Raw genomic sequence first — 60,948 nt, forward strand, 5'->3', positions numbered from 1 at the left:
ACAATCACTAACCCCGTTTAACTCACTTCCACCTTCGCCCCAAAATAAACTATACACTGATTGGAAGCCGGGCCGGGGAAGGCAACAACCTGCCTCTGACCCTGGTGGGGAGGACCAAGTCACGCTGCGGTGACATGTAATGGCAACTCTTAAGCGAGCAGCCCAGAGGCCAGAGGCACACGCTCCACTTCAGCACCACAAGCAGGAGGAAGTGGAAGAAGACCAAACTTCTGCAAACGATCAAAGCACAGGCATGGCTTCTTGTCATCAAGGCGTGAGGAGGAAGATTAGGGGGAAGAACTGTGTCTGGTGGACAGACAGAAGCAAGTGGCATTCGCCCAGGGAGGGAAATTTCGCAGGAACTCGAATTGGGGGGGGGGGAGCCTTTTCAAGCCACATCGACTACAGCTTGCAACCCACTTTTGCACTCTGTGCTCCTGAGTAGGCCTGGGCTATATATCGCCCAGGACTGGTATGAGGAGCAGACCGCAATGTCGGTTTTCCTCAGCAGTATATCGCTGGTGAAACAGCAACCGTTCCTGAGTCCCTCTGCTAGCTGTGTCTGCTGGGGGGGCGGGGGTCAAGAATTCCTTCCTCCAGCGGCACGGCTAGCAGATGGACTCAGGAGCAGTGGCAGTTTCACCAGTGATATATCACTGAGTGAAACCACTATTGCACTCTTCCATCGTATGATGCAGAGGGAGAAACAAGCTGCCCGGACCCAGGTTTGCAGTTTTGCGAAACAATTTGACTGTAACCTATTGCTTAGCAATAAACAACAATGGACTCCTAACTCCTCTTGCCTCTGAGTTTTATTGGCGTAAACTCAGAAGATAAGCCATTTTTGGCTCACAACAAAACTGCCATTGCACTCTTCCATCATACGATGCAGAGGGAGAAACAAGCTGTATCAGTGAGGCGCTGATACAGCTTGTCCCTCCCTCTGCATCTTTAAACTGCTCAACTGAGGCGTGTGCAGCTGCCCTTACCTCAGCCAAGCAGTTGAAGAAGCCCCCAGCCCAGTGCTGGCCCCCGTGAACTGGTGGCGGGGTGGGGGCTCTGTAAAACTGCTCAGCTGAGAGGAACACAGTTGGCACTCTCCACAGCCAGCAGTTAAAGGAGCCCCGATGCTCTGCCCATTTGCCGGTGGCTGTCTCAGCTGGGGAGGGGGAATCTTCCAGACCCCCAGCTTTGCTGCGCAAACAAGCTGCGTTGCCCCAGCCCGTGAGTGCCAGGGTGAAACCGCCTCAGTTCCTGAGGTGAGAGCTGGGGCAGTTTCACCAGGTTCCTCGCAGGCCGAGGCCAACCCCGCTTATTTTTTCAACATTGTGGTATATCGCCAAACCGCAATGTTCAGCTGGCGATACACAGCAATGTTGAAAAGCTGATATTGCCCAGTCCTACTCCTGAGTAGCTCCAAACTCCGCTCTGCTGTCCTTCTCTAGGCAGCACATCTTTTACATGGTTTCCCTCCTTTATCACACACAAATAGAGTTATAGGTACATTTGTTCATGCCACACCATGCTGAAGCATCACTCACTCCAAAGTGTGATGTAGTGTTTAGAGAGTGCCAGACATGGGCCACGTTCACACCATAAACTTAAAGCACTACGATACCACTACTAAACAGTCCATAGGAAACCTTGGATCTGTAGTTATCTAAAGGGTGCTGAGAGTTGTTAGAAAAGGCCTGTTCCTCTCACAGAGCCACAATTGTCAAAAGTGGTTTAACAATTGATCCCTCGTCACTATAGGGGTCTCCTAGCAACTCTCAGCACCCTTAACAAACAACACCTCCCAGAATTCTTTGGGGGAAGCCATAACTTTTTAAAGTGGTACCACAGGACTTTAAATGTATGGCAGGAATGTAGCCAAAGACTAGGCAGGCCCAGATTCAAATCCTTAATCGAGTGCAAGGGCTGCTGGGGGTGAGCTGGAACAGTCACTCCCAACCTAACCTACCTCACAGGGTTGTTGCAATGAGAAAGATGGGATTGGGACTGGTGGGTGGGTGGGGAAGACACCCACCACCATGTACCATCCTGAGCTGCAAAGGTGGGAAAAGAAGATGTTGGGGTGGGGGGCGAATTAATAAAATATTTTGAGAACAACACAGCATAACGGATGTGTCTAGGACTGAGGAGTCTCGGGTTCAAATCCTCCCTCAGCCATGGAACTCTCACTGGCCCAGCCTCTCAGACTAGGCTACTTCACAAAATTGTTGTGAGGATTAAAACAAGGGAAGGGAGAACTGAGCTGTCTTGAACTCCTTATTTATACACAACCAAATACATACATACATTTAAAAAGTGAGAGATATTTCTACCAAGGAGGGTAAGCTGGGGGGCTGAAATGCTGGTCAGGGCCCTGTTATTATTGTTGTTGTTTCCCTAGTGGGCATTTTTAGAAAGCAAAAGAGTTTCTGATAAGATCCAGTCAAGATGAGAAATGTTCTAAAATGGAAATTCTTATGCATGGGGAAATTTCACAGCGGGCAGCGGGAGAATACATGCAAAGAGAAAGCGAGAAAACCTGTATCACACCTCAGCGTGGGTGCAAAGGAGAGAACTGATGAAGCGTCAGCAAGCGATTCTAACAAGTCATGCTGATTTTTGCATCCCCCACACCTGTAAACCAAATGAAAAAACTACTTTGGGCTCAAACACACATTGATTCCCCCCCCCAAAAAATGTGCTCTTTTTATTCCACATAAACAGAATTCAACACAGTCACGTCCACATCATACATTTAAATCACATTTATGGCACATCTAACAGTCATGGCTTCCCCAAAGAACCATGGAAACTGTAGTGTCCCCCCAAGCTACAATTCCCTGCACCCTTAGCAAACTGCAATTCCCAGGAATCAGAGGAACTCAAAAAATGGAGGACCTGTGAGTTTCCAGGATGTGTGGATTGTTGAGGTGTCAGTTGAGAAATTCAGCATGGAACTGAAGGATGTGTTTATGAAGAGGGAATTAACCTTGCTCAAGCCCTGAAGAACTTGCAAATTATAGTCAGTATCTTGGAGGGGCAAGTAAGATGGGGGGAAATGAGTGCCACAATCTTAAAAAATGAAAACACTCCCCTGTTAGTACTACACAGGGATACTTCCAGAGAAAAGGAAAGGAAAGGGGGAAAGATAAGCTTTTCCTTCCCCAGTCTCCAGAAACCTCTTCTCCTCCTCCTCTAGGGCCACCTCTATCCATATGAACCTACCCGGACCCTGAGATCATCCTCCAAGGCCCTTCTTTGTGTGCCTTCTCCATGAGAGGTCCGGAGGGTGACAACATGAGAATGGGCCTTTTCTACAGTAGCTCCCCATCTGTGGAACACTCTCCCCAGAGAGGCTTGCGTGGTGCCTTTACTATACATCTTTAGGTGTCAGGTGAAAATGTTCTTCTTTAACCAGGCCTTTGGCTAAGTAACATCTGATGCCATTTAAATACGTCGTGGAAGTGGGGATTACTGGGAATTTTTTTGTTCTTATTCTTATTATGTATTTTGTGTTTGTTATATTGGAATTTTACGTTGTGAACTGCCCGAGATCTATAGGACAGTATACAAATAAGGATAATAATAACCATCTATTAAATGTTCAGGTTCAGGACTTGGAACACAAAACCTGAGTCCTCAAGCACAATGTAGACATAGGAAGTTGCCTTAAGCCAGGTCAGACTATCTAGTCAAATAATTAACTACTCTTGACTGGCAGCAGCTCTCTCAGGCAGGGACCAGGCCCAGACAGAAGGGGGGCCGTATGGGCCACTTGGCCCGGGCCTCTGATTCCAAAGGGGGCCTCAGTCAGCATATTCACAATTGCAGGGGATACACTGGGGCGAACTTACTTATTTATAAGACTTCAGTTATCCCCAGGGTAAAAAGGGGGGCACATTATCTACCTGGCCTGGGCCTCTGCCTGGCTCTGCAAGGTCCTGGCAGGGACCCCAGTTTCATCAACTGCTACCTGCTCTGTAGCCGTCCAGATGTTGCAGGATAACCACTCCCACCATCCCAAACCACCGTCCCTACTGACTGCAGCTAATGGGAGCTGGGAGTTCAAAATCATCTGGAGGGCCGCAGTTTCCCCATTCCCACCTTAGCAGCTGGAGATGCATGGCAGCATTTTGTTATAGGTTCTGACTGCAAAACAAGGCCCACAAACTTGGGAGGAACGTCTAATACAGGTGCCTGCCCAAAGGCAGGACCCACCTGACATCCAGGTAATGAATTACTGTTTTCCTCTCCCCTTTAGTGCACTTTTCCTGCTTCTGTCTCATTTCCCAGAGCTTGGAATCTCTGTAGTTTGTGCTCCCTTTTATCCTTGCAACCAGGATGCCTCTTTCCTGTGGTGGGCTCACCAGAGATCAGGTACTCCCTAGAAGTTACTTTCTGAAAATACTACTAAGTGTGGGTGAATGTTAAACCCACCAACCCCCCTCAATGGTAAACACAAAATGTGAGAACTCTGTATTTGTCTTGCCGTGCAGGAGCTAAAGACAAGGCACTCACTGGAGAGTTAACTTGCTGTACAATGGTACACATACCTACTCAGAACCGGTGTATATCTCTTTGTTTTTAGCAGGGCTTTCTGCCAGATAAATGGCCACAGAATTGCAGCCTAGGCTTTTTTTAGGGTTGGCACTGGGGGAAAGCAGGTTTCTTGTGCCTTTGTGTGCTGTACGGCAGTCAAAAATTAAGCAGGTTAAGCTTTTTCTATTATGGAAATACAATTATGGGCGAAGCTTTACCTGTCCACATTCTGTCTGTCAAGCATTTCATTAGGTGTTGTGGCCACTGGTTTATTTTTGGGCCCTCCGCCCCACCTGCAAAAAAGGGCATCCATTTGTGTATGACACAAAGAATGTACAAATTTTGTGCAAATCCACCCACTTTTGTGAGTGGGTTGGGGTGTGCGTGTGTGCAACCCACATATAGTGTACTGGACCCATAAAATCCTGCTGACCCTGCTGCTCACATCCCAAAGACCCCAAACAGAGCAATGCAAGAGACTTTGGAGAAAAGAATCTGACAAGCAAACTGCCCCGGATGCATTAAGCAAGCAAACCGCAAGACCCGCTGCCAATCAGGATCAGACCCAACCGCAGGAAATTATTCCAGGGCAAACTTAACTGGGTACAAATAAAAAGGTCCCCTCCCCAATGTTCCCAGCACATCTCAGGCTCCAAACGGAGGCGAGGGGAGTTGCAATCTTAGGGCTGCCGAGAGAAGGAAAAGTTTGCTTTCCGAGGAAGGAAGCAGACATGAGGCAGAAGGCTAAAGTCATTCAGCGGCGGCTGACCCGATGGCAGGCATGGGGTGGGGGGAGAGGCAGGAAAAAGAAGGCTGGGGAGCCATGGAAGGAAAGAGGAAGATGTCGATGACAACAGGAAATAGGCACCCCCACCCCCACCAACATGCCAAGGGACACAATAAAGCATTTGGGAGGAAGGCAAAAGGAAGGGTCCTTGGGCAAAGAGCCCAGTCATTTCGGCGAGGCCTCGTCCATTTCAAATGCACGGAAGCACCCCCTTTTTACCTCCCCGTTTCCCTCCCCCCATTGCAAAACAACCCCGTTGTGCGCCCCCCGATCCCTTCCCGAATAATGGTCGCCCCTCACCCTGCCAGAGAACCGGTATCTTTTTTGGAGGGGGGGAGGTAGCGGTCCGCAGTGGCCTGACAGCGCTGGCGCGGTGACTCACTTCCTGTAGCGCAGGAAGTGTGGCGCAAGCAGAAGACCAGACTCTTCCCCCCAAACACACGGCAGCTCGGCTACAGCTGCTTTTGTGTTTCTTCCTCTTCTCTACCCCCCTCCGCCCCCAATCCCTCAAACACACACAGCAACTCTCTCACGTAACTTCCTCAGGAAAGAGCTGGGCCTTAGCTGCAGATCTGCCCCCCCCCCCATCACCAAACACACACAAAGTGGTGAGTGCGGGTTCCTCACTAGAAAGATCCGTACTGGGCCTTAGCACACATTGCAGGCCTGAGTCCCAGTCCCCCCAAATATAACAAGATTCTGGAATGGTTTCCCCATCCTACTTAAAAGGAAAAACTCACTGGCTTCCTTTCTTGCATCTCATAAAAATGGGATCCACTGTGGATGGGAGAGAGGAGGGGAAATTATGTCCGGGTCCCAACTGTGTGGCCTGGCTTTCTATCAGACCCACGTCCTGCAACCCAGTCTCCCACTCCTCTCTCTCTCTCTCTCTCTCTCTCTCTTGCTATGATAAGGCCAAAGCGTCCCTTTGCAGCTGGATTTCCAGGAGCAATGAATAGGGGGCTTTCTCCTTCTGCCAGGCTGGAGGTGGAGGGGGCAGGGAAAGGCCACAGAGTGCCATTTGGGCTGCGTCAGCCACCAGCCGGCCTGGCAATGCGGACAGGGAGGCATTGAGAAAGCGCTGGCAACGCAAGGGGAGTGGCCTGCCACTCAGGAGGCCCCCTTTTGCGGTGGGAGGGGAAGGCCTCAAGTCCCCACCCCTCTCTCCCCTTGGTCCATCTAGCACTGTTTGGAGGGGAACCTTTTCAGTTGTGCAGGCCAGATCCTTACCGGATCTCAGCCCCACGGGCCAAATACCACAAGTGGGTGGGATGTCCACCTGCCAACTGCCTGGCGTCACTATCCCCTCAGGTGATTGGGTACTTTGAAGTCCCAAAGCTGGGACTTCAAAGCTTGATGCCAGGTTTGTGAGAAGCCCTACACAGTGCTTTAAAACAGCGAATGCTTCAGTTTTACTGCCCAACAGCTTTCTGCAAACGAACTTTGCACGGGGAGCTTGCTAGCAAAGCTCTTCCAGCACACTTTGGGTTTTCATTGCCAAGACACAATGGGGAGGGCACCTTCCTGACCGTACTGGCAACCCCGTTTCAAACAGCCCCACACCTGAAATTGCATATGATGCAGAGCAGGTGAGCATGGTTTGGGGAAAACAACCTTGCAGGCCAGCCTCAAATCCCTGACCAAGTCTGACCCATGGGCTGGTGCCTCCTCACCCCTGATTCCAGCCCAGCCCAGCATCTTCTGGCAGGAAAGTTGGTCTTGGGCACAGAATTGTCTTCCCCATCATTTGCTACCACAACCTTTCATCAGGGGTTGGTATTAATCCAAGCTTGGAATGGAGATTGAGGAATCGGGATGGTTAATTCAGAGGGAGACTCTTTCCGCTGGGCTGCCCATTCCCAAACAGATCAATGCTGCCTGCCTCCATCGCCAGCTGTGATCACCAGGGTTCAACCCACACAGGATGGCAACCCACCAGTCAACACCATAGTGAGGACACTCTCAGTCCCAGAGCCAGCCCTGGGTCAGGTTATTGCAATCCGTCAGGGATGAGAGGCTGCATGCTGAAAAAGATCACTTGCTTATCTCCGCAGGCCTCTGAGCGAGGCTGATCTCACGCTTGGTCTCCCAGCCCTCTCGTGCTTCTCTGTCTGCTGTGCCTTTGCAGAACCTCATTAATCTATACACGCCACAGGCTGTACAGAGATTTAAAGCCAAAGAAAATAATATAGCCTTGTAGGGACGGGGAACTTGTGGCCCTCCAGATGTTGCTGAATTACAGCTCTCTTCATTCCTGGCCATTGGCTGCAGACGTTTGGGGTTGATGCAAGAGAAGATGTTCAGCAATGTCTGGAAACCCTTGTATTAACAACAACAAAGAACAAGACCCCCCCCCCAGTTGTCCTGTGGAACTGAATGCCACAGGATGTCTGGGGTTTAGGACAAATAGGCAAAAGTGTTGGTTGTTAAAACAAGAGCCAGAGGCCTGTCATTAACCCCTAGCAGGTCAGGGAGGCACCGTAGCTCAGTGGCACAGTGCTTGCTTTACATATAGATGGTCCTAGATACAATCCCCACAATATCTGGATTTTTTACTAAGAGCCTGGAGAATGAATGACCAGTAAGAGCAAGCTAGAACTCCCCAATCCGGAGCCCTCCAGATCTTTTGGACCACAAGCCCCATAACCCCTGGCCACTGGCTATACTGCCCAGGGCTGAAGGGAGTTGTAGCCCAAACCATATGGAGGGCATCAGGTGAGGGAAGGCTGGCATAGACAGTAGTAGGGCAAAGGGTTTGACCAGTTTCCCATGTACCTAACCCAGCTTGGAATGATCACTTGGAATGATGAGGCTTAAATCCCCGATTCAACTCATTAATTCACTTAAGCAACTTGCTCTGCCTCAGCCTTAGTCCCCATATTTGCAATATGGGAACAGCGCCAACCTACCTTACAAAATTGCTGCAAAGTTATTGTAAGCGAAGCATCTGGATGCTAAATGCCATTGCAGAAGCTGCCACCATCCGGCCCCTCCTTCCCCAAAATGCAGCCAAGGGGGGAATCTGACGAACCATTTGCCCTGAAGAGAGGGGAGAAGCATAAACAGAACTTACAAAATGAGATTGTTCCCCCATCCTGCTTTTTTCAGGTGACTCTTGTATTAAAAAATAGTAATCATTTCACGTATGGAGTCCCCTTGAAAGGTATACAAATCCTCTGAATAAATATTTAATTGCTGAGAATAACCAGCAGAAAAGTTAAGCTAAGCCCCCACCTCAAAACTTGTTTTGACCACCAGGAAGTCAGCCCTGAGATTGGTGGCCACTCAACAGCCAAGATGGGAGACTCTGACCTTTGACCCCCAGCAATCTGAGACGACAGGGCAGAGGCTTTGACCAGAAGAAAGTCTTGCACCTCAGCAGTGAGCAGATCCACTCCGTAAATTCTCAGTAGCTTCCTACATGTGGGGGGGGGCACGCGGATGAGGAACTAGCTAAAACCACATCCTCCTATGCTAGACTAATTAATTTAGAATTTAAAGCAGGCGCACAGATGCCGGGGCCAGCTGTTGAATTCAGTCATGTTTGCTCATTGCTTTCGAGGTGTCTCCTCCAAAGCCACGAAGGAACCTTTGCCCTCGCCAGCCTCTCCCAACTTTAAAGATGCTTTGATCGGGAGGGTGGCTCACATCCGCACTTGTCAGACCTCACCTGGGTCCAGTTTTGGGAGCTGCACTTTAGGAAGGACCGAGACAAACAGGAAAAGGGGATAGGGAGGACCAGTGGGGTGGAAAGCCAAAGTCCTAGGAGGGAACACCGGTCTTGAAAGACCTACACTGGCTCCCAGTACGTTTCCAAGCACAATTCAAAGTGTTGGTGCTGACCTTTAAAGCCCTAAACGGCCTCGGTCCAGTATACCTGAAAGAGCGTCTCCACCCCCATTGTTCTGCCGGGACACTGAGGTCCAGTGCCGAGGGCCTTCTGGCGGTTCCCTCCCTGCGAAAAGCCAAGTTACAGGGAACCAGGCAGAGGGCCTTCTCGGTAGTGGCACCCGCCCTGTGCAACGCCCTCCCACTAGATGTCAAAGAGAAAAACAACTACCAGACTTTTTGGAGACATCTGAAGGCAGCCCTGTTTAGGGAAGCTTTTAATGTTTAATATATTATTGTATTTTAATATTCTGTTGGAAACCGCCAACAGATGGGCAGGTTATAAATAATAAATTATTATTATTACTATTATATAGCGCTAAAGTCTTATTTTTTAAATAATGGACTGAATGGTGATTGATTCTTAGTTAAACATCTGGCTAGTTCAGATGACCACCCTGAGCTAAGTTAAGAACTTCTGAGAACTGAAAGAAGAAAAGTCACTTGATCCAGGGACAGTCCACATATCTATCTGCCTACTCAGACCTCTTTTTCCTTAATGGTAACTGCTCCTGCTCAGGCTGCACAAAAAAAGCATTTTGGTCCCAGAGAGAGAATTCTACAGGATGGGGTATTTGTGTGCGAAAACAGTCAAAATCCAATTATCCACAGGCATGCCCCTCCAGATGGTGAAGATGTCAGGAGCCATCATGGCTCCTAGGCATGTTCCCTTGGCCACTTGCCAGTGGTGGGCAGGACCAGAAGCAAAAGGGGGAGGAGCCATGGATGTGACTCCCACATGCCTGTTTTGTCTCTCAACTAGCTGAGAAGTGCAGAACCTTTTTCTGCCCAGGGCCAAATCCCAGAGGCAAAAGTGGGTGGGGCCCTGGATGAGACTCTTACCTTTGTACAGGAGGCTGCATTCAAAAATTCATTCATGTCAGAGGTTTCTACACAGTCGTGCACAGACCCCTCCATTGTGGCAAGCAAGAAGCATCACCACACCTGAAGGACACACTCCAGCTGGGCAATGGTACTCAAGGAGGGTGTGGCGTGTGGCAATGTCGGGGGGGGGGATATTTGGCCCCCTGGCCTAAGTCTCCCTGCCCCTGATCTAGCAATTCAAGCCTGATGAAGAGTTCTGGGGAATCAAAACTTGCACACTATTTTGCAATATTTCAGTTGGCCTAATCACTTTACATTTTTCTTATGGGCTGACAATACCACCTTTGCTTTTTGTATGACTTGGAAAACACCAAATTTAGCTCTTCTACAGAAGGATCCTAAACTGCACAAAGAGGTGCTGAGACCACCCTGAAGATGGGACTTCCTTCTCCAAGAGGCCATTCTCTGCAGCTACGAGAGAAAGCAAACCAGTCGGGTTTCTGCTTTCTTTTTTTAACCGAGACACGATCTAAAATTAATCTCCAAAAGGTCCCTAGTTTCCTCATTTCCCCCACTTACCAAAGAACGTGCCTGTGCTGTCCAAGGATGGAAATATATCTAGATAACAACTGGAATTTATGTTTATTTTTTTTAAAAAAGGGAGATCAACCTATTTTATGTGTCTCCTTCCCAGCTCACCTAGGTACAACATGAAACCTGCAAACCACCTGACAGCACTTGAACATCTGTTTCAGTCTTCCAGGTTCCATCCTATGACTGTGATTCCATCCATGGCTCCAACATTAGCCAATGCCCCCCCCCCCCGGTTTAATCACCTATTCCAGCCTTTACCAACCTGGTGCCCTCCAGATGTGTTTGACTACATGCTGCACTGGCTGGGGCAGATGAGAGCTGTAGGCCAAAAACAGGCCTCTGGTGAACCTCCAAGGAAGGAAAGGATGCTTGAAAGAGAAGCCGCTACAGGTGTAAATGCATCTATAGCTCTGTTTGGGCAATCATTAGCTCCCGTGTCCATCTCTCCTCTGACATCTGCAAGCATCTGTAGGGTGGAGGCCTCTGCACATGTAGTCGTACATGTGCAAGTTCCCCTGAGATCTGAAATTCTGTTCCTGGGGAGACTGTGCATTCAACTATATGTGTGAAGGTGCAGAGAGACTTTCACACCTCACAGGCATAAAACGGGCGCAATTCCTTTGTACAGGATTATTGGCTATTTGTTAATTCAATGTTGGGTGTGTTTTATTGAAGTGGGAACCGAGTGCATGGAATGGTGTGGGTGAGGAGAGAACTAAGTGATTGTGGATTGTGTGTTTCAATTAGTTGTGTGAAGTGCGAATATGCAAGTGAATACGTCCGACAACTCTATTATGTTCTTTGGGTAATTATGACTTTTTATGCTATATTGCGACTGCGTTGCATTTTGACATATTTGGAGGTATTTAATTATGTTACTTGAAATGTGGAGTTCTTATTAGTAGCACCATCAGTCTCATTCAGTTTTGAATGTGGAATTTGTATTTCTCATGAAGATTTTTTCCCCTTGGGATTTGCAAAACCACTTAGCTGCCGAAATATGAAGCGGTATATCTATACCTATATATGGTCTCCTTGCTCCTGCACTGCTGAACTGTGCTGTGTGCTCTTGACACTTAAATTCCCAAGATCACTTGACATAAGATGATGGCTAAGCGCAAGATCTCCAAGGAGATGTTCTCAGACAACTGCTAGTAAGGACCATTAATAACTGAAGGGTAGCAGGAAGGGACCAAACTCAGAGGCAAAACACCTGTCCGGCATGCAGATGGTCCAAGTTTTCATTCCCTGGTTTCTCTAAAGGTCGGAGTAAACAGGTGAACCTGCAGTGCTTGAGACCCTGGGCAGTCGCCATCTGTCAGGGCAGACAATGCTAGGCTCAATGGCCAAATGATCTGACCAGCAATAAGGCAGCTGCCTATATTCTTAAGCATTGCCAAAGGCTGAAGGGTGTGAAGGAGTAGCTGATTTGTATGGGGGGGGCCCCCCTCCAAATCTAAACACAGCAGCCAGCAGTGTCCTAGAGACGGCTATGGAGTTCAGGCCACTTGGTCTCCTTCCTAAACAACAGAGGCCTCTAGATACCAACGTCTTCCCAGTGTCCCTGCTGCAGTTCCCATCATTAAGCTGTGCTTCCTAGATTCACTTCCATGGGAACATTTCGACCCCCAGTTTATATCCCCAGCATGGTGTACAGACTATGACTGCCTTGACTACAACTGGGGAAGGTGCAGCTTCACAAAGCTCTCTGGGTGACCTTGGGCCCTTCACTTCCTTTTCAGATCTAACCGACCTCGCAAGGTTGTTGTAGGAATAAAAGGAGCGGGGAGCTCCACGGGGGAATCAAACGCACAAAGGGAATCCTGCCTGCGAGTGGCTGCCCAACCATGGCCGCCGGCTGGAGCGAGAAGAGCACTCTGCACATGCTCTTGCACCCCTTGCCTCCTGTCTTGACGTATAGCGGCAGGCAGCCCCCGCGCCCCGCCCGAAGCCGAGCTTAGGCACGGGAGAGTTGGGTCTTTTGTCACACAATAGCGGCGGCGGGGAGCCGGGAGCCTGTTCTGCGGGTGAGCGCCTGCGCTGCGCGTGTGCGCGCCCCGTCTGCCTTGCTCTATGTAACAGCCCGGCTCCTGGCGCAGGTTGCGTCCGTGTGCGCGCGTGCCTCGCAAATGCCCTCTTCTTGGTGCTGGGATTTGAGGGCGCAACGAGGCGCAACGTGCACGGTATTGTGAAAACGCCCGCTTCGCGCTTTACGACTGGGGAGTTTGCCTGGCTTGCGTTTCCCGGGGCGGGGAGAGAGAAGGATGTCCTTAAAACGCTTCAATGGAGGCGATCTCTTTCCCAGGCAGCCAATGCATTCAGACCAGCACCCATCCATCTTTCCCCCGCCCCGTTAGAATCCGCAAGCCCTGATTTGGAAAAGCGGCGGAGCCTCTCTCTCTCTGCCCCTTCCAACCCACCTCTACCCACCACGGCTTCTCCCCCCGGGTTCAGTCAAGGCGGAGGTGCCGACAGCTTCCCTTGCCTCTCCTTCCCCGCCCGCCGCCGCCTGGAGCCCGATCCACGTGCCGGAGCGCATGACGCGCGGCCAGGGCGCACAGGACGGAACTGGCCCGGCCGCCGCCGCCGCCTGCCTACCTCTCCACGCCCGTCCGCGCTCCAGCTCTGCAACCCAACCGGACGCTGCTGCTGCCGCCGCCGCTCGCCCCGCGTGTCCCCTCCCGGCCGGGCGCCCGCCCCCGCTCCGCTCCCTGCGGCCCTGGCACCGCCCTCTCCTCCTTCCTCCTCTCAATCGGGGGCGGAGAGACCCAGATTGGGGAGGAAGGAGGGGGCGCTTTGCGGCGTCACACAACGCCAGGGAGGACTCACAAAGCGCGGGGGGTGGGGGGGGGGAGAAGAGTGGCGGCTAGCAGGAAAGCACGGCTTCTATCGTTTCCAGGACAAGAGGAGCGAGATTCTGAACATGTGCAGAGTACTTTTGAGTACCGCTCCCTCCCCCGCGGAGACAACGCCAAGACTTGAGTTAGCGCCCTGATTTTGAGGGTGATAGAGAGCGCCCACCACGACGGGGGAGAGGGCAGCCCTCATTCTCCCCCCTCCCCCAAACAGTTTATAATTAACACCCCGTTTTATCCATCTGGAATGTTTTATGTGGTCAACACAGCTACGTTTCCTCCAGGAGGCGAGGGCTTTGAAGTCACCCACCCTGAATACCCCGCCCCCCTGAAAGGGAGCAAATCAGCACCATCATGACACACTAAGGGGGGCTGTTTCGGGAAGATGCTCAAGAGCAGGGGTAGGCAAACTAAGGCCCGGGGATCGCCTTCTCAATCCAGCCTGCGGATGGTCCAGGAATCAGCATGTTTTTACATGAGTAGAATGTGTGCTTTTATTTAAAATGCATCTCTGGGTTATTTGTGGGGCCTGCCTGGTGTTTTTACATGAGCAGAATGTGTGCTTTTATTTAAAATGCATCTCTGGGTTATTTGTGGGGCCTGCTGGTGTTTTTACATGAGTAGAATGTGTGCTTTTATTTAAAATGCATCTCTGGGTTATTTGTGGGGCATAGGAATTCATTCATATTTTTTTTTCAAAATGTAGTCCGGCCCCCAAAAAGGTCTGAGGGACGGTGGACCGGCCCACGGCTGAAAAAGTTTGCTGACCCCTGCTCAAGAGTGAAGAACAAGTGTAAGGCAAGTTCCCAAAACATACACGAAACTGGGGTTGGTAAGGACTTTAGCACAGAAAACCACCTCCTTCTCTTCTTCACATTGCCAAGGCATAGGTAGGTTCAGGTGCAGTCCTTCTCCCCCCAGCAGGAAGACACTCTCTCCATTCCTAGGCAAACAAGGCCCCCATCTTTGCAACTGGGATTAAATTTAGGGAGGTGTGTGTGGAATCAGTTCTAAAGTTTTCTCTTCCCCCCACTTCTGCCTTGCATTTTCCATTGTAAATGGCGGATTTCTAAAAAGGTCTCAAGTGTGAGCACCTATGATTTGCCTGTAAGAAGGGCCGACAAATCCAGAACCAGTTTGAAAGAGGCGCAGGGGGGCAGAACCCCACCCCGAAAGAGGAGGAAAGCAGCTGCTCTCTTACTCAAGGAGAGAGGGACCAGTGAAGGAGATGCAGAACCCACAACCCCTCTTCTCTCGCAAATATCTGGTTCCCCATCACCCATCGCAAGTTACAAAACATGATGCACAGGTGGATAGCTGTTGTCGGTTTTTCCCCTGCATTTTTAATTTTTATACCAACCAAAAATCCAGGATCCAGGGGGGCGGTAAAGAGGAAAATAAAAACAAACAAACAAACAAAAATATCCCCAAGGAACAACGGCAGAAAAGAAAAATGTCCTTGAGTGTCACTAGTACAAAGTTAGTGTCCAAGGTGGGTCTCTGTGCAGCGGTTGTGGGAGAGAAAAAGGGGGCAGTGCATGGGGTCCTCCCCCCTCCTCTAACCTTTCGGGTAGACTGAGCCTGCCCCTGCAGGCAAGGAGGGAGGCGAGGCGAGAAATGGGGGCACAGAAGGCTGTAGCAGGGCATGAAAGGAGCAGCCCCCACTCCCCTTATTGCTGTCCATGGTCCTGAATGAGGGAAAGCGGAATCAAGAGTGCATTCCCCCCCCCCAAAAAAAGGGGGGGCGGCAGAATAAGAGTCAAACGGGACCAGCCCGTAATTATGTAGGAGATGAAGCAGCCCCACCCCACTCCACTCAGTACTGGTGTTCTAGGAGGGGCTGCACGGCCGCTGGGCTCTCCTCTTCCTCTCGCTGCCTCTCCCACTCGGCCACAACTGGGGCAGGTTCTGGGGGGCTGCAGTTCCCTCCGGGTGTCGTTGATGGTTCCAGAGGCAAGGGGGGCGTGGAGTCACTGGTGGCTTCAAGGACTGGTCCTGGGGTAGAGGGCTGAGAGAGAGAGAGAAGAAAGGCGTCCACATAAATATCAAATATTTAGAGAAACAGTACTTGATTCGTATTACAAGCCTGCCCAGGACAGATTAAGCCCCTCTGAACTCAGTGGGGACGACCTCTGAGTAGACCTGCATAGGATTTCACTTTTCATCTTAAACATCCTTTGGCATAAAAATTATCCAGTAGGAAAGGAGAATGACAGGCTTTGGTATTATTCCATTTTTTTGGTTAAACTGGGGTGTGTGTTTCTTACCCTTTAATACCTTGCACTGTAAACCAGTACCAAAATTATTATACTTTCTGATTCTTTACGCCGCTGGGGGGATTTGAATGGAAAGAATACCAGAATTCCAACTGGCCTCAGAAAGGGGCCTGAGCTACAAAGAGTTGGGGAGGGGAGAGGATGTGGCTGTGGTTGGAGCTGGGGGGGAGGGAGACAAGGGTTAGGACCCAAGGGATTCATCCAGACACCACAATGCACACTGTCTGCTAATGGTTGGCAAATCCTCCTCCTGACCTTCAAAATACACCCCCTCCTTGTTGTTTATGGGGGAGGGGGAGTTGGCCTAATAGCTTTCCATTAGCACTAAGAGGATTGCAGAGCTAAGGATGGCACCACGCTGAGCCCAGCCACCTGGCTGGGGTGGGGAAGGAAGAATATCATTGTTTTCTCTCTCTCTCCTCTCATTAGCCATAGCCATCATATCTGAGATTAGGTCCTCCCGAACATTCCCCTAAAGCACAAGTGGGGAACCTGCACTGCCCTCCAAGGGTTATTTATTTGTCTTTATGTATGGGCTGCTTCCCAGCATAAATTCATCAACGTAGATGTAACTAAATAAAGCTCTAATTGTTTTAATGTTTTGTCACTTTTGTGTCCACAACCCTGAGCTCCTTCAGGAGGAAGGATGGGATATAAATCAATTCGATAAACAATGAGAGCACAAAAGCACGAGCAATAAAATCGTTTTGACAAAAGCCAGCTTCACAAGTTCTAAAGCAATGAAACAACTTCAGCAAGTATGCCCATAAAGGATTGGACCACACAACAGGGAAAGCTTAAGACAACAATGTCTTCAGCTGGACATCCAAACCGTTGGATTCCAACTCCCATGAGTCAGTGGTCAGCAACTATGGGGCAAGGAGGGAGCAGATTCCCCACTCTTGAGCCCCACCCACCAGTTAAGATTGGTACTGGCTTACAGCTCAGAAGAGCACCTTTTCCTAGACTGGCGATCCGACTTCAGAATGCTGAATTTGACATTTATTAATTGTACTATTTTATTGAAATATTTTTAAACCATCCTTCCTCTTTTAGATATCAGAGCGGTCTAAAAATAAAGGCCAGAAACTAAAATACTACACAACTAAAATACTCTTCTTAGCAGAACACTCCACAGGACTAGGCCAATGAGAATAAAGGATTTCTTGCTGTTGTCAAATGAGCCTCACCAATTTGGGAAACAACCAATGATGCTCCTTATAGATGATCTCAGTGATTGAGCTGGGATATCCCTGAATACCCTGGGCCTAAGCAGTGTTAGAAACACAGGTATATAAGCTAGGTGCCAAACAGCTTCTTAAACCGGGGTTACAATTGCCAAAACGGAATGCCTAGTTGCCATTTTTGGGCCAGGCAGCTCAAAAGTCGTATTTTTCTGTACAACTCTTTGGTTCCTGAAATTCATTCAGGATAAAATATAAACGGATAAAATTCGACAGGATGTGTTGCTGGTGTGTGAAAACGGCCAAGACCCAAAGACCCCATGCACCTCCAGATGGTGGAGATGTCTTCACTTGGTCGCAAGTGGCTGATAATCCAGGTGCAAAATGCGCCTGGCGAATTTTGAATGCTGGACCTAAGTGGTTGGGGGCTTTGTAAATTAATAAAAGGACCTTAAGCCTGGCTCAGCAGCAGATGGGCAACCCGTGCAGATGTTTTAACAATGGTGTGACATGCTGTTGGCCAGCTGCCCCCTTATTGTAACCAAGCATTTGCCTAATGGTTCCCGAGATCAAGCAGCAGATTCTTATCCATGCTTGGATGAATTGGGTGCCATTTTGGATCAAGATGGCGGACTGACCTTTCGAAATGGCACTGATCTTTCAGCTTCTTAGAATTCCCAAAGAACACTGGATATAAGGCTGCTGGGTAGATGTTTATAGAACAGTCAGAAGGGACAATGGCTGAAGACCAATTCCATGTTATTTCAGAAACTCAAAAGAACCAGCTTTCCTGTAGAGGGACCAGACTGGCTATTTCCCACCACTTTATCAATTTGTTTATTACTTAATTTTATATCCTGGCTTTCCATGCAGCGGGATCTGGGATGGCTCATAACAATGAAAGAAAACACAAAGTGCCTTAGCACTTAGCATTGCAGGGAGTTGGGACTAGATGACCCTTGGGTCCCTTCCAACGCCACGAATCCACGAGGCTATTAAAACATCTGCCCTCTTGTGATATGTCAGGGTACAAAGAGGAAGGGAAATACAGTGGTACCTTGGGTTATATACGCTTCAGGTTACATACACTTCAGGTTACATACGCTTCAGGTTACAGACATACGCTTCAGGTTACAGACTCCACTAACCCAGAAATATTACCTTGGGTTAAGAACTTTGCTTCAGGATGAGAACAGAAATCGTGCAGCGGCAGCAGGAGGCCCCATAAGCTAAAGTGGTGCTTCAGGTTAAGAACAGTTTCAGTTTAAGAACAGACCTCTGGAACGAATTAAGTTCTTAACCCGAGGTACCACTGCAACTGGGAGGGAGGGAGCCCACTGAAATTCAGCTGATGGGCAAAGCTTTCCTGCTGGCTCTCTGCAGGGCTGGCAAGGCAAGGCAAGTCTATTAAAAATGGATGGAGGTGAGCAGATACACACCTGAGGTTTAGGGCTCCCACCAACACCCGGAGTCCCCAGCGCAGCCACAGCGGGAGATGATAGAGCAGCGTTGTCCTTCGTGCGGGGTGAGGGTGTTCCGGGGGGGACGTCGCTCTCGCTCCCGCCCAGCCCATTCAGTCCCTTGCGGCTGGGCAGGCTCCATTTGCCACAGAGGCCCTCGTAGGCAAAGGCGGAGTGGGCCCCGAGCCCCGGGCGGAGAGGCAGAGGGGCACGTCCTGGCCCCTCAGCCACAGAAGCCAAGGAGCTGGCGCAGGAAAGCTGACTTCCCAAGAAGTGCGGACCAGGGGGCCACGACGCAGCTGGCGTAGGTGGGGGCCGTCCTTCGCCCTGGCTCAGCAAGGGGCCTGCCGGCTGGGGCTGGACCAGCCAGCTTTGGCTCGGAGGAAGAGGAAGGCCGGACTCTAGTTCTGCAGAGATAAGAACAGCAACGTGGCCACTACAGCAATGTGACAGGACAAGCCCCAAGGGATGAGCAGCCCTGAGCCCACACCAAGCCTTCTTATTGAAAGGGCATTGGACAAAATTCAGGGAGGATAAGGCTGTCAATGGCTATATGTTAAGAAATATGCCTGAACATTGAGCGTGTACGTTTACATCTGAAATCAATGGATAGAACAAACATCATTACATGTACTTATGGATAAGTGTTTAATGGTTATATGTTTAAAAACCAATAACATTTTGTTTTAAAAGGCTGTCAGTGGCTTTTAGCCAAGTTGGGTATGTTCTTCCATGGTCTAGTGTCTGAAGAGAGAACAAAGAGTGACCTCTCCAGAGTAACTCCCAGTCAACAGAAGCCATAAGACACAAAGGAGATCAGGAATAACTAATATGGACATAATATTTGATAAAGAAATAAAGGAACACCTGCTGGAAATTAAAACCTCACAGAGGAAGAAGAAAGGAGAACTTTATTTGCGAATTTACAAATTACCAATCGAAAGGTCGGCGGTTCGAATCCCCGCGGCGGGGTGCGCTCCCGTTGCTCGGTCCCAGCGCCTGCCAACCTAGCAGTTCGAAAGCACCCTCAGGTGCAAGTAGATAAATAGGGACCGCTTTCTAGCGGGAAGGTAAACAGCGTTTCCGTGTGCAGCTCTGGCTCGCCAGAGCAGCGATGTCACCCTGGCCACGTGACCCGGAAGTGTCTTCAGACAGCGCTGGCCCCTGGCCTCTTGAGTGAGATGGGCGCACAACCCCAGAGTCTGGCAAGACTGGCCTGTACGGGCAGGGGTACCTTTACCTTTTATATGTGTTAATGCGAACTGAAGTTACCGTATTTTGCGCCCCATAGGACGCACCGGCCCATAAGGCGACCTAGTTTTTTGGGGGGGAAATAAAGGGGAAAAAAATATTTTCCCCCCAGGTGCGGGGCTGGGGCAGGGGAAGCCCGAGCTTCCCCTGACCCCAGCCCCCAGCCCCCAGAACAGGCTGCTCTGCGCAAGCCGTGGGAGCCCTCCCGCAGCTTGCGCAGAGCTACCCGAAGCCCCGGCACGACTGCCCAGCGCGCTGGGGCTTCGGGATAAGAGGCGGCTCTGCACAAGCCGCGGGAACCCTCCCGCAGCTTGCGCGGAGCTACCCGAAGCCCTGGCGCGACTGCCCAGCGCGCCGGGGCTTCGGGATAAGAGGCAGCTCTGTGCAAGCCGGGGGAGCCCTCCTGCGGCTTGCGCGGAGCTACCCGAAGCCCCGGCGCAACTACCCAGCGCGCCAGGGCTTCGGGATAAGAGGCAGCTCTGCGCAAGCTGGGGCAGGGCTCCCGCGGCTTGCGCGGAGCTACCCGAAGCCCCGGTGCGACTGCCCAGTGCGCCGGGGCTTCGGGATAAGAGGCAGCTCTGCGCAAGCCGGGGAGGGCTCCCGCGGCTTATGCAGAGTTTTCTGAAGCCTGGAGAGCGAGAGGGGTTGGTGCACACCAACCCCTCTCGCTCTCCAGGCTTCAGCGAAAGCCTGCATTCGCCCCATAGGACACACACACATTTCCCCTTCCTTTTTGGAGGGGGAAAAGTGCGTCCTATAGGGCGAAAAATACGGTAATCATTGTAGCTGTGGTTTAAGGGATTTTATCAAGAAACAAAATTTATATTTGGCTATGTAATTGATTTATATTGGAATTGGTATTGCTATTTCGAATTAATATAATATGGCACATGTTGGATTTTTGTAATTAAAAATTAATAAAAAATATTTAACAAAGAAGAAGAAGGAGAAGGAGAAGGAGAAGACAGTGTCTGCAGGTGCCGGGGGCGGTGGGCGAGTGCTGTTACAGGTTTTCCATCCAGCAGGCTCTCCTTCTGCTGGAATCCCAGCCCTCCTCCTGTTCTCAAAACCTTGTCCTCTCTGACCCCCCCCCCCGCTGTGTTCACCCCTATTGTGCCCCATTCTTTCACCAAAAGCCATGTCGCATTTGCGGGGTGGGAGTGGGGGGAGAGTCCTCCTTACCTGCCTGAGGCTGGGCAGTGGTGATGACTGGTTCGGCGGGGTTTGCAGCCCCTGTGCCCACACTGTGAGCGGTGCTCCCAGGAGCCTGAGACCCGTGCACGGTGGGATTATTGCTGAGGGAGGAAGAGCCACCACCGCAGTCCGAATCCTCAATGTTCCCTCCGCTATTGCAACCAGCCCCACAGCCTTTCTGCAACCTGTGAAACAGAGGATGAAATTGGGACAGGTGTTGAGCAGGTGGGGTTGCAAGCAAAGGGAATAGCTGTGCTGGTTACTACCCACCCTGTCCTTCTAGTTGCCAAGAACCCCCCCCCCACCTTGAATTTTATTTATTGATTGTATTTATTCTTGCCTTAGCCCTGCTATCTTCGGAAATAGGCTCCACCCTGCACCACAGAGAACTAGTAGGCTTCTTCCTGAGTGCCACATGGTCAGCTCAACAATGGAAGAGCCAGACTGAAATACCCCTAAACATATGGAAAAATAATACGTGGGATACAGCAATGTTTGAGTGTCTCGCCTGACATAGGAGGGCAATTAAAGGCATAACAAAAAGAGGCACCTTCCAAGAAAGGTGGACCCCTTTTTTAAACTATGTTAATGGCCAAAATCAAGACTTTGTTATACCAACTGTGCAGTGGAGAGATTATGTTAAGTAATATGTTTGAGCACTGAATGTGTAAGCTTATGTCCAAAGTCAATGGATGGAACAAACACCATCAGATGTAATGCTGAATGTTTGAAGGTTCTTGTATTTGCTTTAAAACCAGAAACAAATTTTTAATTTTTTAAAAAATGCATTTATATTCCACCTTCTTCTCGGTGGTGAACAGGGTTCTCTCGCTCCTCACTTAACTCCAACGACAACCCTGTGAGGTAGGTTAGGCTGAGACACAGTGACTGGCCCAAGGTCACCCCGTGAGCTTCATGACTTGAATGGAACCTGCAAATCCCCAGAAGCTGCTGACCTTCAACTCCCATCAGCCCTAGTCACTAGCCATACTAGTTGGAGGCCTGCAGGATTTGGGAGAGCCACAGTATCCCCCATCCCAGCCGCAGGGAAACATGGAGCCTCCTGCAACACAAGGGAGAGCCTCACCTCTCCCAGCTTCGTATGAACCAAGCAGAGATATTGTGCAAGCTGATGGGGCCCCCCCACAGTGAGCGCAGCTGCGGGTGGCTGCCGGCGTACGAAGTGGTCAGGGGAGAGACATAGATGGGGTATCCGATGGGCTGGTCGCAGGAGGAGTTGATCATGTTGCGCAGGGCCTGCTTGGCATTCTGGATGCTGCCGCGCTCGGGGTTTCGGTTCCGGAGAAACACCAGCTCCTGCTGCTGCCCGGCCCACAGACCCCGCACACATTCCCGGTTCACCTGGAACAGAAGGAGGGAGGAAAACGTTGCTCCGCAAGAAGCACACAGCACAAGTTTTCAGCTTTGGGAGCAGGAGCTGGGTGCAGGACGGAGTCGAAGGGGCATCCACCAAAAGCCCAAATTAGCTCCTCAACATTCTCTTCTTTGCACAGTTTCTCTGAACCTGGAATCTCTGCACAAGTCCCAGGAGAACCCATGCCAATAGTAGAAGTTCTGGCCACTGCCTGAGCAATGGATGTGGGTGCGCTACAACTGCTTGGCCTTGCTGTCCCTGCTGGTTCAGTCAGTGACACACCCAGCGGCTCTTCTGGTCGGGATCCAGGCAGGTCTGTCTCCCCAGAGATGCCTCTTCCTGCAAAAGGCACCTCTGGGCATGCCAGGCATGCAAGCTCAGGCTGGCACACGCTTGCAGGTAATCCAGACAGAGGCTCAAAGACGAGTGGGGATGAGCAACACCAGCTCACTTCCAGGCTCTCTCGCTTGCAAGCCTCCTCCCACCGCTCAAAGCACTGTAGAAAAACCCTTTTGAGGTCATTTTAACAGCTATTCTAGGGTGGGTGCGTGGGTACACACACAAGGCTGCACCCCTGCTTGTTCTACTTGCCAACCCCACCCCTAAATATCCCACGGTATGAAGATGCTTTACTCAAACCTCTGCCATTGTTTAAAACCACAGTTTTCTTCTTCCCAGCCCAGCTTTACTCTAACTTCTGCTGTTCTTTTTCCCATCAGTGTTCCTCCCTTTTCACTCCCATGCCATGCCCACTAGTGTTGTGCAACTGCCGGCCTTCTCTGTTGCTCCCCTACCAAACCCTGACTTCATGAAAATGCAGTATTGTGATGTGGCGAGGCGCTACAAATCCTCCAACGAGGACTGCAGGACGACAACCTTATATTTTTATGTATACAGAAAGATATAGGCAGTTTTGGGTGAGATGTTAACCGAGGCTAGGATGTTCTTCTGTAAAAAGGTGCAAGGTGGACAGGACAACTATTGCCAACCAAACTAAAATGCTGGAAGGGGACTCAACAGAAAGCTTCCACAAGTCAGCAAAACTCTGATGGTGAAAATGATGTAAACTTTATAAGGACCGACTTCCCCAGCCTGCTGCCTTTAAGATGTTTCGGACCACAACTCCCATCAGCCTCAGCCAGTGTGGTCAGTGGTCAGGGAAGGTGGGAGCTTGAATCCAACAACATTTGGAGGGCACCAAGTTGAGGAAGGCTGCTATGAAGTTTATTTTTAGGAGCTGGAGAAACCAGGTGAGTCGCCTGCATGAAGCCAAACGCACTTGTCTGTCTTTGTTTCCCAGTGTGGGTGCTTCAGGCTCTGCTTGCCCTGAACCATGCTGACGTGGGCAATCTTTTCTTGCTACCTGAGTCCTCACACTTCCCTGCCCACAGAGCTCAGCTTCTCACCCACTCCCATGAAAGCGGGAAATCCATCCATCTCCCACAATATCAGCCTTTTGCCCACCTTGATGACCCGGAATCCGAGGTAGCGCTTGTTGAGCATGATAATCTTGTACTCGTCGCTGGCATCGTCCATCACGTGGCGCAGGGCCAGCAGGGCGGGTGTGTTGGTGAGGATGGCACTGCGCCAAGCAGGGTCGCCCTCGTGTGAGATCACCATCTTCTCCTCGTTCGACCGTATGGCGTCGTACAACACAGCTGGGTCGTCGTACTCGTCCGGGGAGGTGAAATGGTCCTTGAAGAGGAGGAGAGGCAATGCTGTATTGCAAGGGGCGAGACAGGGAAGGAGCACCCCTGGCTCTGAGCCTTCTTCCCCTGGGGGTTCCCCAGCTGGTTTCTCCCACCTCTCCCATGCCTCCAGCCAGTCCACGACATGACCTGGCTCTGTATGGCAGCTTCCAATGCGCCTACTTAACTACGTGGGTGGGGAAAAGGCACACCTGGTGTAGCTTGAGTGACATGCGCACTCCGGGTGCCACCACGTGATGCAGCAGGTCCATGTCAGCAAAGACCCACTCATCGCGGGGTGATGTGATTCGGAAGTCCCCCTTGAACAGTGCATGCAGGCCGTACAGGAAAGGCTCCAGGCTGCAGACAAAGAAGGAGGGAGGGAGGGAGGGAGGAATCACAGAATTGAAGAGTTGGAAGGGACTGGGGAAACCCAGTCAGATGGGTGGGGTACAAATAACAAAAAATATTATTATCCAGTCCAACTCCCTGCAATGTAGGAATTGTTTTGTCCAATGTGGGGCTTGAACCTACAGTCCTAAAATTAAGAGGCTCATGCCATGATTAAGATTAAAAGCCTTAGATTGGGCTATGTTGTTCAGGCAGGCCACACAAGCAGGAGTCTTTAGCAGTTGTTCCCTATACAGTCGCACCTTGGAAGTCGAACAGAATCCATTCCGGAAGTCTCCAAAATGTTTGGAAACCAAAGCGTGGCTTCTGATTGGCTGCAGGAAGCTCCTGCAGCCAATTGGAAGCTGCGGAACCCCTGTTGGATGTTCGGGTTCCAAAGAACGTTCACAAACTGAAACAGTCACTTCCGGGTTTGTGGCGTTCGGGAGTCAAAATGTTCGAGTACCAAGGCGTTTGGGATCCGAGGTACAACTGTATCCTCATCATCACCACCATCACCACCGTCATCATTATACAAACTGATATGCTGCCTCGCTAGGCAAACAATAATATAAACCCGTTTGGCAAAGCATTCCAATCAAACCTACAGTGGGGTTCTTAACACGGAGGGTGGGGAGGAGGCATATCTGGGGCTGGTCTCACCTGGCTGACATGCTGTGGGAGGCAGTGCCCAAGGCCCGGCGCCCCAGGATGCAGAGCCCAAAGCACAGGGTGACCAGAGGGGAGTTCCACTCCCGGTCCACCGGCTGCAAAGAAAGAAAAGACACACAGAGGCATGGGAGGCAGAACGGGGCCCATGCATAGAATCTGCATTTGTCAGGGCTGGAGTCAGATGCAGGTCAGCACGAAGAAGCAGAGTCGGGGTTGTCAGTGAAGGTAACTCTTTATTCAAGGAAACGGCATGCAGCTCAGTAACACTTCTTGCCCTTATAGAGCAGCTGCCAAGACTGAAGGTCCCAACCTTCCACCCCTTCGAAGGCTCCTCCTCTCCCAGATGTTTCCCAAGCACACATGTGGTCTCTGTTCTGACCTCCTCATTATGCTGCTCATTCTTGGAAACCAGGGTGGAGAACAGCTTGTTGCAGCAGGAGAGGGAGACTCAGATGGGCGGCATTTAATTATTCCATCTCTGGAAGACTCTGAGCAGCCCACATATATTGGGGGTTTGGGAAGACTTCCAGGAGAACCAGGTGGAACCCCAGGCACCTCCTTTTCCCAGAGAGTGAGCAACCATTTCTCTCCTACAATGGCCCATGACTCACCTTCTCCCTGCGGCTAGCACAGTACTGGATCCAGTCGAGGTAGATGTTGCAGAAGGAAGCCAGGGTGATGCCTGCCATGCGGTGATCGTAATCCTCGTCTATGTTGAGGTTGAAGGTGGGGTCGCTGTCTGCGTAGTTCAGAGAGGTGCAGGGGCGGAGGGCCTCCTGGATCCCCTCGTTGCCCAGCCACTCCTCGAGCTTTGGAGAGCCAGTCACATAGTAGATGATGCTCTGCCAAAGGGAAGGTGGAGATGATCACAAAGGATGGAAGGGGAGGGATGTCAGCATGCCGCAAGACTTCCTGTGACTGTTTCTCTAAACCAGGGTTTCCCAAACTTGGGCCTCTCTCCAGCTGTTCTGGGACTACAACTCCCATCATCTCTAGCTAGCAGGACCAGTGGTCAAGGATGATGGGAACTGTAGCCCCAAAACAGATGAAGACCCAAGTTTGGGAAACCCTGCTCCAAACTTCTGTTTTATTTATGAATCGATTCCAATGAAACATCCCAAAGCAGCCAACAATAAAAACATCAACAAAAAACAAGTCCAGTATTAGACTAGGAGAAAAACCTCAATTTAAAAGGCTTGTTGGAAAAGGAAGGTCTTCAAGAGGCACCAGAAAGTTAACAGAGGTGGCATCTGCCTGATACAGGGATGGGGGGAAGTTCCACATTAAAGGCCCCATTCCTAAGACCAAAGTGACTGTATGAAGCTCATGCCTGTTGGCTTGTTAGGCGGAGGTTTCACTGTTCAAATGCAACTGGAAAAGGGGACCCCAAAATACCAACCAATTTCTTTGGGAATTCTGTCTGGCAAACATTAGATATAAACTGTTTCCAGGGCTCCCCCCTTCCCCCCGGAATTCAGTTCCAGCACTTCTCACTTAGGTGGGCGCCATTGACATTCTAAAAGAACGAGGGAGATGTTCCTGGTGAGTTCCGGCACCCCTTTTTCTAGAAAAACAGCACAGACCATCTCTGTTGCTTTTCCAGTGTCTGCTGAAGGCACCAAACTCTTTCATTTTTAGAAAAATAAAACTATTGTGACGTAACAACCATTACAGTGGTACCTCAGGTTACAGACACTTCAGGTTACAGACTCCACTAACCCAGAAATAGTACCTTGGGTTAAGAACTTTGCTTCAGGATGAGAACCGAAATCGTGCTCCGGCAGCGCAGCGGCCCCATTAGCTGAAGTGGTACCTCAGGTTAAGAACAGTTTCAGGCTAAGAACGGACCTCCAGAACGAATTAAGTTCTTAACCTGAGGTACCACTGTACAAACAACCCAAAAGTGCAGTAGTACAGATCTCCCCTCCCGGGCAATGAGGTTCACCTTGACGTAGTAAGTGATGAGGATCTTCCGAAGATCGAAGACCTGGAGCATGGAGGCGGCATTGTTGTCGCTGATGCTGTAGCCCTCCAGGACGTACTTGGTGGCAGCCACCTCCCAGGCCAGCCAGCGCTGCCCAAAGGCTGCATTGAAGCTCAGCATGCGTGGCAGGTGGCCCGGCTCGCAGCAGCAGCAGCCCTCGTCCTCCTCCACCCCCTCTGTGATGGCTTCCACCTCTCGCTGCTGGCAGTAGGTACCTGGAAAGAAAGGGCAGCCTGCACGTTGGTCTGTGGCAGCGGGCGCTGACCTCTCTGTGCCCCATGGGCCATAGTCACCTGTGGCCCATCTTGACAGCAGGGGATTTGAGCCCACACTTAAACAAGAACACAGAGATCCTTGCAGATAAGCTGAGAAGAGGGGCTACTGCCCCCTCCCTGCTCATGAAATAGCCAATCTAATGACTAGGGAGGGGGATCACTGGCGACTCGCATCACAGCACAGAGGGTTCTAAACCTCTCAACAACAGTCTCTTAATTTTGTTTGCCTGCGCCGCTGCCATCAAAATTGATGGGGTTGGCAGATTCCACCTCTGGGCTGGTGTGTTGCCTACCTCTAGCCTGCAGGCTAGATGCAATGACGGAGCTCAGTGGCAACTCTGGTATCTCCACTTAAAAAAGAACCAGGAGGCAGGGGATGGCAAAAAGCCCCTTCTCTGCTGCAGACCCGCTGCTAGTTAGTGACAGTATTTTAACTGTTCTAAATTCTGAATCTTAGGATCGTTGTAACCCACCCTGGGACCTGCTGGCAAAAGGTGGGTAATAAATTTTAATAATAATAGAATCATAGAAACCCAGAGTTGGAAGGAACACCAACATCTAGTCCAACCCCCTGCAATGCAGGAATCTCAGCTAAAGCATCCATGACAGGTGGCCGTCCAACCTCTGCTTAAAAACCTCCAAAGATGGAGAGTCCATAACCTCCTGAGGGTGACTGTTCCACTGTTGAACAACCGCCACAACAACAACAACAACAACAACAAAGGCCAGCCTTCCACACTCTAGTTACCTACAGGTGTTCTGGACCTCAACTCCCATTTTCCTTGACCACTGGCCAAGCTGGCTGGGGCTGATGGAAGTTGTAGTCCAAAACATCTGGATGGCACCAGGTTGCAGAAGGCTGCAGTAGGCAATACTGGAAGGCTGAATGGGCAAATCAAGTCTGACTTTATATAAAGAAGCTTCCTATGCCCAGATTTCAAAGGTCAAAATATCCCAGGTTCAATTCCTAGCACCTCCTGGCAAGGCTGGGAAACACCATTACTGAAACCCTCTGTATCTGTGTGTGACAATATGGACCAGGGACAGCCCATGTGTCTCCACCCACATTTTGGGCATCCATCTCCCATCAGCTTCAGCCAGTGTAGCCAACCGTCAGAGAAGGTGGAAGCTGTAATCCAGTCTTCTGGGGCCTCCCAAATGTTTTGGATTACATTTCCCATCAGCTGCCACAAACAGCCCCAGGAGCAGTCTTTTGTCCCAGGAAGATTCAGCAGGAAGATCATGGGCTTCCCCATTGCTTTGGCCTCCATGCCGACTTACCGCGGAACTCAAGGCCCCGGAGCTGGAAAGTCACCAAACCGTTGCCAATCTCAATGAGGTGCACGAGGGCGTTCAGGTAGTCTGAGGCTAGGATGAAACAGTCCCCTGTGGTGTAGTTGCCCCAGCGCCCCAAGATCAGGTCCCCGCAGAGTGTGTGTTGCAAGGAGCGTGTCAGGTGCTCATAGAAGATGGAGTTCAGGTTGTTGTCATCGGCGCCTGCGAATCGGGGCAAACCACGTTAGCACAAATACGTAGCAAAAGCACAGGGGCAGCCTTCCAGATGTTGGATTCCCAACTCTACCCTCATCGTTCGGGACCCAGAAGGGCTTCCCTCCACAACAGGCAGGCTAGTGATTTGGGCAAAGGAGGGGAGGGGGTTTTCTTTGCCCATGGTGCATGACTGCTGCTGGCTTCCATGACAGCTGAAGTCTTGCAGCGCCTGCTTTGCACCCAAGAAACTCCCGGAAAGCTTCTCCATTTAAATGAATCAGCCGATGAGAACTTATCTCTGCCCAAGACCACAAGGAGCCACTGCCAACCAGTGTCACTGGGCTGACGGTCAAAGACCCTGACTCAGCGTAAGGCAGTCTCCTGCCTTCAGGGATGGGGACTGCAGCTCAAAGATAGAGCCCCTGCTTTGTGGGCAAAGGGCTGCAGGATCAGTCCCTGCCATCTGACGCAGCAGGACTTGAGAAGGTTCCCTCTCACACCCTGGAGAGCTGCTGCCAGCCAGAATCAGCAATACTGGACAAGATAGATAATTAGTCTGGCAGGATGTGTCAGCTTCCTATGTGCCCTTATGACTACCTTGTGGCATTCACACTCCAAGACCATTTAAGCAGCGCACCGGCTCTTTTATCAACCGTACTGCGCTTTAGCTTGGGAAGTGCCTATGTTTATAAGCAGAGGCAGGGACAGCAGGCATAGCGGACGGATCCTGCTCTTGCAGCAAGGAACTGCAGCCAAGGGACAGGTGACTTGTGGAAAAAGCATTAATCACCTCCCACCATTGTGCCTATCAAATTCAAACTCCCTCTGTGGCTGCACTAAAGTTACATCTAATATGGCCTTTAGTCTTTCGAGCCGGCAATGTCTGGATATGAAACAGCACTTATTTAGGAGTCAGACGCACGGAAGGCTGTGGGATTTCCTTTACAGGAAAGATTGCACAGCAAAATTATTTTAAATGTGCAGATTTACACAGAAAGGTAGACGGAGAGCTGGAAAACAGCCACAGAACTAAAGCACAAGATTTACTCTTATGGAACAGTGACTTTTTTCAGACCAGGTTGACATAAGAAGTGCACTAGGAGCCGGAGAAAACAGTTCTGTGCCTCCCCCCGCCCTGCTGCCAGCCTCAAGCTCTCCAGTAGGGGGCCACCCCTGAAAACACACCTGGGTTACGGTCAAGCTGCGTGGCCAGTCGGGTGTTGGAATGGTCAACTCTCTTGGTGCTGAGGAGAGAGAGAGATTAGACAAGGGGGGAGCAACCTGTGGTCCTCAGCTTGACTTAGAAATGTCTTTGCAAGTAATCAGTTCGGACCTCCTGAGTTTTCCCACAGCAGCCCCCAGGGAAGGGAGGGAGAGAAAAGGGGGCAGCTCACCGACTTCTGGCTCTGGCCTGCCCACCCCTGGATGCAGTCCCACCCACAATCAGCAGGAATGTGGTCCTGGCCAAGAGCATGGACCCAGTGATCCAGTGAGGAAGGGCTGTAGCTCAGTGGCAGAGGAGTCCCTTTGCAAGCAGGAGGTTCTGGGTTCCGTCCCTGGCATCTCCAGGTAGGGCTGGGAATGGTCTCCCACTTGAAACTCTAAACAGACAGAGCCACTGCCAGTTTCCAGTGGTTGTTGGGACTACAACTCCCATCATCCCTAGCTAGCAGGACCAGTTGTCAGGGATGTTGGGAACTGCAGTCTCCAAGCAGCTGGAGACCCAAGTTTGGGAAACCCTGGTGTAGACCAAGAGTAGGGAACCTGTGGCTTTCCAGACGTCACTGGACTACAACTCCCATGGGCCCTGGCCAGCATGGCCAGTGATGAGGGATGATGGGAATTCCCCATCCCTGGGGTAGACAATGCTGGGCTAGACGGACCAAAGACCTGTCTCCATACAAGGCAACGTTTACATCCCTATTGCAGAAAGCTCAGTCCGGAATCATTTTGGACTCACAGCTGTCCATGGAGGCACAGGTCAATTCTGTGTCCAGGGCAGCTGTCTACCAGCTCTATCTGGTACGCAGACTGAGACCATACCTGCCCATGTATTGTCTTGCCAGTGTGGTACATGCTCTGGTTATCTCCTGCTTGGACTACTGCAATGAGCTCTAGGTGGGGCTACCTTTGAAGGTCACCCAGAAACTACAACTAATCCAGAATGCGGCAGCTAGACTGGTGACTGTGAGTGGCTGCCAAGACCACATAACACCAGTCCTGAAAGACCTCCATTGGCTCCCAGTACGTTTCTGAGCACAATTCAAAGTGTTGGTGCTGACCTTTAAAGCCCTAAAAGGCCTTGGCCCAGTATACCTGAAGGAGCGTCTCCACCCCCATCATTCTGCCCGGGCACTGAGGTCCAGCGCCGAGGGCCTTCTGGCGGTTCCCTCACTGCGAGAAGCAAACTTACAGGGAACCAGGAAGAGGGCCCTCTCGGTAGTGGCACCCGCCCCATGGAACGCCCTTCCATCAGATGTCAAAGAAATAAACTATCTGACTTTTAGAAGACATCTGAAGGCAGCCCTGTTTAGAGTAGCTTTCAATATTTTATGAATTATTGTATTTTAATATTTTGCTGGAAGCCGCTTAGAGTGGCTGGGGAAACCCAGTCAGATGGGTGGGGTATTATTTTTATTGTTGTTATTGTTATTATTATTAGTGGCTGAGTGGCAAAGGAGGTCGGCTCCAGGGTCTCCCTGCAACATGCTCGGCACTCACTTGTAGTCGCGCTCCCAAAACTTGACGGGGCGAGCGTAGGACATGATGAAGACGGCGCTGCCCAGCAGCGGGTTGAGAGGGGTGGAGAAAAGAGCAGATAGGACAGCCTGGACAAACAGCATTGCAGAGTCTGGACAGGCAGGCAGCAGTCAAGGAAACATCAGCATCAAGTTCAAAAAGGACAAAGTCAAATACCCGGCTACTCTTGCTGCTGGTTCAGTGTCCAATGTCAGCACACCCCAGGTGCTGAAAGTTACAGCCAGCCACCTGCTCTCTGTCTCTCGCATTCACCAAAACAGGGTGCTGTAGGAGTTAGAGTGATGCACTGGGATCCGGGAGACCAGGGTTCACACCCACACTCAGCCAGGAAACTTGATGGGTGACCTTGGGCCAGTCACTGCCTCTCTCGACCTAACCTACGTCACAGAGCTGCTTTGGGGATCAAACAGAGAGGCGGAGAACCATGCTGAACTCCTTGAAGGAAAGTTGGGGGTATAGATAACAGGAAACAACTAAAAATGTTGACCGTGGCTGCTCCAATTCAAGCTACTGAGTCACTGACGAATCGAATCTTCCTAGAAGCAGCTTATGCTGCACACTAGAACATCAGGTGGCAGTGAATCCCATTGGTTAAATGTGCAGTCCTGAGTCTGCTGTCACTCCTGCTGGATGACGGGGGTTGTGTTGAGAGCGGAGGACAGAAACGGAGTAGGGGGAATTATTTCTGTTTCCATCACTCATCATTTGTAAAACACTCGAGCGTTCCTCCGCCAAGTAAATTTCGTGAAATGAATTGAATATTACTGAGGAAAACTCTGAACGCGCTGCCTTCCACCTCCACCCCTTGGCTGCCGCAATAGGAAAAGGATACGAGGTACGGCGAACGGCTGAGCGAAGGCGTGGAAAGCAGAGCCCCACGTGATCTGCCAGGGGGCGATGTAGGTGAGCACAAACCGGAGCTTGTATAAGAGGTCCCACAGCTAGAGAGGGGATGGGGTGCGGGAAAAGAAGAACAGAGAAGTTTACCCACATGGAGCTCCGTCCCGCAGTAGAGACTAGTGGATCGGAGTGGAGAGGGAGCAGATTTGCCCCACTCCAGAGACCGGGATGGTTAAGGGATAGGCCCCACCTGAATTTGATAAAGGAAAAATTGCCCGTTAGAAGTCCTGGGTCACCTTCCCTATTCCCAATGGGTTGGTCCACAATCGGGGGAGTCCCTGCCTGTCCTGCTCCCCTGCCCCTCCTCTTTGACCTGCACCAGGCACTCCTCGTCAAAGACTGCCCGCCACCTTGAGCTCCAAGGAGAAACAGAAATCAAATAAATGAATGAATGAATAAAGAATTCACACTCAGAGATATGAGTGCATAGAAGATCTGCTATCACTTCCCAAGCGAATGGCACCAAGTCAGAGGAAGGCACTGCAATGCATTATCCTAGCCCCTTGGACCCCAAGCAAACCTGCCTGTTCTCCACAGTCTGACTGGTTAGAGCGCGGTGCTGATAATGCCTAGGTTGCAGGTTCGATCGCCGTATGGGAGAGCTACATATTCCTGCATTTCAGGAATGATGCTCAGGGTCCCTTCCAACTCTATGATTCTAGGACTCTCCTCCTGACAGGAAAGGGGGGTTCAGGTCAGCACCCACCTTGCTAAAGAGGATGGACATGACAAAGTAGTCGGTGAGGAAGCCCTCAGAGTATTGCTTGTAGTCAAACTGGAAGAAGAGGACAGTGAAGCCCAGGGCGACGTACTGCTGAGGGGGGCAGCAGAAGGAGCAGCGCAGAAGTTTCATGCCTGCAATGGTGATGAGGAGGGCTCGGCAACTGGGATTAGAGGGGAGGCGGGGAGAGGGAAAAGAAGAGAGAATATGTTACTCGTGCATCTGTCCTCTACAGCCAGCAAAAATAAAAATAAAAAGGGAAACCCAAGGTTCTTAAAAGTTTATTGCACAAAGTTTATTGCTAGCCAAGGGCATTTGGAGGCCAGTGTTCATGATTTCCGATCACAAATGGATTGTGCAAAGCTTTTGCAAGATGTTTTTCTGTAGGCTATGCACACCGCTCCTGCTATTCATGGGGAGAACCAAAGACACGAAAGTTCCCCTCAGTCCCCCACCTTCCCGGTACGCTCTGGCTTCTGAGATTCTGCCAGGTGCAGCCCACTGACGTTCAAAGCGCAGCTTCATAAACGCAACAGCTAGAAACTCACTTAAACACACACATAAGCACACACTTTCAGTTCAGCGCTAACTCCTCAGCCTGGGCAGTAACAGAAGTACACACACAAAAATCCAGTCTTGGAGCTCAACGGCCAATGCTATTAGATCATTCTGCGCAAATGGTGAGCAAGCACAGGATTTCATATTGCAAATTCAGTATGCTTAAGGATATTGGCTTATTAGGCTGATCATTTGCTACCCTTTGCTTGGAAGTTATATGGACATCTCAGAAGTCAAAAAATGGTTGGAAAAGGCATGAGTGGAGTTTCTCAGTGCTCATGGCCCAAGTACACACCCACATCCAATCCCTGTGATCAGCAAGCACACAACAAATTCTGAAAATGATACAGTTACACAAGGATTTGTGACAGCCATAATTTAGAGCAGCTTTCCCCAACCTGGTCCCCCCCCCCAGATACTTTAGGCTACAGCTGCCACCAGCCCCAGCTAGCATGCTGATCGGAATTGTGGTTCAAAACCTCTGAAAGGCACCAGGTGGGAAAAGACCACATTCACAACATACTTTTAAAGGCTATGATACCACTTTAAGCAGTCATGGTTCCCCCCATCCAAAATCCCGGGAGGGTGCCAAAGATTGTTAGGAGACCACTATATTCCCCGCACAGAAATACAATTCTCAAGAGTGCTTAAACAATTTATCTCTCTTCACGGGGAAGTCTGGGAATTGCAGCTCCATAAGGAGAATAAGGAGTCTCCTAACAGCTCTCTGCACCTGTAACAAACTACAGCTCCCAGAATTCTTTGGGGGAAGCCATGACTGTTGAAGCTGGTATCATACAGTTTCGAATATATACGGTGCAAATGTAGTCTTAGGGAGTCATGTTTTCCTGGTGCAAACATTTTTGGCACTAGAGAACCCTTAGGACAGCTTTCTACCCTGAAGTGCAGAAGGTAACAGAGAGAAGGAGAGGAGGGAGGGAGGGAAAGCCCACCACAGCAGCCCCTCCCACTGTACAATGAAGTTGCAGCCCAGCGTGGAAGTGGGACTTACTAGATGCAGAACTTGTCCTGCCGTGGAGTGCTGACCAAGTGGGCATCGATGGTGAGAGCGTTGAGCACCACAGCTGGGTAGATGAAGTATTTCTCCACACACTGTAACCAGGCATAAAGCTTCTCAAACCACATCAGCTGGGCAGCACCTGGAAGATGTTGAGTGGAGGAAGGCACACAGGAACATAAGATGATGCTCAATCACCTGCTTGGCTCATCTAGCTGAGGACTGTCTTCACTGACCGGCAGCAACTCTCCAGGGTTAGAGGCAGGGGTGTCTCTCCCAGCCTTACCAAGAAATGGCAGGGATTGAACCTGCTTCGCATGCAGCACCACTGAGACAGTGCTTCCCTGGGGGCTCAAGCCTTACTGAACTGCGTCTCAAGCCTACCTAGAAGCTCTGCTTTGTGCCATAAGAAGTCCAGATGCACAAAGGCATCATCCCATGTCTGCACCATCCCAGGGCTGAGCTGAGAGCAATGAACCCTCCAAAGGCAGCCTCTCCCTGCTCAAGAGCTCAGGGAAACATCATGTTTCGGGACGCCTGCCCACGTACGTGTACCCAGGGTACTTACTGCGCACTTCGAACTGGCTGTACTCGCGTGGCTTCAGCACCGGCTGCGAGAGGCAGAACCACGGCAGTTGTTTCCGCAGCTGGGGCAGCAGGTAGTGAGTGACGAAGCCCACCAGGCCGGCCAAAGCGTAGAGCACGTAACCTAGAACAGACTGGGAAGGGCAGAACAAGAGGCGGGCAATGCAATAAAGCACACTGCAGGCACATAAAGGGTTGCTGTTAAGCTTGTTAGCCCAGAGCACCAGCTCACTCACTGTTTTTCTTCTATGTGTATGGGCTTACTAGACTCAGTAATGCCTACCTGCCAAGGGTTATCTAAGTGAGAGGCTCAAAGAACTGTTGGACTGCCAGAGGGGTGGGCGGCAGGGGGACACTGGTGCCAACAAGCTGGACAGAAAATAGCTTAGTCAATATAGCAAGAGACTCTTAATCTAGATGACCCTGATGGTCCCTTCACACATGGTTCACAGGTGGTTTTCAATTTTCACTTTAAAATTCGGGGGGGGGGGGATTGTCACCCGATCCCCTAAGCCAATTCTTTTTCTAGGCCTTCACAACTACTCCCTGGATAGCTCAGTCGGTCAGAGTGCTGTGCTGATAACACCAAGGCTGCAGGTTCAATCACTGTACGGGACAGTTGCATATTCCTGCACTGCAGACGGTTGGGCTAGATTATTGTCAGGGTCCCTTCCAATTTTATGAATCTATGATTGCCTTCCTTCCTTCTACCTCTAGTAACACCCCCACCACCCCATTACTGCCGCTGGGTCCAATCCACAGACATCGGCAAATCTGTGACATCACCGGACCCCACAGATCTCAAGTGTTTGGCTCTGGAGCGCTGGGCACCTCCTTGGCAACCGCTGACACTCCCTGCGCAAAGCAACACCCAAGCTCCTTTGGAGCCACTGTCTCCCAAACCCACCAACGCCACACCTTTCTTCCCACGGGTACCTCAAGAGCGATGAAGACGGTGCTGGCGCTGATGGCAAATGTCAGGACAGCGATGACGAGGCACATGACCAGGTCTGAGTGAAGGATCTCCCGCTGCGTTGGGGCGAGGAGGAAGAGGAAGTGAGAAGCTGGGACTTTCTCTGTGCACATCGCCCTTTGCTTTAGAGGTGACCGGCTGGCTTGCATCTGAGACCCAGACACCTGAGCCCCACACCCTCCAGGGCCCATCACAACTTTATCTTATGGATGATCACTACTATGCCGATATTTTAAGCCAGGCATGTCCAACTTTCAAGAGACTGAGATCTACTCCCACTATAAAATAAATGGCAGTGATCTACCAAAGTTGTTGAGCTTTTTTTGGGGGGGGAGGATCCTGTGATCTACCACGGACACCAGTCTGGTCAATCTAACAGTAGATAGCAGTCAACCTGTTGGACAGCCCTGTTTTATGCTGATGGACCACTCTGGGACGGCCCGTTGCTAGGACACCATTTATCAGTGAAGACGTAAAACTGCATAGGGCAGATCCCCTTCTTTTTCCTTTTCCAGGCTGCCCCACCCACCTCACCAGCAGGGATGGACAGAGCAGCCTGAACTCAAACCACTTCAATTTTGCACGTGACCAAGAGAAAGCCCCTTTGCAAGCACAGGTCTTTTTTATTTAATCCACATGAAAGGTGGTTTACAGGTTGTATTTCAACTTCCCCACTCGCCCTACTTTTTATATTTTACACAGCTCATAGCCGGTTGGAGAAGCGAAGAAGCACCGCTGCTTTAAAATGTGGATGGAAATGCTCCTTGGGGTGATGGCATGCTACCCTTCCCTGGGAAGTTGCACAGAAAATAAAAATTAAAAAGGCAGCTCTCCTCTCGCTGCCTGGCTCAGTGCAGACTATGCCCAATTTGCAAATGAATTTGGGGGCTGTGCCTCAGATGAGTGAGCTTTTCAACACCCACCCACAAATTCCTCAAGCCTCCTTACTCACCAGGGAGCTGCGTAGTTTCTCAGGCAGCGGATCCTTGATTCCAAGTGGGGGGCTCTCCACATTGCGGTTTTCAAATTCAGGGAAAAGCTTGCTTCGTATCAAAGACCTGTCCCGTCCGGGGGAGACAAACAGGGAAGAGAAGAACTAGGGTTAGGAAATCCCCAGCAGGCTTATGCCTCTCCCCACGTCAAGCTGGCTGGGGGAGTCATAGAATCTGTAGAGTCGGAAGGGGACCCCGAGGGTCATCTAGTCCAACCCCCTGCAAACGCAGGAATCTCAACTAGATCGCACATAACAGACAGCCACCCAACCTCTGCTTCGAAACCTCCAAGAAAGGAGAGTCCACCACCTCCCATAGGAATCTGCTCCACTGTCTCCAGCAATCCTCCCCTTTCTCGTCCTTCCACCTCCCAGCATCTATTGATTGCAAATCCTGCTCTCCCCCCCCCCCCAATTGTCTCCCTGCCACTCAGGAGTCCCAACTCCCTCCTCGCTCTCTGCTGCTGCAGGCTGCACTCCCCATCCATCCCGGGTGGGATACAGACCAGAGCACAGTTGGGTCACTGCTCTGGCGGCTCAGGTGATACGAGAGTGCCATGAGGAGGCCACAGAAGACGGAGAAGAGGACGGGCACATGCTGGTCACCCCACGGAGTCTGGGAGAGAGAGCAAAGAGGAGAGAAACTAAACCAATCAGGCTCAGAGAAACTGCAATACCCTCAAAGCCCCCGCCTGAAACCCAAAGCCCTAGCAGGCAGCCAAAAGCGGACCGCTCCAACCTAGACCTGATCTGATGGCACTGTTGCTTCAGACCAAAAGGTTGCAGTGTGACCACAAAGCAAACCACCTGAACCTGCCCTGGAGCTCAATGCCAACACCCAGCCCCGGCCCATTCCCCAAAGGCAAGTTTGGCCCGTTCGCTCCCCACAAAAGTCAGGTACCTTGATGGCCCCAAGGCAGAAACCGTACAGAAGGGCAGCCACGAGGAGGCTGCGCAGGAGAGCAACAAGGGCGGTGAGGGGACTGGTGGCAGCTGTGGGTGGGGAGAGAGAGAAAGAGAAGGCAGCACCATAAATTATCATTATTACAGTTGTAACTTGGATCCCAAACACCCTGGAACTCGGACATTTTGGCTCCCGAATGCCGCAGACCCGGAAGTGAGTGTTCCGGTTTGAGAACATTCTTTTGGAACCCAAAGGTTCGGCGTGGCTTTTGCAGCTTCTGATTGGCTGCAGGAGATTCCTGCAGCCAATCAGAAGCCGCAATTTGTTTTTTGAACGTTTTGGAAGTCGAATGGATTCCGTTTGACTTCCACGGTATGACTGCATTATTACAATTAATGTATCAATTGCCTTCTAAACCACTGTCTCAAAGCGATTTACACACAATAATTATAAACAGTTAAAAGCACAAAAGCAACAGGTAGGATTAAAACAAGACTGAAACCCTTTTTCAGCCTGCACTATGGGGGTCCCACCTTGGACCCACAGTTTGAAGTGCTTCAGCCCATACCCAGCTCCACTACGGATGTTCAGCTCAGCAATGCATTGCCCTTTTTTCACGCGAACCGGGGAGGATGGAGGACTGTGCTCTGTACCTCCAGCAGAACCCCGAGACCCTCTCAGCCCCACCCACCCCAGCCCCTCCCCATTCACCCTTCCCCTCTTCTCTCTGCACCTGTTCCACCAAAGATGTTCATGTCCACTTGCTCCAGAAGGTACATGAAGCAAGTGTTGACTTGGGGGAGGAGTCCGAAGAGGAAGATGGCCGGGAAGCAGAGGGTGAAAACTGGGTGAGAAAAGAAAAAACGGAATCAAGCCACGGACATTCAAATGACCCCATGAGCCGCCCGGGGATTCTCTCGCGAGCCATGGGCCACCCTGCCAGCCACTCACCGATCGCCACGTCTCGGGCGCAGTAGAAGAAGCCGGCGGAGAAGAGGGTGAGGTCGTAGAAGGAGACGGGTGGGAGGGGCACGGCGTGGGCGCAGAGGTCCAGAAACCAAATCAAGAGGCACGCCACGCAGAAGTAAACGGGGCGGCTGTAGGCAATGATCCAGTTGTGCCCCTGCCGGAGGAAGGGAAAGCAGAAAAGCCCCCTTGAGAGCAGGGGCCAGGGATGCTTCCTCTTAGGGACAGCAACTAGCACAAGGCTGCGAGGTCCCTGGGGAGGGACTGCTTCATGTCTGCCTTCCAAGACCCATCTTTCATGCACGCAGCGGAAGGCAGCGGAGAACAGGGGGCTGGCTCCACAGGCCAGATCCTTATCAGGCCCCTCCCATTCTTCATTCGCATATCGGATGATTGCCAGGTCATATGTCTCCATTGGTGGCACCGGGAGGGGGGTAAGCTGGACTCCTCCAGTCAGTAAGCATGCTGTCATTTTTCTTTCAGAGATCTTACAACTCATCCACCTAGAAATATACTTTGCCTCTTCTGTGCTACCCCTGTATTTCCCCCCCGCCCCGATGGCACTACCTGGCTGTTAAAATCCATTGTGCAGTGGCTGGCATTGTGCCCAGAAATCACCTGGCTGTTGGGCACTTGGGAACCTCCGGTGCCCAAATAAGGTAGGACTGACCTTCCTGCCCATCAGCTTCCTGCAGGGTTTGATCATGTGAGAAATGGGGAGGTTTCTCATGCACCCGAGCCAGGTAGCCCTTTCCCCATCGGTGGGTGAGTCAACCCTCCTTTAATAATAATAATAAATTTATATGCTGCCCATCTGACTGGGTTGCCCCAATCACTCTGGGTGGCTTCCAACAAATTAGAAAACCACAATAAAGCATCGAATACTTACATCTTCCCTATACAGGGCTGCCTTCAGATGTCTACTGAAAGTCATGTAATTGTTTCTCTCTTTGATATCTTATGGGAGGGCATTCAACAGGCCCTTTGCCTGGTTCCCTGCATCCTCACTTCCCGCAGTGAGGGAACTGCCAGAAGGCCCTTGGAGCTGGACCTCAGTGTCCAGACTGAATGACTGGGATGGAGATGCTCCTTAGGGTATACAGGGAAAAAGCCATTTAGGGCTTTAAAGGTCCACTCCAATGCCCAGCCTATCAGGTGGCATTAGCCACCCAATGAGATGGCGTCAGCTGATTGACCGGTGGGCATGGTTTCAGGGAGAAAACTACCTTGTGGCTCAATCTGGAAACCCTGGTGGAACAAGGATGGAACACAGGCCAGAGGTTCCCACACCTGGCTGAGAGCAATTGCCCCATTGCCCACCCCCTGGCGGATGGTACTTCCTGCCCTGTCCTCCCACTCCCAGCTCTCGGGTGCATGAGGCCCACTAATACACTGATTCAACACAACATGCACGAAAGTGGATCCAAGGGAAGCATCCTTAACCAACCAAAGCCGTATCTGCTATCCTTGTGTGCGCACACACACACTCTTAAGCCTGCTCAAATTTCCAGCAGTTTGATACTCACATGCATCGGCGAAGCAGCATCAGGTTGGACACTCTGGAAAAAAAAGATGGCAGGAAAGGGGGTGGGAGGTTAGATACATCAGGACTCCTTGCAGAGAAAATGCACCCTCAGGACAACCGGGGGAGGAGGGGAGCAGTACTGAAAACACACTCGTTGAATGGAAAAGCTACATCCTCAGCCGCAGACAGGGCTCCACAGACTCACCTTCAGCAGAGAGTATTGGCAGCTGGCGATGACCACGCAGAACTGGAACACCCAAATGTCCCGGAAGAAGCCCTGGAGGAGGAGGAGGTATCCAAGGAAAGCTACCAGGCTCACCAGCACCACCACAAACACGTTCTCTGCCACTCGCCGGTTCCTGGAGGGGCGGAGGAAGAACGGAGCATCACTGACCATCCACTGCCACCTGGCAGCAATAGGCAGCAGAGGAGGGAAGAGAAGGAAGGCTGGGGCTGCTCCCATCATCCTGAGGCAGCAGGGACTTCTCCTTGAACTGTTCCATCCCAGCTGGTCATTAGAAAAATGCGTAACTAAGATCTGCTTCCTTATGTTGAATCGGAAAGCCCAATTTTCACCTTTCAGCACACTTAAGCGGCATTCCAGGGACAGGGCGGAGATCAGAAACAGGCAGGGGGGTTGTTTTCAGAAGGGTTCTGCTATTTTTCTCAAAAGTATTGTCCAAATCCACCCAAGGGCTCATGAGCAAATCTGTTAACTTGTGACTGCCTGGCAGATGTGACCATTTGGGCTACAGCTTTCCAAAGAGGCTTCAGAAACCTAAAGATCTGGACGGCTTGTAACCAAGGAGGTGCCAGTCGTTCATTCAGCAGTTACCTGCGAGACTTTGCCAGCCTCATCTTGCACCTTTATGGCTGGCATATGCCCAGAGGCACCTTTCGCAGGAAGAGGCATCACTGGGGAGACAGGACTGCCTGGATCCTGGCCAGACGAGCAGCTGGTTGTGTCACTCACCGGTCCAGCAGAGCCAGCAAGGCCAGGCGGTCATAGCGCACTCGCATCCAGCGTCCGGGCAGCACCCAGAACTTGTAGTATTGGCGCGGGTGGCATTTGTCCTCAATCATCAGCGTGTTCTCCTGGGATTCGTGCAGCGATTCCTGGTCCAGAAGGTCGAACTGCAGAAAACAGCCAATTAACTGGGTTGGTTCTGCTACTCCACTCAGGACCCATCCCATTACCCCCAAAACCGTTTAAAAGGAAAGAGACTTCGCCTCCTGGCCAGAAACTAAAAGCTGAACCCACAAATAATGCCCCCTTTCTCAATTCTCTCTTACTTTTCAATCTCTCTGCCCCTGCCTCCTTCAGTTTTTGTCCCCGAAAAATCGAATTCTGCTAAGCCCGTTTTTTACAACTGCAATAAACTGGGGGAGTATATTATTATTAATTTCAGTTCTATACTGCTTTGTATTTTAAAGAAAGAAAAATCGGTTTACAACACATCAAAACATCAATCCAGAATTAAACAAACTTCAAGTAAACTATTTCAGATCCTTCTCTAGGTGACATTTTGCTTTCCCCATATTTATTTACCTACTTAATTTATAGAGCTGCCCCATAGCAGTAGTACTCTAGGAAGGCAGTGTGGTGCAGTGGTCAGAGTGTTGGACTAGGACTTGGAAGATCAAATAGAGTATGGCTGCATTTTACACACATGTAATTCACCCAATTCCAACCACCTGTGGTTGAAGGCAGTTGGTTGAAATTGCATAAGTTACATCCAAGCAAGGCAGAGAGATGCAAAGCTATTTTGTGTCCAGTTCCCTTGGAGTTACCCAGCACAGAAAGAGCTTTTAAGCTCTCTGCCTTGCTTAGCGGGGAAGGCCTGCTGTGTGCGACAGCTCTCAGATGATCTCATGAGATCTCGCAGGGCAATCTGTGTTCCTGCAAGATCTCAGGTCTTCCAGAGCTGGCATGTCAAGCAGGTCTTATCACTCAAACAAGGAGGAGAGCTTAAAAGTGCAAACAGACCCAGCTGATACCTCTTCTGTCTGTAATTTGAGGCGCCTTACAAAATTACAAAGTGATGCAACCCAACCAAGGCTCTTTCCGAGGAAGCCCAAGCGATTTCAGTGTTGCCACGTGAGTCCCAGGGCCTCACCTCAGGGATTTCCAGTGGCACCCGGCGCACTTGCATGCCCTGAAGAACCACGGGGCGTGGCTGCAGCAGCGTAAGGGCAGGCGTCCCTTCCGGCACCTCTGCAGAGTTGAAGCTGGAGGAGTGCGAATGCCTGTCCCTGCCAAAGCAAACAGAGAAGTGTGATGGAGCAGCGTTCATCTGAGAGAGGCTGGTGATGGGAGGCATGTATCCCAGGGCAACCAACAGGTCCTATAAGTGGGAGTTTGCTTACATCAGGAATAGGGAAGCTGCAGGCCTCCAGATGTTGCTGGACTACAAGTCCCATCAACCTTGACCACCGGCCATGCTGGCTGGAGGCTGATGGGAGTTGGAGTCCGGCAACATCTGAAGGGCCACAGATTCCCCACACTTTCACCATCAGTTACTTTCAGATAACCAACGCATGATACCAATTCAAGCTATTTCTTTATTAAGTTTACAGTCCTGCTAGTAGCTCCCTGGTTCTTGCCATCATGTATTGTATCCTCACAACAACCCAGTGAGTAGGTTAGGCTAAGATCTGGTGACTGGACTGAGATCACCCACTGGGTTTCATGGCTGAGCGGGGGATTCAAACCTGGGTCTCCCCAGTCACAATCTGACGCACTAACATAGGAAGAAGGCAGGAAGATGCCTGAAACTGAGCCAAGCCATTTGTCGGTCTAGCTCAGTGCTGTCTTGCACTGACTGTCATCAGGGCACCAGGGAGCTCTCCCAGTCCTAACTGGCCCCACCAGGAATTGGGGCTGGGGCCTTCTGCATGCAAATGATGCACCTTCCACTGAGCTATGGCTCCTGCCTGGCCTAAAACCAATAGACAAGGAACACAGGAGGCAGCCTGATACAGAGTCCAGCCATTTATCTATGCAGCTCCATGTTTGGGAAACCCTGATCTAGATAATGATTGAGTGTCCCCTAATGTCTATTGATTTCAACAGGTTTACCCTGACGGTATGTCGAATGAGGGAAATATATGCTACTGAGCTATCGCATCTTTAAAAGATTTACAAGTATTTCAACAAAAATCAAATGTTCCAGGAAAGCCTTGAATACAGCAATGTTCAAACCACCCAAAAGCGCAATCATAAACGGCTACTGAGAGGTAAGCTTCATTGAGTTCAGTGGGACTTCCTTGCAGTTAAGTGGGTATAGGATTGCAGTGTATCTTTCTTTGAAGAAAAGATATGTTTACTAATGATTATTACGAGAAGATATTTGTTTACTAATGTTTATTACAAGCGATTATTTCATTATAAATATGCTAACTTAGCCATGAATTTAGGGCCATGGGAAACTTTTCCAGAATCTCTCCCCCCCCCCCGGCAACTTTCAAAGCTTTCCAGAAAGTCCACATCCGCATGCAACATCAGCCGCTCAAGTTTAGAACACAGGAGGCCTCACCAGCCACTGTTGGTTCCGTGCTCTGCACTGACTTGCTGTGCCACAGGATTCTCGTAGCCGCCCCCGGCTAGTCCGAAAGTGTATGAGCGCCGGACCCCTGGAGAGAAAGGGGGAAAGGATAGGAATACTGAAGCTGGGATCTTCTACATGCAAATGCAGAGAGAAATGAGGGCGTCCACTTATTCAGGGAGTGGAGCCAAGGTACATTCTGGCATACATCACTTCCTTTATCATCCTGCCCTTATATTTAAGATCTACAGGGGAGGCCCTGCTTGTAATCCTATCACCCAGCAATGTGCATGAGCAGGGCCTTCTTGGTGGTGGCTCCGTATCTTCATAACAACTTCCCCTCTGAGGTGTGTCATGCTTCAACTGTGTTGGCAGGTGAAGATGCACCTCTTTACCCAGTGAATGTGTTTTTATTCTGGTTCTCACTGCTGTGCAGTCGTTCTTACTGAGATTTTATGATGGCCTCTGTGTTTCGGTTTCAGCCGATACAGTATATTGTTTTCAATAAGATATGTGTAACCACAACCTGGGACCTTTGGACAACGGGTGAGTTGTACATACCACAAAGAAATAAATACATACAGTCGTACCTTGGAAGTCGAACGGAATCCATTCCGGAAGTCCATTCAACTTCTAAAACGTTTGAAAACCAAATCACAGCTTCTGATTGGCTGCAGGAAGGTCCTGTAGCCAATTAGAAGCCGCAGACGCCCCGTCGGATGTTCAGGTTCCAAAAGAACATTCACAAACCAGGACACTCACTTCCGGATTTGCGGTGTTCAGGAGCCAAAACATCTGAGTTCCAGGGCATTCGGGATCCAAGGCATGATTGAATAAAATCCTCCTGAGGTGAAGGGAACCTAGTCCGGTCCACAAAACACTGGTGAACAACCTCGAAGCAAGACCTGCCCTCCTGAATTACTATTATTATTTAAATTTTATACTACTACTACTAATAATAATTATAGTAGTAGTAGTATTTCACCTTTCTTATTGCAGGGTAGCACACATATCAATAACAAAAGATTTCTAAAAAAACATTCTATAAACAGTTACCATTAATTTAAAATTTTCTTTAAAAATTACAGTAAAAACTGTCTGAAAACAGTGGTCTCGGTGTAAACAGGAACCATTTCAAATTCCTCCTGAAAGTCCCTGATGAGGAACGCAGGTGCACCTCTCCAAGGAGGGCATCTGTCAAGGCTCAGGGAATCCTATCCCTCCCCCGGTGGCAGCCAAAAATGTAGAAAACACGAAGAGGCCTTACCACGTAATTTATTCAGTATTCACAGTGAGAGACAAAGGAATGTAGTATCTATGCCATGATGGCATTGCTCCAAGTACATTCCCACCCCCCTATGCTGTACCTATTCTATGTCACCCCTGCGCCGGCTAATCTGAGATTTCTGTCTCTGAGCTCTCTGCTCTACTACCCGTAATGCACGCCTGGTTCTGGGAGTGGGGAGGGGGTCAGCAATGCTTTCCAAGGACTGAGTTAGTCAGCTGTATCTCCCTTGGTGCTTGTTCTTCTTCCTGCTGTTCATCTTCCAATTATTTCCCAGCTTCTGCCCTCTGCAGCCTCTGAACTATGCCCCTCTGCAAACCACTGTTCTGAATCTATACTGTCCTCCAGTTCTCGGGAAGATTCAGGAGAAGAGGGGGCCGCCCCCACCATTCTTCTTCAGTCCAATCCCTGACAGCATCCCCCAAACAGGGAAATGCCACAAAAAAAGCCACGGCCGCTTCTAAGCAGTTTTCAAAGGCTGCTTCTGAGCGGCTTACAAAGTATGACAACACAAACCTTTGAACCCGAACACCAATAATTTAAAATGCAGAATAAAACAACGGGAGGCTCAGGAGAGGCCCCCTCTTCAAGCACCTCCTCCGGCTCTGCCCCCCTTTCCCCATGCAGTGTTCCCCCCACCCGCCCCTCGCTCACCGCTCTCGTCGTAGAAGTAGTGCACGGCACCTTCAGACGTGTCGTCGAAGTTGCAGGCTTCGTGGATGGCCCCTCGCGGCAGCAGGAGGGAGCTGGCGAACTGCAGGGCGGAGGGGAGGGTGAGCGCACGAGAGTGCGAAGAGGCCCGGCCTCGCTGCAGGTCCTGTAAACTGCGGGGAGAGGCAGGAGGGTGAGAAGAGGCAAGATAATATAAAAAAAACCACCAACTGAAAAAGGGGAGAGTGCATGCATGTGCCGCGGTGCTTACCTGGGCGGGGACCCCATCACTGAGGATGGAGGGGTGGGGTTGCTGCCTGCGTTATGCCGCCGCCTTATGGCCTGCATGCGCTTGATGCTGCTGGACCGGTCAGGCTTGGGCCCTTCCTCTCCAGTGGCAGCTGCAAGAGAAAAGCCCAGGCGATCCTTTGCTGTAGTTGTCCCTCACCTCCCTCCGCTGCCTCCAGATTCTGGTGACAGGCGGCTCCCCACTAGGACTGGGCAATATATTGGCAAATGATCTGAAACTGGTATGGTGCTCAGGTTGCGATAGTGGTTTCAGGCATTTTGAACTGGCGATAACATCACGGTGGCCAGGGTCGCGATGTGTTCCCTGCCCAAGTTGCCTGTAAAGCTGGGCAACTGGGTGCAATGTCGCAGGAAGTGTTTGGGCGCCTTTGGCATGAGCCTTGGAATAGCTGAAATAAAGGGCAGAAGGATCTTGGCTGAAGGCAGGCTGGGAGAGATGCCTTGAGGAACCAAAGGGGAGCAGCGCTGCACTGCTGTGGGGAACCAGCCCTTTGAGATGACCAGGCTGAAAGATCTGTAGTTCCTCTCCATGCAGACTAAAGGTGGATACAGTGGTACCTCGGGTTACATACGCTTCAGGTTACAGACTCCGCTAACCAAGAAATAGTACCTCGGGGTTAAGAACTTTGCTTCGGGATGAGAACAGAAATCGCGCAGCAGCAATGGGAGGCCCCATTAGCTAAAGTGGTGCTTCAGGTTAAGAACAGTTTCAGGTTAAGAACGGACCTCCGGAATGAATTAGGTACATAACCCGAGGTACCACTGTATATGCAAATAAACCAAATATCTTAAAGCTATGACAGCCTCCACCGTGTCTTGCTTCTCTAAGGAACACAGACCCTGGGTTGAGTGCTGAGAGCCCCCCGGAATCTGGCCGTGGCTGGGCAGAGATTGGGAGTGGTGTCCAACTTTTCTAACAACATTGTGAGCTCTCCCCTTGGGCAGTCAAGCCACACCTGGAATATCTCAGGGACTCACCTCCTCCGACGGCCCCTTCGGCCTGCAGCTCCCCCCTCCAGCCGGGCTGGTTGGCAGACTGGCTCCGCACGGCGCTGCCCAGTTCCTGCTCCGCTGTCAGCTTCCCTGTGTGGGACTCCAAATCCGACTTGGAGACCGTGAGGCAGCCCGCCGGCTTCACTTCCATGTGGCTCCCGTCCATGCTGAGGACACGGGCGTGGGTTTTGGCGCTGGCCGTGCTCCCGGAGCGCTGGGCGTAATGGGAATGTTGGGGAGGGAGGGTGGCGCCTTCGGGGGGCAGAAGGGGCAGGGGCTTGGCCTCGGCAGCGGGGAGGCACTGCTTGCTGTGCTGAGTGGGCGGGTGGCGCTCAGGAGAGTAGCAGGAAGTGCTGGAGGAGGTGTCAGTGCTGTAGTTGTGCTGGGAGTGCAAGCTGGAAGCCCGGCTCAGGTCGCTGCAGTCGCTCGAGTCCTCGTCGGCAAAAAAGCCCTCGGCGTAAGCCTTACTGTCCAGGAGGGTGCGCATGGGCAGGTATGAGTTGCCGTGCTTGCGGGAGAGGCGCCGGCGGCCCTTGAGGCCTAGCTCCTTCGGCCGGACCACCTGCTCCGGCTCGGGGCACCCCCACAGCTCGCCGTCGCCTTTGACCGTCTCTAGGGAGTTGAGGGTGTTCTGCGTGTCAAAGCTCAGCTCCCCGAGAAGGCCCAGCTCGGGGGAGCGCAGCAGCTCGCTGTCAGAGAGGGCATCTGTGTCACTGCCGCCGTCGGGGGGTGGGGATATGCCAGGGCCACCCTCGTCTCCCCGTGCCCCTTCTCCGGGGCTGGGGCCGAGCGAGGGGCTGTCCAAGTGGGTGGAATTCGTCTTCTCGCTGCGGTAGCTGCTCAGAGTGCTGGGGGTCTCTTTGTCGGTGCCGCTGAAGCAGCTGTCCGAAGAGCCGGCCTTGAGGGGCCGCTCTGGGCGGGGTTCCAAGGGCTGGTAGTCTGTTCCGGAGCAGCGCTTCTCGCGGCGGCTGTGACCCCCGGCCTCTGGCAACGCCAGGCTCAGGAAGCTCTGGCTGAGCTCCTCGCTCAAGCTGCTCTTGATTAGAGGGCTCAGCGGTGTGTCCCCCACGCTCTCCGACTCGCTGGCGGTCCAGCGCGGAGGGGCCCGGGACCCTGCCCCAGCAGGGGGAGACTGCTCCGAGGAATCTGTGCTCTGTAGGGAAGTCTGCGCTGGGAGGGAGGGAGGCTGCTTCCTCCCAGCCGGAGGGGGCTCTGCCTTGGGAAGAGGAAGCAGGCTTCCGCTTGCACCTTCCACGTCAGCAGACACCATCGTGACATCACTGGCTGTAGAGAGGGCGAGGCAGAGAGGAGGAGGGCATTACACACAAGTGCACATCTCAAGACAGGGACATTTATTAGCTGGCTGGGATCTTAGCCACACCCAAGGATGTATGCATATAAAATGGGTCAGTGGCGGGCCTACATCTTCGGGGGCCCTTTGCAACCAGAAGTCTGGGTAACCACTGTTATCTTCTTCAATGGGGTTGTTTACCACGATCTTTACAACATCTGTGCTACTGACTCTCAAACTCTGGGAATGAAAATTTAACCCTCCCCCCTTTTTAAGCAATGTGAACTATTCCCTTCTGTGGTCCTCCAGGATTAGGGGCCTTGAAACTTAAGCTCCATTAGTTTCACAGCAGTTCCACCCCTGAAATGGGAGCATGACGGGCAGAGATATGAATCTGGAGCAATGATATCTGAGTCGCTATGGCCAAGCAGAGTCAAAACATGGTATGTACAGTTGATGGTATGTACACTGTTGATAAGAGGAAGCAAAAATAAATAAGCACAACAATATAAATAAAAGTGGAACACAACTTTTCTGCCCAAAACCTCAGGCAAAAGAGTGAAATCACCCCAGAGTGTCACTTGGGTAACTGGGGGGCTTGAGATTTGACTCTCTGTTAACAAAACATGAGAACGGAAACAGCACTGATTCAAAATGGTACCGCTTCCAAGTGCCTTGGACCACTCTACTGTGGGAAGCAAGTCTTTTTGACACTGCTACAGGCCAGATCGCGTCAAGCTAGCTTTTCTGAGACAGTCTCGAATTGTTTCCTCATGAAGTGCTCTCAATGGAGTGCTATTTCCACTGACAGAGCTGCCAACAGCAGGGCAACAAGTTCCTTGTACTGAACAAGAGATATCCAGCTCACTGTCTATTGATGGCAGCACTCAATAGGTCTACTCTTAGGAACAATCCTATGTGTCTGAAAAAGCCTGCAATCCACACATTAATCTCCAAGCACGAAGATTACAGACACTCCTCTTTTTGAGAAGCAGCAATAGGAATATAGGAAGTTGCCTAAGACTTCTACCAAGTGAGCTGCCAGAGGGAGGATGGATCACTCTGGCCCTCTTGTGCTGCTGCATTGCCATGCTGATCATGGAGGAAGAGACTCCCTGATTAGCACGGAAGAGGAATGGAGTGAACTGTCTCTCCTCCGTCAGCCCACTCACTCGCCTGCATAGAATTTATGGTCGCCTATGGCGAGTTGCTTCTCTTTTTGTTTAACATTTGCCGGGGGTGGGGAGCTGTACATATTATATATGAAAAAAGGCTCCCAAGTGACAGGGCTGGGAAAGATCTTGACAAACCGGAACACGCCAGAGGAAGGTAGCAAAAAAAGATGGTGATGGAGACCACGTCTCATGAGGAACAGATGGGTGTGAATATGTAGGTGCGATTGAGAAGCGACATGTAAACCATCTCCAAATATTCAAAAGGACTGTGTGACACTGTGTGTCGCTTCTCAAATGTTTTCTGTTGCTCCAGAGGGAAGGCCCCAAACCAAGTTACAGGAAAGGGGATTTTGACAAAACATTAGGAAGAATTTCTGGACAGTGCAAGCTATGCAACAGTGGAACAGTGCTATGCCTTAGAAGGTGGTGCATTAGAGGATTTTAAGCAAAGGTTGGGTGGCCACCTTGCAGGGGTGTGGTAATCCTAAGGGATTGGACCAGATGGCTGTTGAGATCCTTTGAAACCCACTGCCAGTCAGAGCAGAAACACTGGGATAGACAGACTTGGAAGAAGGCAGCTTTGTAAGTCTATAAAACTACTTCTTCCTGTCTTGTTCAGGGCCTCCCTCCTTCTTGCCCCACCAACCACAGCCAGGGACCTACCACGGTTCTCGGGGGAACAGTGCTGGAGCATGTCCCGGTCAGCTGCCGTGACAATGACGTTGTTGCTGCCTTGCTCACGGACAAGTTCTTTGATGTCTGTAGGATGAAGCGATAGGAGCTTGAGAGACTTTCCCCCATCGCAGACAACCCACCCTCTCACCACCCCTCATACATGCCTCAGCTATAAAACCAGGGCTCTTTGCTCTAAGGCAGATGAGGGCATCTCTTCTCTACCAAGGTCCACGTTCCCTTGGGCATAATCTGCTGGGAGCTGCATCCTGGTCACAGGCAGTGCAGCCCCCTTCCTCCCCCCTTACATGAAATTAAGCCAAGGGCCAGATCTAGCCCTAGGGCTGCAAATTGCCCCGCCCCTGCTTCAAGGCACATGGCTGGAGAAAGAAACTGCTGAGCTAATAAATCGAATTGGAATACAAAAAAGGGAGGTATGAGGAGGTCCGAGAAACAAGTAAATAAAAAATAATGTGATGGAAAGATTGATTGTTTTTAACAATTTTTTATGTTGTATTTTTTCTTTAAATTTTTTTGTAATGCAAAAATCTTAATAAAAAATTTCATAAAAAACAACAACAAGGCACATGGCTGAAGAAACCCACCGCCTCCTGCCGAGCTCAGGAGGTGAGGACATCAGGGCCACTTTCTGCCCCTATTCAGAAACACATACATCAGAAAACGGCAGAGTGCCCACAGTTTTGTAGTGCTGGTAGGATCAGACACAAGTCCATCTGCTGCAAAGGCGCCCTGTGCGGAGTGGATTTCTCCCCCCCCCCCTGCCCCCGATTTATAACTGAAATGAAGCCATGGTGTCATGTTTTGGACAGAATCGGCAGAGGGAATTAGTCTCACCTCTTACAGGCCTCCCGTCCTCCAAGTGGGGCAGCAGGTCCTAAAAGGCAAAGAGAAAGATCAAACTATTTCACAGAAAGATTATTGAGGGAGGGCAAGAATGAAGGCTGCACCTCCACGCCTTTCAGAGCAGCCAGAGCTCAGTGTGAGTGTAGCACACGCAAAAAAATCCCAGGCTCAATCCCTGGCATCCCCAGGCATGGCTGGAAGAGAATCCTGCCTGAAACCCTGGAGAGCTGCTGCCAGCCAGTGTAGACAATATTCTGACTCAGTATATAAGGCAGTTTCCTATGTTCATAACACTCTCTTGACGAAGTCTGAGGTCCAGGTGGAGGGAAGTGGGGCACCCTTCATGCAAGGATCTCTTGATCCTGTGCTGAAGTGTAGCCCACCCCCTGGAGGGCCAAGCACCCGACCCCTTACCTCACTGCTCCGTGCAGCACTTAATTTCAACCAGAGCATTTGAGGGCTTATCTCAACTAGCACTTAATTTCAACCAGAGCATTTGAGTGCCTCCCTGCTGAAGGACAGGGCTCAGATGCTCTTATCATTGTTGCTGTTCTCGTTTTTCATTTTATTACACATATTCTGCTTCCACTTGAATGAGTGACCCCTGGGAGTCCTGGGCTTCTGAGCAGGTTTGCACCTTCCTTGTGGGATGGCAGCATCAGCAACTGCCAGGCCACCCACCTGAAAACTGGGATGTCCCTAAGTCTGTGCATGCTGAGTTAAACTCAGCTACGTCTTTTACATACACAAGATAAAGGAAAGGCTACAACATTGGGGGCTTTGGGGGTGGGGGGGGGGAAGGGAAGGGAAGCAACTGTGGGATAACAGGGTCAAGGTCACCCCCTCTCTCACAATGCTATAACCCAGGGTCATCCAAGGAAGCTGAGTGGTGGGATATTAAGAGCAGACCAAAGAGAATACATCCTTACAAAGCATGTAAGCTAAATGATGGCATCCACTTCCCATAAGATGCAGTGTCGACCACTAGTTTAGAGGCCTGCAAAAGGCAATTCGACAGACTGAGGACAAGGCTGTCCGGGGCTACTAGCCCCATTGGCTGTCATCTGCCTCCAGGGTCAGAGGCAGTGACGCTTCTGAATGCTAGTCACAAGTGGGAGAGGGCTGGCCGCTGGGGAAGCAGGATAGGCCACTGATCTGATCCAGCTGAGCTCATACAAGATTCTGCAATGCACAATCCAGAGCATCTGTCCTTCTATATTCTGCAAATAAATCCTAGAGTCGCAGAATGAGAAGACAACAGGCAGTGCAATTCTGCCAGACACCTTCCCAGCAGCATCCTATGCCATCCCGCCACCCCCCAAAAGCTCTCAAGGAAGGCGGCATGTCTCAGCAGCTCGTTCTGCGGTACCAGGTCCGGTGCTACCCCCTTGATCCTTTCTTGTGCCAAAGGGGATGAGTGTGGTCCCAATAACGCCACCAGTGATCTCAGAACCCAATTTTCCAACCCTTGGAGAAGCTTCCTCGCTCTTACCATGACCTGGTTGAAGCCAAACACAGAGTGTTGGGAACTGCATCTCACCGGAGGTGTGGAGCTGACTTTCCGAAACACTGTCATCTCCACCCCGCCAGGGTCTCTGCAAGGAGAGAGGGAGAGGAATGGAGCCAGGGCCAAGTTTAAAATTACAAACAATACTGATTGGTGAGGGGCTATAGCTCAGCAGTACAGCATCTGCTTTGTACGTCGAAGGTCCCAGGTTCAATCCTCAACGGGGTATCCAGGTATGTCCCCTGCCTGAAACCCTCAAGAGCCACTGCCAGACACTGTAGACAACGCTGACCTAGTTGAACCAACGGTCTGGCTTGGTATTGGGCAGTTTCTTAAGTTCCTATGCTGCTAAACGGGATTCATTAGACCACAAAGCTAAATTCTGTCCCCAGCTGATGGAGGCAATATGCGTCTGGATACTCGCTGCTGGGAATCACAGGTGGGGAGAGTGATGCTACACTCGGATCCCACTTTTGGGCTTCTTGTGGCATTTAGCTGTCTGCTTTGAAAACAAAACGCTGGACTAGATGGGCCTTTGGCTTGATCCCGCAAGGCTCACCTTATGTTTTTAAGCAACACAGTCACATCAAATAAGAATAAAAAAAATAATCTGGCCAGTACTGGAGTACAGTACGAGGGGGACAAGAAGAGAGGCAGGGCAAAGGCAAGTTGCCCAGCCGCAAGAAGCTGAGATGTACCCTCTCACATCCCTGCTCACCTGGCCAAGTTCCCCTCGTCCGCTGCAGCGCCATCTTCAGCCTTGGCACCATCTGCGAGTGCAGAGTTCTTCTCCACAATCTCACCCTGATCAAACATGGTGTGCAGGCGGTAGTTGATGGTCTTGACTGTGGTGAAGAAGGTGGCAACCACCGCGCAGTAGACACCTGCCACCACGATACTGGGAGGCATCACCTGCCAGGGAATAAGATTGCTGTGCATAAAAAGGAGTAGATAAAGATACCGCAGGCATTAGCATCCATGTTAAAGAAATCAACAAACCACTTTGAGTGCACTGTTCTGAAATGCGCAGCTTTTTAGTGCATGTATTAAAGGTAGCTGGAAGGAAAAAGGTCTACATTATTGTAACAAAAGGGAAAGGCATGATCCAACTGGAAGGGAATTCCAGAGTTTTGGGGCTACCACCGAGAAGGTCCCATCTCCTGTGCACACCAGCTTAGTTGATCTGAAGAGCAGGCATTCAAGAAAGATCTTTGAATCAGATATTTAGTGCACAAACACAATAGTATCCAGTCCCAAGCCATTTAGGGTCTGGAAGGTTAAGACAAGCACTTTGAATTGAGCCCAGAAACTTATTGGCAGCCAATGCAATTGGCACAAAAATCGGAGCTATGTATTCAGATTTTCTAGCCTGTCTTTTCCAGGCAGCAGCATTTTACACCAGCTGCAACTGCCAGTATATTTTCAAAAGCAGCCCTGCAGGAAGTGCATTGCAGCAGCCCAATGCCCAGCATAGGTTGCATAAAGCGCGCGTGCGCACACACACGGTACCTGTTCTTTGCACAACAGAAACAGATTCAGAAGCACACCTGAATATCCATGCCTTTATAACTTTCGAACAAACACAGTTCAAATGGCACAGTACTTCTTTGGAACCAATTCACTTTCAGAATGACAGAAGTGAGCTTCTGAGCTACACAGAACTCTTTTTCAGGTGCAGGTATTTGAAGCAAAACATTTTTTTAACTGTGAGAATGTAGAAGGCAGTGTTATAACTTCAAGCTGGTGCAGACACCATGAGTGAATGTTTTAATGTTTACGTTTAACTCCCACACCTGGTGAAAAGAGCTATGTTTAACTAAAGAGCTCCACTGAGCCTGACTGAAGCTATCTGCAGAAAGAAACTCATCATCTTTTTCAAAAGAACGCTGAGAACATCAGGATGCTCAATTCCTTCACCAGATGCCGAGAGAGAGCTCTAAGGTTAATGGTCCAGAAAGAGGTATCACAGTTCAGTGGTGGAGCATATACTTTATACCAAGAAGGCCTCATTTTCAATTTTCAGCATCTCCAGTTCAAAGTATACAGGAAGCACTCTTTTCTGCCTAAGAACAGGACAGCCACTGCCAGTCAGAGTTGATGACAACAACACAGTAATAATAGTAATCATAGTAATAACAACTTTTTGCTTATACCCTGCCCATCAGACAGGGTTGCCAGATACCTAGATTCCCAGTTTATTACAGAGAATCTTCTGGGCATTATTCAGATTGAGGATTTTGCTTTGCAGACTTGCAGCAGCAAAATCCAAACAGGACACTGGTGAGCAATTTGCTTTCAGCAGTGATGCTTAGCTAACAAGCCTATTTTAGTCCCAAAGCTGGAAAGAATCTACAGGAACACATCATCTGCGGCACTCTTGATTAGGCCACTGAAATTCCCACACCTGAGCAACCCCATCATATCTCACCCCAAAGACACTTTGCAGCGGTGACTCAGAGAAACCTGGCCATTATTAAGTGATGTTCTGACAGCCGTATCCCAGAACCCCTGATTTCCCTCCATTCCCAACTGCACAGAATGGGCCTATACCCAATTGAGTCCTACTTCAAGGTGCTGGGAACTGAATCTGGGACCATCCTTCTGCATGCAAAGCAGATGTTCTACCACTCATTTACACCCATTCCCCATAACTCTGTATAGGCACATAGAAAATTGCCTTATACCAAGTCAGACCACTGTCCAACTAGAACTGTCTACACTGACTGGCAGCAGCTCTCCAGGGTTGTTACCTGAAAATTGACAAGAAATTAACACTGACGAAGCAGGTTCAGAAGTAGCATTGACTTTCCAGACCTGTAGTGAAAACATTGCTGGGAGAAGGCATTTCAAGCTTCCCCTAAGCAACATGAACAATCCTTCAGGATTCAGCCTTCTGCAGAGATTTGGGGCAGGGGAGTCAAAGTCGTCGGGCACCAGGCAGCATTAGCCATGTACCCATGCCACTAGGACCCGCTCCCCCCTCCTCCGCACCAGCCGTCCAGCTCCAGTTTCACACAGCATCTTCCCATTATGATTCTCACATGCTTGGCAAGGAGCAACTGCAAGCAGCAAGGCGAGACTGTGCCTGACACAATAACTAAATTCCCAGGGCTTGGGGTTTCTTTATTATTTATTTATTTACTTACAGTGTGCTTATACCAGTGATCAAAATTTGCCAGGTGCATTTTGCAACTGGTGCAGGTCCAGCAACAATCATGTAGAGATCTCTGGATGCCAGGTTGGCAACTGACCCCTCCATCTGGCTGGCCCTTCCAGCTTTCGTAAGCAGGCAAGCAGAAGAGCTTATTCACTGTGTTTATGTCCCACCTTTTACTCCAAGGAGTCCATGGTTCACTCCCCACTCCTCAGTTAATCCTTACAACAACCCTGTGAGGTAGGTTAAGAGGCTGTGACTGGCCCAAGGTCGTCCGGTGAGCTTCATGACTAAGTGGGGATTTGAACCCTGATCTCCCAGGTCCTAGTGCAACACACTAACCACTTCACCACACTGGCTTCCTAGAGGTCTTCTGCTATGGGGCAGCTCTCTCTCTCTCTATATATGTTCTCTCTATATATACACGTTAAGTTTTCAATTTTACAATTACATCATTTTCCATTTTTATACAATAGATCTTTTAGACTTCCCACCCAGCATTCCATGGCAGTTCTTTATACATCTTACATAGCTGCGTATACATTAGTTCCTCGCCTTATTTTCTACATTCTCATAACCTTTATATTGTATTGTCAACTGTTGGTCACAAGGTATCCCCTACCTGGAATTAAGTCAGTAAATATATATGGGGAAAGCAAAATGCACTTATAGAAGTACTGTATCTGAAATGTTTTCCTTGAAGCTTGAGTTTGTTTTAATTTGGATTGTTTTATTTAAGGTTTTAATGTGTTGTAAACTGCTTTGAGATTTTTTTCTTTAAAATATAGAAATAAATTTAATAGCAATAGTATTAGTAATAATAATAATAATAATAATAATTGTCACTGTAAAAAAAAAGGTGGCTAGGCATTCCATTTTGGCAACTGTAACCCAGGTTTAAGGTGACATTTGGCAATTAGCTCATATACCTGAGTTTCTAACACTGGTTTACATCACTCATCAACAAAGTCTTCTGGGTGTTTGCAAAGTTGAGGAATCAGCAAAGCACAAACATAAAATCAACCCATGCCAAAAAATGTATTAAAAATAGTATCAAAGCAACCAGTATCAAACAGAACACAGCATAAAGTTGTGCTCTCTGGAGGAAAGGTGGGATGCAAATGTAATAAATAAACAAATAATGACCGGCTAGAATGGAAGCAGTTCAGGAAGGGCTGGATTAGGCCCTAGTCCTGTTGCTCCCTCCAGTGTTTGAAACTCCCATTGTTCTAGGCGCATTTTGCAACAGAGAATTTCATTAGTGCGAGCAGTTTCTGAGCTCTGGGCACAGTACTGCACCTACAATTTCAGATTAAAACTGCAGAGTGGAAGGAAAGGAGGACCTTTTTCTGCCTCCCCGCTTCCAGCTACTCTGAAGACTGCAGAAGAGACCCTCTTAAGAATACTAGGGGGGTGGGCACGGGAAGGACTAGACCATGTGAAAAATAAACATAATATTTTAGCTGCAATTTGTTAATTTTCAGCTTTGTATTCTGGTTATAAAAAAGTGCACCTAGACTTTCTGTTGTTGCACCCATAACCTAGGTTTAAGGTGCCATTTAGCTCCTAGCTTTCCTATCTCAGTTTCCAACACTGGCTCCCTCTGCTGGTTCCTGATGGAATGGTTGGGGGTCACTTTGGTAAACAAGATGCAAGTCTGATCCAGCAGGGTTCTTCTTATGTGATAAGCTCCATTAACACACAAACACACACACTTGCTATTTTGCCAATGGCAACTCCCCTCCCAAAGTGCATAACGCTTGGAAAGATTTTTGCCAGAACGGGAGTATTCTGTAGTGCAAATAACCGCTACTACCCACCCCCCAAAGCTAGTTTTTGGTCCTCAGAGTCTCTGCTCATTACACAGCAATATTAAAAGGTAAAGGTAAAGGGACCCCTGACCATTAGGTCCAGTCGTGACCGACTCTGGGGTTGCAGTGCTCATCTTGCTTTATTGGCCAAGGGAGCCGGCGTACAGTTTCCAGGTCATGTGGCCAGCATGACAAAGCTACTTCTGGCAAACCAGAGCAGCACACGGAAACGCCGTTTACCTTCCCACCAGAGTGGTACCTATTTATCTACTTGCACTTTGATGTGCTTTCGAACTGCTAGGTTGGCAGGAGCAGGGACCGAGCAACGGGAGCTCACCCTGTTGCGGGGATTCGAACCGCTGACCTTCTGATCGGCAAGTCCTAGGCTCTGTGATTTAACCCACAGCGCCACCCGCGTCCCATACAGCAATATTACTTATCTGCTAAAACTGCCAGGACTAGACTCTGGCTTTTGGTTTGAACGTTTGCAACTGGGTCGGCAAGGGATTTGTAAATGAAGTTCAATGTGGAACTACTGAGAAAAATGTATATGTTTGGCTTGCAGAAGAGAAAATTAATGGGGGGAGGGGGGAGAGATGACAGCATTTTTCAAATATCTGAAGAGCTGTCATGCAGAAGAACATGGAGCAGGCTTGACCCCTGGTGCTCCAGCGGAGAGGACAAATGGGTAGTTACTGCAGGAAAGCAGATGGATAAACATTAGAAACAACTTCCTAACAGCAAGAGTTGGTTGACAGTGAAACTGACTACTTCAGGAGGCAGTGAGTTCTCCTTTGCTAATGGTATTTAAGCAGAAGCTGGACAGCCATCCCTCAAGGTAGGCTGTAGTCGAATCCTGCAGCACAGATCCTGCAGGAATAGATGACTTTTGCGAGAGCTAACAGCTCAATTTCTTCCCTGGATGATTCCTGACAAGAGACAAGATCCCAGATTTCCTCAAACAAGCACCAGGATGGCATTGCTTGGAAGCCATGAGAGCTAGAAGCTGGTCCAAAAAGAGAAAAGGCTGGTGGGGGGTGGGAAGAGATATTCCACTCCATGTTTTTTGTTAAGTCACATTAGACAATCAGTCAGGCATTGGACTCTTCCATCTTGGACCTGAAATTCAAGGCATTCCAAGCCACTTGTCCATCCACCCATCTTGAAATTCAATCAGTAATTATTCCTTTCTCTGTTTATAAGCTTCTCACTTTGCAAAGACAACACTATCTTAACTAAAAGATTCAGGCTATGAGAGTAAACGGAGAGCCACCACTGGGATTAATTGATGCAAGAAGCTGAACTTTCAAGAGCTTCTAACGTTCTTGTCTATACAGTACCTTTGTGCCTTGAAAGACGACAAAGAAATGAGTGAATAAATAAGGAGGGAAAGCTTCTCCAGGTATAAGCAGTAGCAAGGAGGAAGGCTCCTGCTATACAGCCCTTTGTACCTTGAAAAGTGCTACAGACATTAACACCAGTATACCAACACTCCCCCCCCCCCGCAGCCTACTGAGACCCAGACTCACCATGTACAGCAGGAAAGGGAAGATGAGCAGGAAGATCCAAGTATAGAGGTGGAAGCAGTTGGAGAAGGTGCTCTGGTGCGGGTCAAAGAACCAGCCACCGGTCAGTGAAGCCCAGACGCCCTGGCGTAGGATCTGCAGGACCTGCGACCCCATGTCCACGGTGGGGCCGCCTCTTCCTCCTCTTCTTCCTCCTCCTCCTCAGGGAACACCACTGCCCAGCTGGCACTCACAGATTCCTTCATCAAGGCAGCTTGAGGCCCATGATCCACAAGGGCTGGGGAATCCAGAACCCTCTCCTCCCCACTTTTGGGTCTTACTTCAGCTCTCTCTACAAACCCTTTCCTACAGCAGTGGAGTGGGGAGAGGGGGGCAATTCACCAAAGGTCCATGCGCCCCATTCAGCAGGGCAAGTTCACCACACCACTATCCCCCCCTCCCGCTCTGGGCAACCATCCCCTCCTCTCCCCAACCTCCCCTGTGGAGAAGCTTCTTTCTCCACTATCTCCACTATGGAGGCTCACTATGGAGACTCATGCCATATTGGCTTCAAAAGATGGGGCTCTGCCAGGGCCCCTTGGTGGATCTTCCCAAGGGCTGCGGTGGGATTCCTGCGCCTCTGGAATGGGAGGAGGGAGGACGACAGCAAAATGGGACCACGCTCGATATGGCACAAGCTGCTCCCAAACACTAACTAGTGACGGAGGGAACCCCAAAACCAAGCCAGCCTGCACCGGAAGTGGCCCCTGGGGGTGCTAACTGGGGGTGCTGGCCCAGGCGGGAAGAGACAGCCCCGAAATTGCTAGGGGGCCCCTTGGGTAAGTATAGAGCAAAATTAAGCCGGAGAACGGCCGCCCCCCTCTCCAAAAAATATAAAAGGGAGTCAAAGTCCAGTCCACTTCCGGGGTCAAAGGTCAGCCCTACTTGGCCTGAGCAGAGAGGGGCTCCCGGTGCCTCAACCTACTCAGGGGCTGGGGAGGCCGGAAGAGGAGCCCGAGAAGCAGCAGGAGCAGCAGCCACGGCACCGCGCATGCGCCATCCTCTCCTGTTTCCCCCTTGCAGGCAGGAAGTAAAAGGGAAGGGTCAAGAGGGAGAGCATGGCTGGGGGTGTCGCTCTTGACGTAATCGCAGATATAGGAAAAGTGTAGAGAGATACATTTCGGTTTCAGAACCGGAAGTCAGTGAGGTCTGTCTCCGCAATTAAAAAAAATCCCAATACTGTATTTTACTGAAAAGTCCCCTTCGACTATAAAAAGAGGAAAAGAGATACAAAGATAGAAGTGACTCGCTTTTTCTAGCTCGAGGCTTTCTGCGCGTAGGATGTTGGGTTGTGTGAGTTTTTCAATATCCGTGAATGCTACGAGTGACGAGGGGGAATTCGCGCTGAATAAAACCCGAGTAAGAAAAAAGTGTTCTCGAAGCTACAAACATGAGTCTGACCAAACTGCGGGAAGCAGTGGAAGACAGAAGTGCCTCGCGTGCTCTGGTTCATGGGGTCACGAAGAGTCGGACACGACTAAACAACAAGAAAAAAGCACGAGC

General features: G+C 50.4%; 2 protein-coding genes across 4 annotated transcripts in view; both read right to left on the reverse strand.

Moving 5' to 3' along the window:
* The window catches only part of SIPA1 (signal-induced proliferation-associated 1), a 36,161-nt gene extending 22,814 nt beyond the window's left edge, over nt 1–13,347 (reverse strand). Inside the window, exons 1-2 of one of the 3 annotated variants that reach the window (XM_083715384.1) lie at nt 13,226–13,347; nt 8,230–8,359 (exon numbers count right to left, since the gene is read on the reverse strand). The gene's annotated coding sequence lies outside the window, so the exon portion shown is untranslated. Of the gene's footprint in view, nt 1–1,541; nt 1,745–5,620; nt 5,789–8,229; nt 8,360–13,225 lie in introns of those variants that run through there. The other 2 variants (XM_083715386.1, XM_083715385.1) reach the window with 2 other exon arrangements.
* Nucleotides 13,348–14,809: 1,462 nt separating this feature from the next.
* On the reverse strand, nt 14,810–60,467 carry PCNX3 (pecanex 3). Its single transcript, XM_083716797.1, has 35 exons — nt 59,410–60,467; nt 53,634–53,827; nt 52,901–53,003; nt 51,400–51,439; nt 50,536–50,631; nt 47,392–48,690; nt 46,376–46,505; nt 46,108–46,277; nt 44,160–44,256; nt 42,741–42,876; nt 41,597–41,757; nt 40,829–40,982; nt 40,625–40,657; nt 39,084–39,255; nt 38,866–38,976; nt 38,130–38,221; nt 37,735–37,844; nt 37,190–37,295; nt 36,201–36,293; nt 35,248–35,398; nt 34,674–34,821; nt 33,089–33,266; nt 32,315–32,423; nt 31,444–31,573; nt 29,908–29,966; nt 28,513–28,728; nt 26,918–27,171; nt 25,584–25,814; nt 24,964–25,067; nt 24,123–24,270; nt 23,687–23,917; nt 21,935–22,209; nt 20,836–21,032; nt 18,382–18,809; nt 14,810–15,490 (listed from the first exon to the last, which is right to left on the reverse strand). The coding sequence occupies exons 1-35, from the start codon at nt 59,560–59,562 to the stop codon at nt 15,299–15,301; spliced, it is 6,501 nt and encodes a 2,166-aa protein (XP_083572923.1). The 5' UTR covers nt 59,563–60,467; the 3' UTR covers nt 14,810–15,298.
* Nucleotides 60,468–60,948: the final 481 nt, after the last annotated feature.

The sequence above is a fragment of the Podarcis gaigeae genome (assembly GCF_964106915.1).
Source record: "Podarcis gaigeae genome assembly, chromosome: 16".
Taxonomy (NCBI): Eukaryota; Metazoa; Chordata; class Lepidosauria; order Squamata; family Lacertidae; genus Podarcis; species Podarcis gaigeae.

What these genes read in the sequence shown, in the direction of transcription:
- PCNX3 (XM_083716797.1), bottom strand. Translation starts at nt 59,562, where the DNA reads ATGGGGTCGCAGGTCCTGCAGATCCTACGCCAGGGCGTCTGGGCTTCA. An exon ending in GTGATGGGGTCCCCGCCCAG is followed by an intron (nt 46,278 to 46,375) that starts GTAAGCACCGCG and finishes CTCTCCCCGCAG; the next exon opens with TTTACAGGACCTGCAGCGAG. An exon ending in TTGCTGGCTCTGCTGGACCG is followed by an intron (nt 40,983 to 41,596) that starts GTGAGTGACACA and finishes CCGCCCCTCCAG; the next exon opens with GAACCGGCGAGTGGCAGAGA.